This window comes from Pan paniscus, chromosome 21 (assembly GCF_029289425.2).
Source record: "Pan paniscus chromosome 21, NHGRI_mPanPan1-v2.0_pri, whole genome shotgun sequence".
Lineage (NCBI taxonomy): Eukaryota > Metazoa > Chordata > Mammalia > Primates > Hominidae > Pan > Pan paniscus.
In genome coordinates this window covers 37,032,122-37,100,454 of record NC_073270.2, presented here as the reverse complement: position 1 = coordinate 37,100,454, position 68,333 = coordinate 37,032,122, and the positions used below count along the sequence as shown (strand labels likewise).

General features: G+C 42.2%; 2 protein-coding genes, 1 non-coding gene and 1 pseudogene across 4 annotated transcripts; 2 read left to right on the top strand and 2 right to left on the bottom strand.

The window, feature by feature from the left end:
- The first annotated feature begins 12,355 nt into the window (after window positions 1-12,355).
- On the top strand, window positions 12,356-28,587 carry DEFB119 (defensin beta 119). Of its 2 annotated transcripts, none has more exons than XM_003833410.5 (2): window positions 12,356-12,523; window positions 28,311-28,587. In XM_003833410.5, the coding sequence occupies exons 1-2, from the start codon at window positions 12,463-12,465 to the stop codon at window positions 28,502-28,504; spliced, it is 255 nt and encodes an 84-aa protein (XP_003833458.1). In that variant the 5' UTR covers window positions 12,356-12,462; the 3' UTR covers window positions 28,505-28,587. The 2 variants fall into 2 exon arrangements, with proteins under 2 accessions (XP_003833458.1, XP_008957167.1); XM_008958919.4 differs by lacking the exon at window positions 28,311-28,587 and adding an exon at window positions 13,716-13,921.
- Window positions 28,588-29,302: 715 nt separating this feature from the next.
- On the bottom strand, window positions 29,303-29,430 carry LOC112438020 (small nucleolar RNA SNORA40). The gene has a single exon (XR_003026525.1). It is a non-coding gene; the product is annotated as a small nucleolar RNA SNORA40 (small nucleolar RNA).
- Window positions 29,431-30,108: 678 nt separating this feature from the next.
- On the bottom strand, window positions 30,109-37,223 carry DEFB118 (defensin beta 118). Its single transcript, XM_003833411.5, has 2 exons — window positions 37,050-37,223; window positions 30,109-32,902 (listed from the first exon to the last, which is right to left on the bottom strand). Exons 1-2 carry the CDS (start codon window positions 37,105-37,107, stop codon window positions 32,589-32,591), a joined length of 372 nt encoding a protein of 123 aa, XP_003833459.1. The 5' UTR covers window positions 37,108-37,223; the 3' UTR covers window positions 30,109-32,588.
- A 24,846-nt stretch (window positions 37,224-62,069) lies between these two features.
- LOC100969051 (HAUS augmin-like complex subunit 6) lies at window positions 62,070-65,263 on the top strand (annotated as a pseudogene).
- The last annotated feature ends 3,070 nt before the right edge of the window (window positions 65,264-68,333 follow it).

Below are 68,333 nucleotides of genomic sequence, written 5' to 3'. Positions count from 1 at the left end.
CTTGGTCTCCCTAAGGGTTGGGATTACAGGCGTAAGCCACTGTGCCTGACCTATATAGGTCAGCAGCTGATTGTTCTTAGAAAAAGTAATCCAACTAGTCTCACTGATTTCACTGGAAATTCACGGCCTCCAACCTCAAAGACCACTCAACACTGCCCAGCTAATCTCCTGTTTTTCCCTAAGAAGCTTGATTTCTCATTCTTTGAAATGACTAGTCCATGATTTTTCCTTTCTACTCAATCTTCTACCATTCCCTGTCCCCACCAAAATATCACTTCTTGCCTCATATTTCAAGCAAATAGAAGCCATCAGAAGCAACTCCTTCATCTTCTCTCTGCTAAGTCTACACACTCCGGTATTGGGTCCTACAGCTCCTGTCTTCCTTTTGTTTTCAGTGGAAGAATGATGTCTACACCTGAGAAACTGGCCCCTTTACTTGTTCACATTTGTCTCCTCTCCCCTACTCAATAACTTCATATTCATTTATTCTCCTTATTCTCCCCTTCTCTGCCAGATCATTTCTATCATACAAAGATGCTCGAGTACCTCCCAGATTAAAAAAAAAAAGATCCCTGAGTCCCACATTCCTCTCTGGATGATGCATCGTTTATTTGCAGTGCTTAAACAAATACTTCTCAAAATGTTGCCTGCCTTCACTTTATCCCTTTTTTCTCATTCACCTTTCAACTCAGTTCAATTTGGCTTTGACTGTGCCTCTGAACCTTTTCTAGTAAAGATTACCAACTATCTCCAGTGTTGCCAAACCCAACAGAGGCACCCCTGTTTTCCTCTTATTGACCCCTGAAGAGGTGTTTGACATAGAGGCCACGACATCCTCATTGAAATGCTTTCTTCTCTTGCCTTCTAAGATGGCAGACTCCCCTGGTTTTCCTCTGATCACCTGGGCCATTCATTTTCAGTCTTCTCTCCTGGCTCCTCCTTCCCTTTCCAAAGGCCAGGGACTTGTTTCTAGGCTCCTTTTGTCTTTTCTCTCTGCTCTTTTTCACTAGGTACTTTGACTACCCTCTATATGCTGATCACTCTCAAATTCATAGCTCCTACCCTAAACTTTCTCTAGTGTCTAAACTGGTATATCTTCCCCCTTAAATGACATCTCCATCTGGTCACCTAACATATCAGAATGGAACTCCTAATGGGGACCTCACCTCACTAGGCACTCTTAGTACCCTGTTATTTCCCTTCTTAGGAAATGGTAACAACATGTGCCCAGATGCACCAAACCTACAACTCATGTGTGATTCCTCACTTCACCTCCCTGCATTCAATTTCTCAGCAAGTCCTGTGGCTCTACCTTCAAAACACATATCAAAATTATCCATTTCTCTCCATCTAGTTCAGGCCACTGCCATCTTCACCTGATCTTTTACAATAGTCTCCTGTTTTCTGTAATTAATTTTCCACATAGCAGCCAAATGGTAAATTATTTTCATTTTTTTCAGATCTAGTCCTAAATCCAGAAAGGTAAAGGATATCCTGTCACTACTCTGTTTTGCACCAAACAATAGCTTTCCATTTCATTAAGAATAACATCCAGACTCCTTGTCATGGACTGGGAGGCCCTGCCCTACCAGGCCTTGTTCACCTCTCTGGCCTCCTCCTTATACTCAGGTCACCCAGGTTTCCTTTCTGTTCCTTGATGTCAACAAGCTCTTTTCTTGTCTCAGGGCCTTGCTACATGCTGTTCCCTCTTCCCAAGAAGGCTCTGCCTCTGATGTTTATATGACTGTTTTTGTCCCATCCTCCAGGCCTTAATTTAAATGTCATTCTTGACTATTATATCTAATGAAGTCCATTATATCTAATGAAGTCCTTTATATCACTAGGCAAATGTATGTCCTAGCACTTCTCAAAAATCAGTAATTATTTTGTTCATTTACTTGTTTGTTGTCTCTCTTCCAGGAGAATTTGGGTTTTATGATCGCAGGGACCCTGTTGGTTTTGCTCACCATTCCATGGTGCCTGGCACACTATCAGAACACAATAAGTATTTGCTACCTGTATGAATAGTTAAACTCCAAGGATGGTCACTTTCCCACTCAAACAGGTTTTCTTTTTCAAGTTCTTGTGTTTTACCATTGCCTGAAACTCAAGCCTTCTTTTTCCACCCATGTTTTACTCTCCATGATTTAGGAAAACTCCTCTTTCCTTGATGTGGATGTTCTGAGGAGTGGCACAGCATGAGTTTAAGGGACCTTACAGAAGGGGGAAGTCTAAGATATTCAAGTGCTTCTTTTTGAGGTTCTGATGAACATTAGATTCAAGAAGAAAGGACTCAATCTGAGCATTCAGGGGTTTGAGTACATTATAGAACACATCTAGCAATGGGAAGTGGGTGGGAAGGGAGGGGTAGAAAATACTGTTTGTGCCCAAACTGGAGTTATCTAAATTCTGGTTACATTTACATGAAGGCTTTGTTCTATATTTTGAGTCCACAAAGATCTGTCTGTGTACAGGCAGTCATTCAAGAATCTGAAGGCAGGCCGGATGCTGTGGCTCACACCTGTAATCCCTGCACTTTGGGAGGCTGAGGCAGGTGGATCACTTAAGGTCAGGAGTTTGAGACCAGCTTGGCCAACATGGTGAAATCCCGTCTCTAGTAAAAATACAAAAAAATAGCCGGGTGTGGTGGCCACTTGTAGTCCTGGCTACTCAGGAGGCTGAGGCAGGAGAATCATGTGAACCCAGGAGGCGGAGGTTGCAGTGAGCTGAGGTCACGCCACTGCACTCTAGCCCGGAAAACAGAGCGAGACTCCATCTCAAAAAAAAAAAAAAAAAAAAAAAGAAAGAAAGAAAGAAAAAATAATCTGATGGCAGCTCTATGCTGTCTTGAGACTGACTTTGTATGTTCATTTCTTGACTTCTCACATCAAGTCAGCCATCGAGGCCCCTTGATTCTTCCTCTGTGATGTTTTGGTGCAAACCTTACTCTCCTTACTCTTTTTGGGACTGCTATCTCAGCTCAGTCCCTCATTAGCAGTCTCCCTCCTCTTTCCCATATTGAGGCCTTCCACCCTGAGTTTTGCTGCTGTCCCTCTAATCTCTCTGCCAGGTCAGATTGTCCCACGTTCTGACACCCAATCTCACAAGAGTTCCTTACTGAATATAGCAACATTCCCTCAACATATTTGAAGATGAAACACCTTACGTTTATTATTGGATGTAATGTAAGAGTTCATTAGAGAGCAATTTAAGCAAACAGGATAATTTCTTGGAAGGATAACATGTAGCTCATAAAATTGACCAGAAGTCTGGACAATCAGGCTTGGAAAGACTGAGACAGAGTGGGCAGCAGAAATAGCCTGCCAAGATCTTACCATGAGCATTGCTGCCAGAGCACTGTGCATCGGTATCACACCTGGACTCTTGCCATTGCTGCTGCCACTGTGTATTTCCTCCACCTTCCTTGTGGTTTGGCTTTAGCCCTTTAAGATTCAAGTCCCTTGTTGGAGCACCCAGTTGGCTGAGCCTGGGTCATGCACCTGTCTGCTAACTCCCAAGGTGGCAAAAGAGAATCTTTGCCTTTAAGATATTCTGTAGTTGAAGGTCAGCCTTCCTTTCCACCAAGACCACAAAAATAGAGACTAGCTTCCCTAATGGAAAGGAGCTCAGATACTGAGTGTCCAAAGATGCAGTAAATGACAACTGTCAGAGAATGTTACCCCAAATATTACACCAGAATATTTTCCACCCCACCTTCGCTTTTCTGATAGCCAGGGCCAGGACTAGGGTGAGGAGAAGGAGGTGTCTAGGGTGTGACACATAAAGAGGCACTCACTCTCAGGCTCATGCAAATGCCTCCTTAAATGTCACCCTTTAAGTACCTGTTGCACTTCTCACTTCACCCTGGATCCAGCCCTGCCAATTGCATCCTGCACGTCACCTTTGCAGCACCCACTGCACCTGTACTTAACCTTTGCTTAGTGTTCATCTTCATGATAGACTGTAATCTCCATGAAGACACAGACCATGACTGATTTGTTTTCTGTACCTGGAACACAATCTGGCATAAATTGCATATTCAACCAATATTAGTTGAGCAATTGATGGTCTAAATGAGATATATAACTAGCTTAAAATAGACAGCAGAAATGGCCTCACAAGAAAATTCCTTCTTTCAGGTTTATTCACATTAGAAGAGTGTTTGATATTCAAGGAGCACAGAATGATACTAAAATATGTATTAAAAATATAAGATGAGACACTTAACAGAAATATGTGGTGGTCACGTCCATCACTGTGATAGTCACCAGTCAATGTTTTCATTATCAGTGAGTAGATTGAGAGTTGTGTGAGGCTTGGTAGCTCATGTCTGTAATCCCAGCATTTTGGGAGGCCGAGGTGGACAGATAACTTGAGGTCAGGAGTCTGAGACCAGACTGGCCAACATGGTGAAATACTGTCTCTATTTAAAAAATACAAAAATTAGGCCAGGCACGGTGGCTCACACCTGTAATCCCAGCACTTTGGGAGGCTGAGGCGGGTGGATCACGAGGTCAGGAGTTCAAGACCAGCCTGACCAACATGGTGAAACCCTGTTTCTACTAAAAATACAAAAATTAGCCGAGTATGGTGGCGCGCACCCGTAATCCCAGCTACTCAGGAGGCTGAGGCAGGAGAATCGCTTGAACCTGGGAGGCGGAGGTTGCAGTGAGCCAAGATCGTGCCACTGCACTCCAGCCTGGGCGACAGAGCGAGACTTCATCTTAAAACAAAAACAAAAACAAAAAACAAAAATTAATCAGGAGTGGTGATGTGTGCTTGTAGTCCCAGCTACTTGAGAGGCTAAGGCAGGAGAATTGCTTGAACCCAGGAGGCGGAGGTTGCAGTGAGCCAAGATCATGCCACTGCATTCCAGCCTGGGTGACAGAACGAGACTTCATCTCAATGAATAAATAAATAAATAAATAAATAAATAAATAAATAAAGTTGTGCTTTCATAAATTAGGCAACATTTTCCTTCACTGTCTGGTATTCTCATTTAAAAGCAAGAACTTGGCTGGGCGTGGTGGCTCATGCCTGTAATCCTAGCACTTTGGGAGGCTGAGGCGGGCAGATCACTTGAGGTCAAGAGTTCGAGACCAGCCTGGCAAACATGGTGAAACCCCGTCTCTACTAAAAATACAAAAAAATTAGCCAGGCGTGGTGGCAGGAGCCTGTAATCCCTGCTACTTGGGACGCTGAAGCAGGAGAATCGCTTGAACACAGGAGGCGGAGGTTTCAGTGAGCAGAGATCACACCACTGCACTCCAGCCTGGGCAACAGAGTGAGACTGCATCTCAAAAAACAACAAAAAAAAGCAAGGATACATGGTAAGTTGCTCAGTCTTGTGTATTAATCAGATCAACTATATACACATATTTAATGTTTTTTTTAAATAAACTTTTTGGCAGGGTGATGTATCAAGAATTTAGTGTAGCAATTACCTCAAAATTTTTCCTCATTTTGTTTGAACAGATATCAGCAAAAAGAATGAAAAGATATTTTTCTGTCCTGTTTTTGGAAAGGAAGTCAGGATTTTGTGTTCTAAATCCTGGCCTTCCTTTTCTACTGGGGAATTGAAACCGTGTGTGTGTGTGTGTGTGCACGCGCATGCACGCGCATAGGTCAGGGGTTGCCCTGAAGACAAACCTTACAATTTTTTATTTGGGAGGAGTAGGCACAAAGAGGGCAATTAAATTGTATGGTTTCCAAACACCGCATGTTCTCACTCGTAAGTGGGAGTTGAACAATGGGAACACATGGATACAGGGAGGGGAACATCACACACCTGGGCTTGTTGGGGAGTGGGGGGCAAGGGGAGGGAGAGTATTAGGACAAATACCTAATGCATGGGGGCTTAAAACCTAGATGACAGGTTAATGGGTGCAGGAAACCACCATGGCACATGTATAACTATGTAACAAACCTGCACGTTCTGCACATGTATCCCAGAACTTAAAGTAAAATAAAATTTAAAAAAGTATAAAACTTTTGGAAGAAAAAAATTGTATCGTTTCAGAAGTGAGATGAGGAATTTTAGCTTCGAGGGCAAGAGAGAGGAGTGTCATGGCATTTAAGGGTGTTGAATTTCCTCAGAACTGGGAGAGGAGATGGGGGTTTGGCTCCAAGGGAGTTTGATGAAGCACCCCAAGGTAGCAGGTGCTGGACGGGGTTGCCTGCATGGAAGGCAGTCACTGTGGAGACAGCCACTGTGACCATAGCCCTGGGAGGGGCAGCAAAGATCTTGATGGCTGAGCTCGTGGTTGGTGGAGGTAGACATGATGAAGAGCAATTTTCCAGCTGCCCAGAACTACCCAATGGGCCAGGCATGGTGGCTCATGCCTGTAATTCCAGCACTTTGGGAGGCTGAGGAGGGCGGATCACATGAGGTCAGGAGTTCGAGACCAGCCTGGCCAACATGGTGAAACCCCATTTCTACTAAAAATACAAAATATTAGCTGGGTGTGGTGGTGTGTGCCTGTAATCTCAGCTACTCGGGAGGCTGAGGCAGGAGAATTGCTTGAACCTGGGAGGCGAAGGTTGCAGTGAGCCGAGATCATGCCATTGCACTCCAGCTTGGGCAACGAGAGTGAAACTCTGTCTCAAAAAAAAAAAAAAAAAAAGAAAAAACAAAACAACACCACCACCACCACCACACACACACACACACACACACACACACCCCTCAATGAACAGCCAATGGAGTCCATCAGCAATATCCCAACCATGAAGAGCAAGGAAATAAAGGTCATCATCATGGAATAAGGACCAGATCCTTCCCCATTTCCCAGAACCATGGGGTCCTAGTGGGATCAAGTGGAGGATGGCATGAAATCCCAATAATAACTGACATTGGACATCTCACTAATTTGGCAAGTAGTGTCTTGGAGCTGCACTTAAAACAAATAAGTAATTACAGCATTTCCTGAGGCTTGAGTGTGGGGGGCATTCATAGCTGGTATGTGACTGTTAATATTTTAATAAATTGTAGGATAAATATTCTCACTAGCATTTATTTTTTTCCATGGAACAGTGCTTGAAATGGGACACAGTTGGGGATATGCTGGTGTAGGGGATTTCTCTGGAATCCAGCCACTCTAAAATAGCTGCATCACACTTTTATGCAAACTTGGTCCTCATATTATCTTTCTCTGAACCACCTACCCTTGCCTGGACACTTTTCCTACCTCACTGGGAAAGGAAGGAGATGGTGTAAATGCATGGAGGTGAAAGATGTCCATAAAAGGCTGTGACTTTATGACTCTTATTTCTTTCATCTTTTTGTCATATTATTAAACTAATAGGTTAGTGAGAGGAGTAAATGAGATAAGGTAAAAATACCTGGCCTGTGTGAACTCCTTCCTGGGAACTTGATAACTAGTATGAATGGTTCCCTACTCTCCCTGCTGTGGAATTTAGGCTGCAGGGAATGGGTGGCTTTTCAAGGACTTACAAATGCGACTGCACAGATTCGAGGGAGTGGGTGGTGTCCAGTCTTCAGAACTGGCCAGGCCAGGCTGTACCCATGTGGGAGGCATTACAAAGGCTGAAGCTACAGTCTGTTCTAGTCTTGGTGGGCCCCAGGAGATATCAGGCAGCAATTATGGGCCAAGTTGGCTCTCTGACTAAGACTCCCCTCATCCCTTATCTCCTGGCCTCTTTTCCCTTAGTGGCCTCTGCTTCTTGGCCACGATGCTCCCCATACTTCCCTTAGCCTTGGCCCAGATCTCCTAGCTGAATAGAAGAATCATCAAGCAACTGTCATTTTCCAGAGTCACAGGATGTAGAGACCTGAGAGGAACAAAGGGACTGAGCTCACTGGAGCTCAGGCTACGGCATTTGGAGATCTGAGAACAGATGCCCATGTACACAGGTACTAAACAACACTGAAACACATGTTCTACATGTCTACATGCAAACTAATGTAAGAATCAATGCAGGTACACATACACATTCAAATACTCATGCAAAATACATATAAACCATATAAACATACATAAAATATACATAAAATATATAAAATTTGAGCATATAAACACTTGCACAAATCTACACATGTATACATAAGTACACACAAACAAAATACAACACAAATATAAATCCAGATGTTGAAATATAAACGTTCTATAGCAATTAAATCATCTTTTTCAATTTCTCCTTATGTTGGTCAAAGCCATTTTTCTGAGTCATCACAGTACTCCCTGGGCAGTCCTTTGCAAACAGGGATTCCTAAGAGGGCTTATGAAATATTGAAAAGAGCTATAGTGAGGAAATGCCTGGAACCTCCAGGTTGGGAACTTCTGGTCTAGTACAATAATAACACCACATATTTATATTGAAGTCAAGTATCAGGTATTGTTCGAAGTGCCTTATGTGTAATCACTCATTTAATCCTAACATCAACCCTATGAAATATTATTACCCCCATTTTATAGAAGGGGAAACTGAGATTCAAAGAGGTTAACTAACTTTTTTTTTGTTTTGAGACAGAGTCTCACACTTTTGCTTAGGCTGGAGTGCAGTGGTGTGATCTTGGCTCACTACAACTCTGCCTCCAGAATTCAAGCGATTCTCCTGCCTCAGCTTCCTGAATAGCCAGGATTACAGGCATGTCCCACCACACCTGGATAATTTTTGTATTTTTTAGTAGAGATTGGGTTTCACCATGTTGGCCAGGTTGGTCTCAAACTCCTGGCCTCAAATGATCTGCCTACCTCAGCCTTTCAAATTGCTGGGATTACAGGCGTGAGCCACCGCACCTAGCCTTAAGTAACTTTTATAAGGTAACACAGCCAGGAGACTAACTCTAGAATACAGGCTTGTAACTCCTCTGCTATAATCTCATTTCAATACTGAGTCCTGTAGATGTTGCATGACATGCTAAGGACACATGGTAAGTTGCTCAGTTTTGGACCAAATTGCATGCCTGGTGTGTTCATCACACTGCTGAATAGCACCCCCAAATTCCCTTATCCTGGTCAGCTCCATTACACACCAAGCAAGTCCTCATGAACACCTTTAGTAACGTTAAACACCAAGAAGTTTACAGCACTCCCAGTGGAATTCAAAATAAAACAACACTCAACTCTGAAATAAAATTTTACTTCTGTGAAATGATACAAAGCATTCCTGTCTACTGAAATTAAAGGGGGTTCTTTAGATTTTCTGGCTTTGTTTTGGCCCATGTCTTGCCAGTGCCCTGAGCCTGGGCAGGTGCTCAGTCCTCCTATTGAGCCATCCAGCCCTGATCGCAGGTCCCCCCTCACAGCTTTCTGCCCAGTGTATTTCCTCCATGCCTGACAGGGGCTTCTTGAGATCTTGCCTATTTTCTCCAAGCCCTAATCCCTGACACAACAGAGAAACTTGGCTTCGTTTTCACTGAGGCTGTAGAGGTCAAATGCGCTCAAGGCTCTAAATTCCCTCCTCCCTTACCTGGAAACAAAGAAATTGTAACTAAAATGTATCGAGCACTTACTACCTGCCAGGCACTGTTTTGAACTCTGGATAGGCACTTATCACTTAAAGGTCACAACAAACCATGAGCCCGTATTATTATCTCCAAAATTGGTTAAACAACTTGCCCATGGTCACTGCATCCATAAGAGTGTTTAGCAAAGGGAATCTTTTGGCTGTTTAGAAGTTCAGAGAATTCCTAGAGCGAGGCTTAGAAAATGGGTAGGAACCAGGGAGGAAGGGTAGGAGGAGCCAGAGTGAAAAATCACCAGATGGACCTGGTCTAGTGAGGACACAGCTGCCACCAAACGCCATTGCTCAGGACCCTAAACTCTACCCCATTTGCCCTGCTTCCCTATTGCCCCTGGAAACTGGACATCACAATGGGCTCCTTTGTTGAGATAAATTATCTACTGTTCCTTCTTCCTGGAATCTTGAGCACCTGATTCAAAAAATAGGATGGAGTCATCTGATTGGCTGAACCTACCCACGTGTCCATATTCTAGCTGCAGGGAAGGCAGAAAAACAACAATTGAATGTTTTGCAGCCTTGAACTCCAAGACTCAATCAATCCTCCCATCTTGGCCCCCTGAGTAGCAGGGACTACAGGTGTGTACCACCACACTTGGCTAATTAAAAAATTTTTTTGTAGTGATGAGGTCACATATGTTGCCCAGGCTGGTCTGGAACTCCTGGGCTCAATCTGGTTCCCCCCTTGGCCTCCCAAAGCCCTGGAGTTACAGGGACTTGGGTTTCCTCCCCACTAGATCACTTCTGATAGCCTTACTCAATGTATAAGTTATTTATCTATAATTATTTATTAAAGTAAGTTATATTTATTTGTCTACAGATATTTATTAAATATTATTTAATATTTAATGTCAGGTATGTTAGAGATTGCTAGAACTCCACCCCCCATGTATCTCTTTCCCTTCTTAATAAGACAACCCCTATATTTTAGCTAGAAATGGTTGCCTAGAATAAGGAAAATATTTCCAGCCTCCCTTGCAGCTGCGCATGATGGTCTAAATGAGCTCTGGGAGGTGGACAGGATTGGAAGCAAAGGGTGCAACTTATTATTCTTATTTTTTGGAGGGACGGTGTCTCACCCTGTTGCCTAGGCTGGAGTGCAGTGGTACGATCTCAGCTCAATGCAACTTCCACCTCCTGGGTTCAAGCCATTCTCCTGCCTCAGGCTCCTGAGTAGCTGGGATTACGGTGCTCACCACAACGTCTGGCTAATTTTTTTTTTTTTTTTTGTATTTTTAGTAGAGACGAGGTTTCATCAGTTTGGCCAGGCTGGTCTTGAACTCCTACCTCAAATGATCCACCGACCTTGGCCTCCCAATGTGCTGGGATCACAGGTGTGAGCCACTGTGCCAAGCCGAGGGGTGAAACTTCTGAGTGGTGTCCTTAAAGGGAAGGGTGTTGCATTTCACTTCCATCACTCCTCCTTTCCTGATGGCTGGATGGGAACTTGACGGTGGGAACTGGAGCAGCTCATGGTCATCACATGATGCAGCCTCTTGAGGATGGCAGAGCATCAAGCCAAAAGGAACCTAGATGCCTGCTGAATGGTGAAGCTGTCACACTTAACTGCATACCCAGACTTTTACATAAAAAAGAAATCCATGTCTGTCTTTTGGAATCGTTCTTATTTGGGGGGAATATCAGTTAAAACAGTTGAATAAGTATCTTAATACACCAAGTGATGTTATGGGTACTGGGGTTATAAGCCAGGTTTCTGACATTCTAAGTGGAGAGACAAAAATCAAACATGTAAAATAAAATTTAAAAGAATAGATACATATATGAAGATCATAAACCAAGTTATTACAGTCCAGAGTGACTGTGGGTTGGAGTTACCGTTATCTAAGGTGGCCAGGGAAAGTCTCTCCAAGGAGGTGACATTTGGGATGATATGGAATGATGAGCAGGAGATTTTCATGGGAAGATTTGGAGAAAGAGCTTTACAGGGAGAACAGATGACAACTGCTAAGGCCCTGAACTGAAACAAGATTGGCAAGTTCAAAGTTCTGAAAGACATTACACATGTGTATCCTTCTGTTAGAAAGCTGAGAATAAGTAATTCTCGTTTAATTTATTTTTAAAAATTTTTTTATTTTTATTTTCGAGATGGAGTTTTGCTCTGTCACCTAGGCTGGAGTGCAATAGCGTGATCTCAGCTCACTGCAACCTCTGCCTCCCAGGTTCAAGCAATTCTCCTGCCTCAGCCTCCCTAGTAGCTGGGATTACAGGCACCTGGCTAATTTTTGTATTTTTAGTAGAGACGGGGTTTCACCATGTTGGCCAGGCTGGTCTCGAACTCCTGACCTTGTGATGTCCCTGTCTTCGCCTCCCAAAGTGCTGGGATTACAGGTGTGAGCCACCACACCTGGCCTGTTTAATTTAGTTTTTAAGATTTAAATATCTTTTAAACATTTATAGGAAAAAATATATTTTAAAACAGAACATAATCATGGAGAACAATATTGTCACCAAACATGACAAGACAGTTAATATAATAACAGCACTGAAGAGCTCTTGCAAATCAGCAAGTACCCAACAACACCCCAATAGAATTGTCCAGATATCTGACTAAATAATTCAAAAGGAAGAAACAAAGAGACAAACACATGTGTTGAATAAATGTTCTTACTATTTATCAGAGAAGTGCAAAGTAATTTTTAAGTTAAATATTTCTTGATATGTATTTATTATGCATTAATTAATTCCTTTGTGGGTCTCACAGGCCAAATGGCTTTAATTGACCTGTCCCTTTACTGGCATTGGTACTGGCCAGTTTCCCACACTCTCATCTTGTGCTTTGCTGAGACATCTGCTACACACTGTCCTTTGGCCTGGATGACCTCATATAAATCCCCTCCTGTTCTAATTCACTGCCCACAGCCCTGCTGATAAAAGCAAAGCTCATCTCTGCCCTGCTGCAGGGAACCCTATTTCCTTCCCCTGCAGCTCAGCCACCTCCTCCTCTCAGGTCTGCCAGCCATGAAACTTCTTTACCTGTTTCTTGCCATCCTTCTGGCCATAGAAGAACCAGTGATATCAGGTAACGTGAGCCTCTCTCGGGGGTCTGGGTTCCTGGTCATGGGCTTCCCGTCTTTCCCTTCCCTCTCACTGTGGGCATCATCTGAAGCCTTTCCTTCTCTCCTGCAGCTTCGGGAGGTTTGCCCAGGATCATCTCAAGTTAATATCTCTCTCTGATTCTTTTTTGCCAGAGTGGTGGGATGATAGATGTTTGGAGCATCTGGCGCTTGAGGGCCAGGGTGGTATCCTGGTGGGAGCTTGGGAGAGGGTTGAGGGGCAAAGCGTGGGTGCAGGTTGGGGACTTGTTGAGGACTTCGGAAGACTAGAGTGGAGGTTGGGGTGAGTTGTGATGTGGAGGAAAAACCTTGGGATTGGAGTGATAGAAGGAATATTAGGATGAGCTGGAGGTGAGGAGCTGGGCTTCCCTGATGGTTTAGGGCAGAGTTGGAGACAGGATGGGATTTGGGGTTGAGTGGAGCTGGTGTTGGGGATTAGGCTGGGGCTTGGGCTGAGAATGGGAGTCAGTGCTGGATGCTGCAGTGTGATTGGGTTCAGCTTGGTGATGGCATACTGCTGGGAATTGAGGTTAGTGACTTGATTAGATTAGGGTTAGATTAGATTAGATTAGGGTTTGGCTTGGAGTTGGGGCTTGGGGGCATTGAGTTGCGTAAGGCTGGGAGTTCTAATTAAGGTAGGCCTGAATGAGTTTGAGTTTGAATTGGGTTAATATAGGGTCAAGGAAGATTGCAGATTGGGATGCGGCTGGAGCTGAGGCTTGTTGGGCTTATGTTAAATAGGGTCAGGCTATTGATAAGAAACAGGGTCTGTGTAATGTGAGTGAATCCTCTTCGTTCCCTAATATTACAGGTGATCATGTCCTTTTCCCTTCATCCCTAGCTCTGCTAGGTGGGACATTAATTAGCTTCAGTTGATTCCAAAGTAAGGAGTAGGAAGTTGGGGGATAGGAAGACAGAAGGGTGAGAAGTCCAAAAAAGGCTCTCCCAAAAACTTCGGAGTTCTCAGTTGGAACCATTGTCTCAGTTCTCTTCCCTCTCAAGGTCTCTTCTCTCTTTTCCTGGGACTGGGTCTGGCATTACTCACTCAGCTGGCTTTCTTCTCTTCTTCCCTGTCCTCCTGTTCCTCCTCTGCCTTGTCTTTTCTCTCCGCTTGAGGGATACTAACATCTGCTTAATTGTTGTTCATATGCCCCAAAGTAGAGTGTTGGATGGATGGACACTGCCGGTTGTTGTGCAAAGATGGTGAAGACAGCATCATACGCTGCCGAAATCGTAAACGGTGCTGTGTTCCTAGTCGTTATTTAACAATCCAACCAGTAACAATTCATGGAATCCTTGGCTGGACCACTCCTCAGATGTCCACAACAGCTCCAAAAACGAAGACAAATATAACTAATAGATAGAAATGACTTTGTTTCAGGTTGCTTAGGGTCCACATTTCATTAAAACTCACAAATTTGTTTCTGGTGTCTGTCAATCATAAGGAATGATACTTCAAATGGATTGAGGGTGGGGGGATGGCAGGGGGAGGTGAAGAGCTAGTCGAGAGAAGTCACTAGGGCTGGGTCATAGCGATGGTGTGATCATTACAGTCTTGAAGATGATTCCCCATCTACCAGCTGCAGGAGAGGCTATTGAGTCAGGAGTGGACTGGGGAGAACATGGTGGGAGCTGAGAGATTTAAAGGCATAGCAGATGCCTAAAGAGTGGGAGAATCCTTAGGCTGGGAGAGTTGGTCCATCTTGAGAGTGAATGGGCTGAGAGTGGATGGGGCTGAATATAACCCAAATCCTTGGGGTTCTAGAGAAACCAGCTGATGCTTTCTAGTGCTCAAGAGGCCCAGCCCCAGGGGTTAGAAGGTGTCTAAGTACTAAAAAAAGATAAAGCAAATGATTTGCTTATTTATATATGAATTTGTTCATTATTCATTTTTTCCATTCTTTCACCGATTCATTCATTCATATTCACTTCAGCTCTGCCACTTACTACTGGCAGACTCTGCATATAAACTTCTCAGAATTTCATCTTCCTCCTCTGTAAATTAGAGTAATTGTAGAATCTATTTCAGGATTGCAGTAAGGATGAAATGACATAATAATGCAAAGGTAAGCACTCAACAAATGTCGTCACCTATTGTTCATTGATTTATTCAAGGATTTATGAAATATGAACTGTGTGCCTTCCAACTGTGTTAGACTCTGAGGGAGACAGAAGCCTGTCTCATTTGAATTGGTACTTTAGCTGGGGAGAAGACTCACTCGTGGGGAACATTTAAGAATCCTGTTTGGGAATCTAGAGAATCTGGGTGTCTTCCCAGACTTTATTCTCAAGTCCTATTCTCTGGGCCCCATTTAACCAACACAGTTAGTTGTTCACCCTGAACTGCGTCCTCTGCAGTGAGGCCAGGGACCAAGAGTGCTCGGTAAAGCATGGTTCATGGCATAGAGACAGACAGAAGGAGTTCATTATCATCCAGGAAGACTATTTGCTCTCAGCTCAATATTTCTGCCCTTAGACTCTGGAAAGAGGGGCCCCTCCTCTGGCTAAGTCCCTCCTCATGGGGTGAGGAGTTGCTGGGAGCAAGGGGAATATGCCCACGAGGAGCCTCTGCCTGCCCTCCTCCCTTTCTGGGTCATGCTTTGAGTAGCTGGGTCCTGGGATTTCCTGCCCAGAGAAACCTTGTGCCTGCTTCAAGGAGCTGCAGGGGCCTTTCCTCAAGGTCCCTCCCTGGAGGGTGAGGCCCACTGGGTGCCGACCCCTAGGCAGGAGAAGCATCAAGGGATGCTCTTGTTTGCAGGGTCTGTGGGCAGAGCTAGGGATGGGTGAGAAGAGAGGTGAGCTGTGGGCTGGGCAGGCTTCCCTCGGAATGCCATGTTCCTGCATGGAGTTCTGAGGAATCAGAGAATTATAAATTCAAACCTGACCTTTCAGGTCATTATGAAGGGCTATTTTGTAAATGAGGATATATATATTTTATGTATTCTTTTTATTAGCTTGATTAAAACATTTAAGTATGCAGACAAAGGACATGACACAGTAGCCTTCATTTGCCTTCTTGCCTCAGGACCTGCAAATGTTAGGGTTGTGCCTGGTATTGGATCCTGCTCTGACTGATAATCCATTTCTTTTAAAAAATTATTTTAAATTCACAAATAATAATTGCACATATTTATGGTGTACAGTGTGATAGTTCAATAAACGTATAGAAAGTGTAACCATCAAATCAGGGTAATTAGCATATCCATCACCTCAAACATTTATCATTTCTTTGTATTGGGAACATGCAAAGTCCTCTTTCTAGCTAACTGAAAATACACAATAGGCTGGGTGCGGTGGCTCACCCCCGTAATCCCAGCACTTTGGGAGGCCGAGGCAGGTGGATCACCACGAGGTCAGGAGTTTGAGACCAGCCTGATCAACATGGTGAAACCCTGTCTCTACTAAATATAAAAATTGAACCAGGCATAGTGGCTGTAATCCCAGCTACTTGGGAGGCTGAGGCAGGCGAATCACTTGAACCTGGGAGGTGGAGGTTGCAGTGAGCTGAGTTTGCACCATTGCACTCCAGCCTGAGCAATAGAGCAAGACGCTGTCTCAAAAAAAAAAAAAAAAGAAAAAGAAAAAGAAAAAGAAAATATGCAATAAATGATTAACTATAGTCACCCTACAGAGCTATGGAACACTAGAACTTATTCCTCCTATCTAGCTGTGATTTTGTATCCGTTTAACCAGCCTCTTCCTATTCTCCCTTCCCGCTTACCCTTCCCAGTCTCTGATAAACTCTATTTTACTCTCTGCTTCAATGAAATCCACATTTTTAAGCTTCCACATATGAGTGAGAACAAGTAATATTTATCTTTCTGTATCTGGTTTATTTCACTTAACATCATGCTCATCTATGTTGCCACAAATGACAGAACTTCATGCTTTTTTTGTGGCCGAATAGTATTCCATTGTGTTTATGCAAACTTTCTTTATCTGTTCATCTGTTGATGCATACTTAGGTTCACAACCTATTTTTCAGCCCACTTCAGAGGCAGGAGCTGCATAATCTTTTCACAGTTTTGCTGCGTCTCTGGGAGCTGGGACACTTAGGCTGCCCATGAGAGCTACCTGTGCCCCGAGGCCCGGGGTGAGAACATCAAAAATGGTTCCTCACTGGTCTCCCGGCCCCCAGGTTTTCTCTGCATTAATCTCTATTATTAGAGGGATTCTTGGTAGGAAACTTCTCTATGTCATTCTCCTGCTTAGATTTCTTCCTTTGCTCATCACCACCCGGGGTCCAGACATTCAAAGCCCTCACGTGGTGACCCGGTTTCACCTCCCATGACTGTCCCTCACAGACCTTCTCTTCAGCCACTGCAACCCTCTCGCCATCCTCTCCTGCCCCCCACATTGCGTTTGTTCGTGGCTCCCTCCAGCTGGTCCCCAACACTCAGCTCACCTCTGTGATGAACGCCTTCTCATCCTTCATAGCTCAGTTGATGCTCCCACCCATGAAAGTCTTCACATAAACTCTGTCTCACTATCTGTCTCTCTTTTTTTTTTTTTTTGAGACACGGTCTTGCTTGGTTGCCTAGGATGGAGTGCAGTAGTGCGATCATGGCTCACTGTAGACTAACCTTCCCAGGCTCAAGCAATCCTCCCACCTCAGCCTCCTGAGTAGCTGGGACTACACGTGTGTGCTACCATGCCTGGCTAATTTTTCTATTTGTTTTTTTAGAGGCAGGGTCTTACTATGTTGCCCAGTCTGCTCTCAAACTCCTGGGCTCAAGTGATCCACCTGCCTCAGCATCCCAAAGTGCTGGGATTACAGTCATGAGCCACCACACCCAGCCCTGTGTCATTATTTCTTAACAATTATAATAGCTATAATAATAGTTCTCATTGACCCTTGCTATGTGTCATTCCCTTCTTACAACAATCCTCTTATTATCCCTATCTTACTTATTAGGAAACTGAGGTCCAGAGAGGTGACATAATTAGCCCAAGTCACGCAGTATTAAGATAGAGCAGGGAATCAAACTGTGTTTTTTTGTTTTTTTTTGTCTTTTGTTATTTGTCTTGTTTCTTTGATACAAAGTAGGTACTAAACTGTCACTGAGTAATGGCAGACATTGGATTATCACTTGATTTGGGCATTCTACGAGAAAGGAACAATTCTCAGGGAATCCTAAAATGAGGCCTGAGTAGAGATCTGGAGTAGAAAAAGGATTTTTCAGTTGAGAAAACAGTGAGGCTTGAGGTGATATCATTCCTTGCCTCTTTTAGACTTTCTTCACTCTCCATCTAGCAGAATAATAGTCTTGTCTAGCAGTTTGTTAATTTGTATTCCTGGGGTCTAAGGCAGAAATGTTTGTTAATTGTATTGTGGATTCACATTCATTCTGATTAAGGTGAGAGCAGTAGCTTATTTTTTTCAGTTTTCTTTTCTTTTCTTTTTGAAATTTACAATAACATTGTCTAAATTCAGTTGGGATGGTGTCTTCTGGTGTCTATATTTTACAAAAATAGAAGGCAGAGAGAATTGACTCAGGTTAGGTTGAAAACAAAAAGAAAAGAATGATAATGATCATTACTGTTCTTACCACTCACATGAAGTGACATGGAAACAGTGGAAAAACTGTTTCTGAACATTAGAAAAAATTTTTAAAAATTTATGTTAAAAGTCTACATTTCACGTATTTAGGGAGGATAATGTCAGAATGGAGGGATCTCAGCTGATCCTAATTAGCACACTTGCAGACTAGAGGACACTTTTTCCAAATTCCAATTTTCAAATTGCAGATATCTGCTTAAACTTAATGTTTTATACTGTGGTTGTGACTCACCTCTCATCCACTATGATTTGATTTCCCATACCATATCTATTATTCCTTCACTTTGATTCTCAGATCTTCATATAAGAACTCTTTTCTTTCTTCTTATAGTTTACTTTTTTGTTTTCGGTGAATTTTTTTTATCTTAAAAGTTGTTTTATTTTTATTTTTTGTGATACATAGTAGGTGTGTATATTTACGGGGCACATGAAATAGTTTGATACAGGAATTTAGTATATACTGATCACATCAGGGTAAATGGGGTATCCATTACCTCAAGCACTTATCTCTTCTTTGTATTACATAAAATCCAATTATACTCTTTTAGTTATTTTAAAATGTACGATAAATTATTGTGAACTGCAGTCATCCTGTTATGCTATCAAATACCAGATCTTATTCATTCTATGGAATTATATTTTTAAACCCTTGTAATTTACTCTTAAGAAGCTCCTGTTGGTGATCAAGTCTCTCAGTGGGTTTACTTTTGAAAATATCTAAATGTATCCTTATCTATTGTATTAGTCCATTTTCATACTGCTATGAAGAAATACCCAAGACTGGGTAATTTATGAAGAAAAAGAGGTTTAATGATTCACAGTTTCCCATGGCTGGGAGGTCTCACAGTCATGGCAGAAGGCAGAGAAGCAAAGGCACATTTTACATGATGGCAGGCAAAAGAGTGTGTGCGGGAGAACTGCCCTTTATAAAACCATCAGATCTTGTTGGACTTTATTTATTTATTTATTTATTTATTTATTTATTTATTTATTTTCGAGACAGAGTCTTGCTCTGTCGCCCAGGCTGCAGTGCAGTGGTGGGATCTCGGCTCACTGCAAGCTCCGCCTCCCGGGTTCACGCCACTCGCCTGTCTCAGCCTCCCTAGTAGCTGGGACTACAGGCGCCTGCCACCATGCCAGGCTAATCTTTGTATTTTTAGTCGAGACGGGGTTTCAGGGGTTTCACCGTGTTAGCCAGGATGGTCTCGATCTCCTGACCTCTTGATCTGCCCGCCTCGGCCTCCCAAAGTGCTAGGATTACAGGTGTGAACCACCACACCCGGCCTTTTTTTTTTTTTTTTTAGACAGAGTCTTGTTCTGTTGCCCAGGCTGGAGTGCAGTGGCACGGTCTTGGCTCACTGTAGCCAGGCTCAAGCAATTCTCCTGCCTCAGCCTCCCAAGTAGCTGGGATTATAGATGTACACCACTATGCCTGGCTAATTTTTGTATTTTTTAGTAGAGACAAGGTTTCACCATGTTGGCCAGGCTTGTTCGAACTCCTGGCCTCAAGAGTCCCGTCCACCTCGGCCTCCCAAAGTGCTAGGATTACAGGCATGAGCCACCGCGCCTGGCCAGATCTCATGAGACTTATTCGCTATCACAAGAACAGCACAGGAAAAACCTACTCCCATGATTCAATTACCTCCCACTGGGTCCCTCCCATGATATGTGGGGATTATGGGAGCTACAATTTAAGACGAGATTTGAGTGGGGCCACAGCCAAACCATATCATCGGTTAAGAAAATTTTAGCTACGTACACAGTTCTAGCTTGAACTTTTCCCTCAGCACTCAACATTTCTTTCTCTGTTTACTGGCTCTTTAAAGGCTATGGAGAATTTGATGTCCCTTTTCTAGGTTATCACTTTTTCTCCAAACTGAGTTCTGATTGGCGTCACAAACTGTCACTCTTAAGGAGTTATGACATGTATGTTATTGTGTAATTATTTGAATTATTGTCCCCTTTCCATCAATCCCCCAAACACACACATATTAGGTGGAAATCCTTAGGGGCTGAGATGATGTTTTATTTACATCTGCATGCCTGATGTTAAGCCCAGTGCTGGGCACGAATGCGATTTAGTGAGTGTTTCTTGAATATGAATAATGAATTCACAAGCGAAAGCATGAGTGGATCTGGTGGGGGCACAAACGGCTGACTCCAGGTTCCAGGAATCTGGGTGGAGAACCTTCTGGGCTGGAGGGAGCAGAGGACCACTGTGTTAGGTCTACGTGGTTCTGGCTGGCAGGGTTAGCAAGGATGCAGAGGAGTTTCTGGGTCTTGCTCAAATGATAATTTAAAACAACAATAATAATTAACATTCATTTAGCTCTTACTATGTGTCAGTCCCTTATTGCCTTCTATGTATTCAGCCACTAATCCTCAAAATTCTAGGGGTTAGATATTTTTCCAGTCTATACTATACATATGAGAAAAAGGGTAGAACAGAGAGGTGCAGAAACTTGCCCCAGGATACACAGCAAGTAAAATGGGAACTGGGATTGGTCACCTAGGGATTCTTGTTTTTTAGATTTTGTTTTTTTAATCTCTCTATAGCCCCTTAGGTTATTTATTGATATTTTTACTTTTTATTTTGAAATAATTGTAGATTCACAGGAAGTTACAAGAGAGAGGTCCTGTGTACTCTTCACCCAGATTTCTCCAATGCTTAGATTTTATATAACTGTAATACAATATGAAAACCAGGAAACTGATATTGGTCCAATATATGTGTATACTTCTATGCCATTTCATCATGTGTAGATGTAACCACCATCATGACCAAGCTGCAGAACTGTTCCATCACCACGAAGATCTGCCACCTGTTGCTCCTTTAAAGTCATACCAGCCCTCTTCCCTGTCCCCACCCACTGTCACTATGCTTAACCCTTGGCAACCACTAATCTGTTTTCCCATCTCTATAGCTTTGTCACTTGACATTGCTGTGTAAATAGAATCATATGTGAGAGTTTGTGATTGGCTATTTCTTTTTTGGCTCAGCATTATGCTCTTTTTTTTTTTTGAGACAGGGTCTGGCTCTGTCGCCCAGGCTGGAGTGCAGTGGTGTGATTTTAGCTCACTGTAACCTCTGCCTCCTGGGCTCAAGTGATCCTCCCACCTCAGCCTCCCCAGTAGCTGGGACTACAAATGCGTGCCACCACATGCGGCTAATTTTTTATTTTTTGTAGAGATGGGTTTTGCCATGTCACCCAGGCTGGTCTCGAACTCCTGAGCTCAAGTGATCTTCCCGCCTTGGCCTCACAAAGTGCCGGGATTACAGGCGTGAGCACTGTGCCCAGCTAAGCAGCATTATGCTCTTGAGATCCATCCACACTATGTGTATCAATAATTCGTTCCTTTTAGTTCTGAGTATTTCTAGCCATTGCATTAATGCAAGAAAAGGAAATGAAAGGCATGCAGATTAGACAGGAAGGAATAAAATGGTGTCTATTTGAAGATGTCATAATGGTTTATGTAGAAAATCCTAAGAAATCTACAAACAAAACAAAAAGCAAAGGCAAAATACCTAAAACTAATAAGTAGGTTCAGTAAGGTCCCAGGATACAAGGTAAACATACACAAATCAATTGTATTTCTATATAATAGCAATGAACATGTGCACTCTGAAATTAAAAATATAATACCATTCAAAGTCACTCCAAGAAAATAAAACACTTAAGTGTACATCTAACGAACTATGTACAGAAATTGTATGCTGAAAGCTACAGAATATTGATAAAAGAAATAAGAGCTAAATAAATGAAGAGACACACCATCTTCCTATCTTGTAAGACTCAAATAACAGATGTTAATTCTCCTCAAATTGACATAGGCATTTATGTCAAAATCCCAGCAAGATTTTTTGTAGATATAGACCAGATTATTCTGTCTATACCCTGCCTGAAGAGAAATCTGCAAAAGAATAAGAATAGCTAAAACAAATTTGAAAAAGGATAAAGTTGGAAGAATTATTTTACCAGATTTTGAGACTTATTATATAGTAATAGTAATTGAGATTGTGTGGTCTTGGTGGAGAAACAGGTACATCAATCAATGGAACAGAATAGGGAACTCAGAAATAGCCTCATAGAAGTACAGCCAACTTATTTTTGACAGAGGTGCAAAAGCAATTCATTGGAAGAAAGGTCCTTTTCGACACATGATGCTGGAGCAATTGAACATCTACAGGCGAAAAAAAAAATCTAAACCTAAACGTAAATGTCACACCTTTCACAAACATTTACTTAAAATGGATCATAACAGCCAGGCATGGTGGCTCACACCTGTAATCCCAGTGAATCAGGATGCTGAGGCGGGAGGATCACTTGAGCCCAGGAATTCCAGACCAGCCTGGGAAACATAGCAAGATCCCATCTCTACAAAAATAAAATAAATTAGCTGAGTGTGGTGACTGTGCCTCTAGTTCCCAGCTATTCGAGAGGCTAAGGTGGGAAGATCACTTGAGTCCAGTAGTTTGAGGTTATAGTGAGCTATGATTGTGTCACTGCACTCCAGCCCAGGCAAGATAGCAAGACCCCGTCTCTAAAGAAAATTATTTTTAAAGGATTATATATTTAAATATAAAATGTAAAACTATAAAATTTCTAGAAGAAAGCATGGGAAAAAACATTCAGACCGTGTGTTTGGTGAAGAGGTCTTAGATACAAAAGAATAACCTAGAAAAGAAGAGAATCAGGCTTGGAAGACTGTGTGGTAGATAGAGCTCCCTCTCCCCTCTCCCCTCTCCCCTCTCCCCTCTCCCCTCTCCCCTCTCCCCTCTCCCCTCTCCCCTCTCCCCTCTCCCCTCCCCCCTCCCCCCTCCCCCCTCTCCCCTCTCCCCTCTCCCCTCTCCCCTCTCCCCTCTTTCCACGGTCTCCCTCTGATGCCCAGCCGAAGCTGGACGGTACTGCTGCCATCTCAGCTCACTGCAACCTCCCTGCCCGATTCTCCTGCCTCAGCCTGCCGAGTGCCTGCGATTGCAGGTGCGCGCCGCCACGCCTGACTGGTTTTCGTATTTTTTTGGTGGAGACGGGGTTTCGCTGTGTTGGCCGGGCTGGTCTCCAGCTCCTAACCGTGAGTGATCCGCCAGCCTCGGCCTCCCGAGGCGCCGGGATTGCAGACGGAGTCTCGTTCACTCAGTGCTCAATGGCGCCCAGGCTGGAGTGCAGTGGCGTGATCTCGGCTCGCTACAACCACCTCCCAGCCGCCTGCCTTGGCCTCCCTAAGTGCCGAGATTGCAGCCTCTGCCTGGCAGCCACCCCGTCTGGGAAGTGAGGAGCGTCTCCGCCTGACCGCCCATCGTCTGGGATGTGAGGAGCCCCTCTGCCTGGCTGCCCAGTCTGGAAAGTGAGGAGCGTCTCTGCCCGGCCGCCATCCCATCTAGGAAGTGAGGAGTGCCTCTTCCCGGCCGCCATCACATCTGGGAAGTGAGGAGTGTCTCTGCCCGGCCGCCCATCGTCTGAGATGTGGGGAGCACCTCTGCCCTGCCGCCCCGTCCGGGATGTGAGGAGCGTCTCTGCCCGGCCGCCCTGTCTGAGAAGTGAGGAGACCCTCTGCCTGGCAACCGCCCCATCTGAGAAGTGAGGAGCCCCTCCACCCGACAGCCACCCCGTCTGAGAAGTGAGGAGCATCCTCCCTCCTCGTCCGGGAGGGAGGTGGGGGGGTCAGCCCCTGCCCGGCCAGCCGCCCCGTCCGGGAGGTGAGGGGCGCCTCTGCCCGGCCGCCCCTACCGGGAAGTGAGGAGCCCCTCTGCCCGGCCAGCTGCCCCGTCCGGGAGGGAGGTGGGGGGGTCAGCCCCCCGCCCGGCCAGCCGCCCTGTCCAGGAGGTGGGGGGCGCCTCTGCCCGGCCGCCCCTACTGGGAAGTGAGGAGCCCCTCTGCCCGGCCAGCCGCTCCATCTGGGAGGGAGGTGGGGGGGTCAGCCCCCCACCCGGCCAGCCGCCCCGTCCGGGAGGGAGGTGGGGGGGTCAGCCCCCCGCCCGGCCAGCCGCCCCATCCGGGAGGGAGGTGGGGGGGTCAGCCCCCCGCCCGGCCAGCCGCCCCATCCGGGAGGGAGGTGGGGGGGTCAGCCCCCCGCCCGGCCAGCCGCCCCGTCCAGGAGGGAGGTGGGGGGGTCAGCCCCCCGCCCGGCCAGCCGCCCTGTCCGGGAGGTGAGGGGTGCCTCTGCCCGGCCGCCCCTACCGGGAAGTGAGGAGCCCCTCTGTCCGGCCAGCCGCCCCGTCCGGGAGGGAGGTGGGGGAGTCAGCCCCCCGCCGGGCCAGCCACCCCGTCGGGGAAGTGAGGGGCACCTCTGCCCGGCCGCCCCTACTGGGAAGTGAGGAGCCCCTCTGCCTGGCCAGCCGCCCTGTCCGGGAGGGAGGTGGGGGGTCAGCCCCCCGCCCAGCCAGCCGCCCCGTCTGGGAGGGAGGTGGGGGGGTCAGCCCCCCGCCCGGCCAGCCGCCCCGTCCGGGAGGGAGGTGGGGGGTCAGCCCCCCACCCGGCCAGCCGCCCCGTCCAGGAGGGAGGTGGGGGGGTCAGCCCCCCGCCCGGCCAGCCGCCCTGTCCGGGAGGTGAGGGGTGCCTCTGCCCGGCCGCCCCTACCGGGAAGTGAGGAGCCCCTCTGCCCGGCCAGCCGCCCCGTCCGGGAGGGAGGTGGGGGGGTCAGCCCCCCGCCGGGCCAGCCGCCCCGTCGGGGAAGTGAGGGGCGCCTCTGCCCGGCCGCCCCTACTGGGAAGTGAGGAGCCCCTCTGCCCGGCCAGCCGCCCTGTCCAGGAGGGAGGTGGGGGGTCAGCCCCCCGCCCGGCCAGCCGCCCCGTCCGGGAGGGAGGTGGGGGGGGTCAGCCCCCCGCCCGGCCAGCCGCCCCGTCCGGGAGGTGAGGGGCGCTTCTGCCCGGCCGCCCCTACTGGGAAGTGAGGAGCTCCTCTGCCCGGCCACCACCCCATCTGGGAGGTGTACTCAACAGCTCATTGAGAACGGGCCATGAAGACAATGGCGGTTTTGTGGAATAGAAAGGGGGGAAAGGTGGGGAAAAGATTGAGAAATCGGATGGTTGCCGTGTCTGTGTAGAAAGAGGTAGACATGGGAGACTTTTCATTTTGTTCTGTACTAAGAGGAGTTCTTCTGCCTTGGGATCCTGTTGATCTGTGACCTTACCCCCAACCCTGTGCTCTTTGAAACATGTGCTGTATCCACTCAGGGTTGAATGGATTAAGGGCGGTACAAGATGTGCTTTGTTAAACAGATGCTTGAAGGCAGCATGTTCGTTGGGAGTCATCGCCACTCCCTAATCTCAAGTACCCAGGGACACAAACACTGCGGAAGGCCGCAGGGTCCTCTGCCTAGGAAAACCAGAGAACTTTGTTCACTTGTTTATCTGCTGACCTTCCCTCCACTATTGTCCTGTGACCCTGCCAAATCCCCCTCTGCGAGAAACACCCAAGAATGATCAATAAAAAAGAAAGAAAGAAAAAAAATAAAAAAGAAAAAAAAAAAAGAAAGAAAAAAAAAGAAAAGAAAAGAAGAGAATCAATAAATTGGACTTACTCAAAATTTTAAACTTTCACTCTGTGAAACACCCTGTGAAGAGGATGGTTGAAAAGACAAATTACAACAGGGCAAGATTATTTTCAAACCATATATCTGACAAAGAACTTGTATCTGGAACATAGAAACAACTCTTAAGACTCAACAGTATTTGCCGGGCATGGTGGCTCACGCCTGTAATCCCAGCACTTTGGGAGGCTGAGGCGGGCAGATCACGAGGTCAGGAGATCGAGGCCATCCTGGCTAACATGGTGAAACCCTGTCTCTACTAAAAATACAAGAAATTAGGTGGGCGTGGTGGCAGGTTCCTGTAGTCCCAGCTGCTGGGGAGGCTGAGGCAGGAGAATGGTGTGAACCCGGGATGCAGAGCTTGCAGTGAGCTGAGATAGTGCCACTGCACTCCAGCCTGGGTGACAGAGACAGAGACTCCATCTCACCAAAAAAAAAAAAAATTAGTTGGGTGTGGTGGCATGCACCTGTAATCCCAGCTACTCAGGAGACTGAGACAGGAGAATTGCTTGAACCTGGGAGGCAGAGGTTGCAATGAGCAGAGATCACACCACTGCACTCCAGCCTGGCGACAAAGCGAGACTTCTTCCAAAAAAAAAAAAAAGACTCAACAGTAATAAACAACTCAATTAGAAATGGACAAAAGATATGAAAAGACATTTCACTGAAGAGGATATAGAGATAGCAAATAAGCATTTGAAAAGATGTTCAACATCATTAGCCATTAGGGAAATGCATATAAAGACTAGAATGAGATACTGCTACATACTTATTAGAGCAGCTAAAATTAAAAATAGTGATTTTCCAAACTTTTTCTTAGTTTAGGCCCACTCAACCTCCATTATTTTGTCTTTTAATGCCTTCCGACAAATTAAAAAAATGTGTCCAGGCTGGGTGCAGTGGACTTTGGGAGGCTGAGGTGGGTGGATCACTTGAGGTCAGGAGTTCGAGACCAGCCTGGCCAACATGGTGAAACCCCATCTCTACTGAAAATGCAAAAATTATCTGGGTGTGATGGCGTGCACCTGTAATCCTAGCTACATGGGAGGCTGAGGCATGAGAATCACTTGAACCTGGGAGGCGGAGGTTGCAGTGAGCCAAGATTGCGCCACTGCACTCCAGCCTAAGCAACAGAGCAAGACTCGTCTAAAAAAAAAAAAAAAGTGTCCACTTTTCATCTTCCAGGTATTTGTTCCAAATTACCTATTTTATTATTGCTAGAAGCAACAGTATACAAAAATCTTTATTTAGTCCATTGTGTTTTTAAATGTTCCTGTCATTTTATTGAAAATTTCACCTATTATCAGGTTGATCCTCTTCAATTTATAAACGATAGGGATTTTCAAAAACATTTCCTTTTGGGGAGAAGTTGTTAAATAAAGAAACACATGGTCTTAAAGAAAAAAATCCCCAACTCCTAATAGACCTGGAAACAACCAAAATGGCCCTCAGCAGACACATGGTTAAATAGACTGTACTACATTTATACTGTGGAATATTACTCAGAAGTAAAAGGAATGAGCTATAGATACACACAACTTGGGTGGCTCTCAGTTCTGTTGATTGTCTTTTTTTTCATTAAAGTTAAGATTTTCCTGGTTCTCAGTATGATGAGTAATTTTTGCTGGAACGCGGATGTTTTTGATATTATCATGTTACGAGATGCTGGATCATATTTCAATGATCTTTGTTGGCTTGTCTCCTTTGATACAGCTCTGGTGAGGACAGTGGGGTGCTGCCTGGATACTGCCAGGTGGGTGGAAGTCCAGGTGTATTTCCTCTGGTACTGCCTTGGTTGGGATGGGGAGGGATGTTCTGTTCCCCGTGTGGCCTCCAAGTCACATCTCAGGGAGTGGTGGCCCTGTTACTACTGTGTGGTGGTGAAAGTCTTGACTCTGCACTAGGCCCTGTCTGTCACCACCCCATCAGGGAAGTGGAGGGAGGGATGCCTTCTTCCCACCAGATAGGGGAAGTCGAGGCTTCCCACATGATTCCTATCGACACTGCATGGTGGTGATGGGCCTTGTGACCATCCAGCAGTGACAATAGTCCCCGCTCCCCACTTGGGTTCCACTCTGGGAGGTTACACCTCCTTACAGCATGGAGAGGGCAGAAGTAGAGGCTCTCCACGTAGCCTTCTTTGGTGGATGTATGAGTGGGAGTGTAGTTTTGTCTTTGGTTTTTCCTGGAGCGGAGTGGTTATTGTCTAAATTGTTCTTTCTTGCTAGATTGACCTTTCCTGGTTCTTTGGCTAGAGAGAGGAGACTTTTCTTGGGACTCTATGTCTGCACTCGTTTGTGTTTCCAGGTTGTCAGTCTCTCCAGCACAAGTCTGGAATCGATGAGGCAAAAAGAAAACCCAGGGAATTCATGGCTGTGTCCTTCCTTAGGTCCTGAGGTCCCTGCCTTGTTCTTCTTTACTTTACCTTTCAGAGTGTACACACACACACACATATACACACACAGACCCAGGGTTTTAAACCGAACTTGGCAGGACAAATAGAGAAAAAGACATTGACTCTTTTTTTTCTGGAAGTAGAAGTCACTATTGTCCTTTAGGTTTTCTCCCTGCTCCCCCTTTAGGTTTTTATGATGCTTCCCGACTTATCAGATTTATGTCACTCCTAGGTGAATTAACTATTTGTATTTTTTTTCCTTTGCCAGGCAAACGCCACATCCTTCGACGCATGGGTAACAGTGGAATTTGTAGGGCCTCTTGCAAAAAGAACGAACAGCCCTACCTCTATTGCAGAAATTATCAGTCCTGCTGCCTCCAGTCCTACATGAGGATAAGCATTTCTGGCAAAGAGGAAAATACCGACTGGTCTTATGAGAAGCAGTGGCCAAGACTACCTTGAGTGCTGGTGATTACCATTCTCAAGCTCTCTGGGCACAGAGACCTGCTGTCAACCCCCCTCATTAAAATTCATGTGCCTGCTACCCTTGTCTGTCTTTGGTCCACTGGAAATCATAGTGAGAGACTGGGCTTTGCATGGTGACAATGTCTGTCTCATTCTGGATGAGCCCTATGAGAAAGAAGGCTGGAAAACTGGGGAAACAATTACAGAGAAGCTAGACAAGCCGGTGAGGAAGGGGGAAGAATGAATCGAATGAGGGAGGGTCGAAGGCTTTAGGCAGATTTATGACTTAATCTGTGCCATGTAGAACTCAGGGAGGGTCTTTAACCAGTGGGATGGATACATAGGGCAGTAGGTAGAGATCTTGTAGACAACTTTGGCCTAGTTCATGAAAAAACGTTATAACCAACAGAGCTGCTGTAATGTGGAATAAGCTGTGTTGGTTTCAAGCTGTGAGGCTGAAGGGCCTGTTTGGTGGTTATTGCAGAAGGTCTTTGAATATTGGATGCTGTTGTTGTTGATAGTTAAGGTCCTCCAATTCTTCAAAACCTAAGAGGCTTATGCCCCCAATGACAACTAACACCAGCTTTTTAATATAAAATTCTAATTTTACTTTTTGTGTCTTACCTCCCACTAGCAGTTCTAAATTCTGTCAAAAGTAGAGTAGTATTTAACCCATTGTCTTTCTCTTCTTCTCTGATTCTCCTCAACTCATTACAGTTTGCCTTTGTGCTTATTTGCTATTGAACTGGCTCTGGCCAAGGTCACCAGTGGACCTCCTTTCTTTTTTTTCATCATAATATCCCTTCTTATATGTATTAAAACTCATACCGAACAATGAGTTCTGGGTTGCAAAAGAGGATTTATTTTTTGCACCTGTCTATAAATCTTTGTCCACAAGTTAAACAAAAATATAAACAAGTGTAGCTGGACCTCCATTTTGAAAGTTTCAGAATGTTCCTCAACTTGTATCTCAATCTGCCTCTAGGCAGCATTTCCACTATAGGTTATTCCCCCCTTGAAAACCTTAACTGCCTAGGGTTCTGTGATTTCACTCTTTGTTTTCTTCCTAACTTTCAGGCTCCCCCTTCTACATCATCTTTTGGGGTTCCTCTTCTGTTATTTGTCTCATTGGATTCTTCTGGGGTTACTCTTCTCTTCTGAGAATAAAAACTCTCCACATTCCTAGGAAAAGGCTGACAGTCCTATGGTCGTGATAATAAGTACATACCTTGAACTGTTTTAAACTTTTTTCATTGATCAACGACAACTTGCTTCAGTGAACACACTTCTGAAAGCTCATTATCAGTGACAGCCTTATGCTTTGATTATGCCAATCAGCTTTGAATTCATTTCAGTGTACACACCTCTAAATTGTCATTAACCAATTCCCACCTCTGTAACCAACACAACTCCCTCAAAATGTGTACCCCAAATGCTGTGTAAGTTCAACACTTCACTCTGGTGAAGGAGCTTATGATGGACCAGCATGGCTTTCCTGTTCTTAAGAAAGCAATCATTTCAGCATTTTGGTTTTAGACACTGAGTGATAGTTTCATCCTTTGACAATGATCTTTTTTTCTCCTTCCTCTGGTGCTGCCACCCATCCCAACAACAAGGTTTATGATCTGGACAAAAGTGTTGGTTCTGGACCTCTGTTTCAGGAAGAATACTGGTTGAGGAACCCAGGCTGATCCTCCCACTGAAAACAGTGAAAAAAACTTACTTAAAATATACAACAAAACTTTTAAAGCATCTTTAACCTTGCAAGAAAGTAAGGCCAAGAATATCAAAACCGCCTGGGCGCGGTGGCTCACACCTGTAATCCCAGCACTTTGGGAGGCCAAGGCGGGTGGATCACGAGGTCAGGAGTTTGAGACCAGCCTGACCAACATGGTGAAACCCTGTTTCTACTAAAAATACCAAAATTAGCCAGGCATGGTGGCGTGCGCTGGTAATCCCAGCTACTCAGGAGGCTGAGGCAGTAGAATCGCTTGAACCTGGGAGGCGGAGGTTGCTGTGAGCCGAGATCGCGCCATTGCCCTCTAGCCTGGGCGACAGAGGGAGACTCTGTCTCAAAAAATAAAAATAAATAAAAAAAGAAAAAAAGAAAGAAAAAAAGAATATTAAAACCAAGTGCAAGTGGGCACTCTTTCAAAGGCAGTAACTGACGCTAGCTTTTGTCACAAAGGTACTTGCTGAATCAGGTGAACTTGAGTTTTGGTTTCCATGGCTTTGGCCAAGGTGGGGGTAAGCAGGGGAGAGAAGGCAGTGACTAGGGTCTGAAAAAATATGCGAGTCTAATAGGAGATCCCTATATAAATCTCAGTCCTTAAAGTGTTACGTATGCTGTGTAAAAATAAAGCAGATACATAAAACATTCCTTTTCCTTCACAAGAGGTTTTCAAGGAAAATTGCCTGATTATGAACCTAAGTATTCAGTAAATAGAAAAAAAACTTCACTGAGAATTTATAACCTCAAGGTAGATCTCATAAAGTCTCTCAGCCTGAATTCACAGTACATGGGTCGTATGAAAAAAAAAATCAAGTTTAAAGTTGTCCCAGACTAGTAGTGCCAAAAAGACAGAAGAAAACAAAGGAGTAGACCTTTAACTCAGGACTCAACTAGTTTACTCAACTAAACTTCTGAGGAAAATAAACAGACCAGAGCCCCCAATCACAAAACACACAAGGAAATAAGGCACCATGAATTAAGGTCAGCAGAAATCACAGTCTAGAGATTCAGACTTTCAAAGACTTCAAATTTCAGAATTATCAGGAATAACAAGTTTAAAAAAACAATGAGACAGAAATTTCCTGTCATGAATTAAGTATTATCTAACCCCTTGAATAATACAATTAGACCTGTGAAGAAGAATTCCAATGTTAGTTGAAAGTAATATGTTCAAAATTGGAACTTAGCAGGTCTGGCAAGCATAAACTGCAGAAGCAGGTGGTTCAGATGCCTATGGCACCCATTCCTTCTTTATTGCCTCTTCTTCATCACACACTAATGGTATCATGAGGGGTTCCTATGGTTACTTAATAAAGGAGGAAAAAGCAAGGCCAGGTTTGTGGAATGGTCTGCATGACATGCTAGCACCAGACAGAAGTGCTGCATTACAGCCTGATATGGCAGTGGCCCAAAAGACAGTGGTTAAGGGAAATCCTTCCAGTAGAAGGAAGGCTTGGTATGGATCTATAGTAATTCATGAACGCTGGTAATAGATTGGCTGGTTGTTTAGGTACTTGGAAAGAGCAAGATTGGAAAATTTGTAAAATGAAGTCTGTTGTAGAGTTATGTGGATGGGATAGGATGTGAAGATTTTTTTTTTTTTTTTTTTTTTTTTGCTATCAGAGGGAGACAAGTAAAGCTCTCAGTAATCAGGTAGATAAATGATCCATCCTTTCACCCACAATTGGGGGTCCATGATTACCCTTGAATGTCCATGTGTGATCAAGGCTTGGTCAAAAAGATGGGTCTACAGAGCCATAAAAGCTTTTCGACAGCTTCTATTTCAACCCCAAAGCCACTGGGGCAAAAAGGAGTCTTCATAGCTCACACCTGGGGCGGCCAATTTCCTACAGTGAGAGATAAAACCTGGCTCCAAGGCCATAGTTAGTAGGAAAATGAATGCTTTCACCTGAAGTGTCTCCTGTTCTAGAAAAAAAGCTTTTAGTGTCGTAGTAGCTACTCTCACAGATGCAAAGATTTAGAATTTTGATCATGACCACTTATGCTGCCATGAAGACAGCTGTTGAGAAGACAGAAAGATACATGAAAAAATTGTTGTTGGAATAGCTAACTAAGCTATTGAAGTTGTGCATAGGTCACTAGCAAACAAGAAATACTAAAAATAGGTTATAACTTGTTGCGGAAATAATTTGACATTTCAAGAAGAGCGCTGAAGAGTTTATCATTGGAAATAGTGAAAATTTTAGACTTCTTTACACAGCTGTTTCTATTAATAGAATTACATATTGGTGGGGGGTGGGAGGGTCACTGTGGTGTTTTCAGTGCTTTATCTGTATGTGACTTAGTTTATCACTCTGAGGACAGGGGTGAGTGATAGCCGAGAGGAAGTCATGAGCTATGGTGAACATTTGGAAGAGAGGTCTCAGTTCCCCTTCCCGCCTCAGACTCTTCAACCATATCTTTCTTGCTGCTTACTTCAAAGTAGTCTGTCGTGAACCTTACTGTTAAAATATCATCAATAATTCCTGGTGTTGAGTCACTCAAGGGTGTGGGAGATGTCATAGGAACTCGCCTGTGGTCTTCATTGGATGGAACGCAGCAAGCTCGAAGATTTTTGCATGTATCTTTCACTGCTTCTCCATCTTTGCATTGTTTCCTGCAGTGCCCAGATCTGTTCCAGCATTTTTTTTCACCACTATAGGCTGAATAATAAAAGGAAAGACCATTGATTTTGGGTTACTGATGCTCTCAATTTCACTAGCATGACTGTATATCTCGCATCCTATATCCACACTGTGGATCATAATTAGATGACAGCTGCAAGACTCCCACCTCAGGTCTGGTAAATACTCAACCTCCCATTTGTCAATTTTTAACTATTCTGAAAGTGGGATGAATCTTACTATCAATGAAAAGAAACTTTAGTCATGAGGAATTGGGGCCACTTATAATGAAGCTACCTGTGCCCTGTGAGTAAAGGTACCTGAGTAAAGAAAGTACATCTTTTTTTTTAGATGGAGTCTCACTCTGTCACCAGGCTGGAGTGCAGTGGCATGATCTCAGCTCACTGCAACCTCTGCCTCCCTGGTTCAAGTGATTCTCTTGCCTCAGCCTCCTGAGTAGCTGGGACTACAGGCACGCGCCACCACACCCAGCTAATTTTTGTATTTTTAGTCAGATGGGGTTTCATCATGTTGGTCAGGATGGTCTCGATCTCTTGACCTCATGATCCACCCACTTCGGCCTCCCAAAATGCTGGGATTACAGGTGTGAGCCACAGCACCTGGCCAGAAAGTACATCTTGTTGCTACTTCAACAAGTGTGATTAAGTTATTTGCATTGCTCATATCCCATTCTACTGCAAAGTATACATTCACATGAGTATATAAAATATATCTGTGTAGTGTATGTTTATTGCAGCACAATTCGCAACTGCAAAGGTATGCAATCAACCTAAGTGCCTATCAACTGATGAGTGAATAAAGAAAATGTGGTATATGTACACCGTGGATTACTACTCATCCATAAAAAGGAACAAAATAATGTCTTTTGCAGCAACTTGGATGGAACTGGAGGCCATTATTTTAAGTGAAGTAACTCAGGAATTGAAAAACAAATACCACATGTTCTGACTTATAAGTGGGAGCTAAGCTATGGGTACACAAGGGCGTACAGAGTGGTATAATGGACATTGGAGACTCAGAAGGGGGAAGAGTAAGAGGAGGGGGAGGGATGAAAAACTACCTGTTGGGTATAATGTACACTACTCCAGTGATGGGTGCACTAAAAACTTAGACTTCACCACTATACAATTCATCCATGTAACCAAAATCCACTTGTACCCCTAAAGCTATTGAAATTAAAAAAATAAAAAATTATAAACCAACGTATAAAATAAGCGTATGTCCAAAAATACAAAAATTAGCCAGGCATGGTGGCGCATGCCTATTGTCCCAGCTACTCAGGAGGCTGAGACAGGAGAAACACTTGAACCTGGGAGACGGAGGCTGCAGTGAGTTGAGATCGTGCCACTGCACTTCAGCCTTGGCAACAGAGCGAGACTGTCTCAAAAAAGAAAAAAAAGAAAAAGAAAAAAAGTAGATAATAAGAGAAGAAAGTAAAACATACTTTATGTGGGATACATACTATAAGCATTATGAAAATACAAAAAAAAGATAAGCATTATGGAGAGAAACGAAGCAGGGAAGGGGTTTAGGAAGTGTGTGATTAGAAGGGAAATAGTGAAAGACTTCCCTTGAGGTTTGAGAAGGAAGAGAGAGGGCGAGCTATGAGACTAACTGGGGGCAGAGTATATATCAGGCAGAGGAAGCAGCAAGTGCAAAGGCTTAGAGGCAGGACCTGTCTCAAAGGTTCTGAAAACCAATAAGGTAGTTATGGTGAGTATAGAGTAAGTTAAGTGGAGTGTAACTGGAGAAAATATAATGGGAGTTGAGATCACATAGAATCTTGCAGGTCTTTGAAAGAAAGCCATTCAGAACTTTTGATCACAGGATGATGAGAGAAATGCAGATTAAAACAACAGCACGAGGGAGGCTGAGGCGAGTGGATCACTTGAGGTCCAGAGTTTGAAACTAGCCTGGCCAATGTGCTGAAACCCCATCTCTACTAAAAATACAAAAAGTAGCCAGGCTTGGTTGTGCGTGCCTGTAATTCCAGCTACTCGGGAGGCTGAGGCAGGGGAATCGCTTGAACCCCCTGAGGCAGAGGTTGCAGCAAGCTGAGATCACGCCATTGCACACCAGCCTGGGCAAAAGAGCGAGACTCTGTTTCAAAACACAAACAAATACAAAAAAACAACCACAACAGTAAGAGGTTATTTTATACTCATCAGCTGGGTGTTTGAAGGATTATGGTGATAGAAAAACCCTTGTGTATTTTCGGTGAGAGGGTAGGGAGATATCTCTGTTCCTATAAATGTCACTGATTTCTATTCTTCTTCCCCAAATGTAGGGGCTTTTTAAGACAAAGCATCAAGACTTTATGCTTCTTTCATTATCCCAACTCTTTGCTCCAAGAGGATGGCTCCAATTTATCGCTCTTACCACTCAGACTTGAAACCCCAGATCATGTAATATTTCCTTCACTTCCCATATGCTGAGTTTTTATAACTTGTGGATTGCATGTACAAAATCTTTCACATCTGTCTCTTTCCTAGTCTCAGTATCTCCACTAGAACTCAAAGCAGACACAATTGCTTTCAAAGTGATCACACAGAATTATTCCTGTTTGTGTCTGGAATTGTAACTGAAGAATTACTAAAAACCCCCAGAGTTGGCAATTTCTGCTGTCAGTGTCCTTTAAGATACACAACTTCTGATTACTGACTTCTGGTTACCCAGAATCCCTTGGGGTAGGAACACAAGCATAGGAAGAGCCAGCAGCAGGAGTTTCATGGTCCCTGGGAAACAGGAGAGGTTTCCCTGTTTCCCTACCCTGAATGCCAGGGTAGACCCAGGCGTTCAGAATGCTGTGTGCAGTGGGAGTCTGAACAAGAGTTATTGGCCTCTCTGCAATGAGGGCAGAGGAATAGAGGAATTAATGGAACAAATATATATTTTTAATTTTCTTGCCCACCCCACCAGACTTACATTTAACTTGGTTATTTGCCCTCTAGGAATCTATCCTATTTAAGCCCGTGTCCATATATGTAAATGTATTAATGTTTGTACAAGCATATTCATTGATGTCTTGTTCGAAAATTAAGAAATGTCTCAAATGGCTATATATGACTTTATATGGCTTATCCTACAGCAGAACTATACAACTTTACAAACAATAAGGCAGATCTTTAGATGGTGACATGGAAAGATGGCCACAAAATAATAAGTGAAAGAAGAGAGCTGCATAGGGCCGGGTGCGGTGGCTCATGCCTGTAATCCCAGCACTTTGGGAGACCGAGGCGGATGGATCACCCGAGGTCAAGAGTTTGAGACCAGCCTGGCCAACATGGTGAAACCCCATCTCTACTAAAAATACAAAAATTAGTCGGACATGATGGTGCATGCCTGTAATCCCAGCTGCTTGGGAGGCTGAGGCAGGAGAATTGCTTGAACCCAGGAGGCAGAGGTTGCAGTGAGCTGAGATTGCACCACTGCACTCCAGCCTGGGCGACAGATCGAGATTCCATCTTCAAAAAAAAAAAAAAACAAAAAAAACAAGAGTGCTGCATAGCCATGCAGGGAGTGTGCTTACTTCGTTATAAAACAAATATTTAGATTCATTTTTATGTAAGTTTGATCATACATTGAAATGCACCTTGAAAAACATAAAGGAGAAACAGGCTCTCTTCACCAGTGATTTCAAAGTTCTGGTCATGCCTTTAGATATACTTAAGAAAGCAGTGATTATGAAAAGCTTAGATTTTCACTGTAGAAGGAAGAAGAAAAGCCAGTTCTGTCTTCCGTGTAACAGCTCTACCAGTATTTTCTGACTTGTTCACCAAATTCTAGAATATTAGAAAACAAAAAGAACCTCATTATAGCTATAGCAGGACTTTTAGGGCCAAGAAAACATAGCAAAGTGGGCTGCAGGAATCATTTTCAAAAGCTGGCACAATCTGGAAAGAGAACAGATGTGAGCCTAGCTTTCCTCTAGTTTCTTAGGCAGCAACTTGGAATATAGAACCAAGGACAACTCTGGATGGTGGGACTGCCCCTGTCTATTGAGGATAACTTGCTCTACTCCCAGGTTTTACCCCAGCCAGGAGCATAGTCCCAGTGTGGGAGCTGTGGAGCTGCCCATGTTGGGGAGTACCGTGACACATTGGAATTTTCATGAGCCAGAACCCACTATACCTCTATTTTTGTATCTTCCCTGACCTCTGATTACCTGGGATCACTTGGGGTAGGAGCACAAGCACAGGAAGAGCCAGCAGCAGGAGTTTCATGGTCCTTGGGAAGCAGGAGGTGGTAGATCCAGGAGTTCAGAATACTGTGTGCAGTGTGAGTCTGAACAAGAGTTTTATTGGCCTCTCTGCAGTGGGGGCAGAGGGATGGGCACAGAACCAGCCGGATATCTAAGAGCTTATCCATGCATAACATCAGTCTAGTGTGTGGCACATAAGCTGAGCATTTGATCCAGGCACTGGGAGGGCATGCAGAGGGTTACAAGTCACAGGTTTTGAGGAGGTGTTTGGAGCAATGGAGAGGGAAGATTCACACTGGGACATCTTCCCTAGCTTTCCCCGATCTCTCATTAGGGCTCAGCCCTTCTTCACAGCCCCTCTCACTCTAGCATAAACCTACTTTTGAATGGTCTACTTATCTGTGTGTCTCCCCGCACCAGCCTGTGAAATTCCTGAGAGTAGGGAACGTGTCTTTCATTTTTGAGCCCCCAAGGCACGAAGCATGCTCTCAGTGAAGGTTTGTGGAAATAAACGATAATGAACACATGTCAATCTATAAGCCAAATCCCTCTCTTACATATGTGCCCAACAGGGAAAACGACTTGCCCAAGAAGTCACTTGCTGCAGAAGTTTGAGGGAGATCATTTATAAGACTCAAAGGGGGATGCTACCCAATGTCATTAAAAAAAAAATTCCCTAGCTGGGTGTGGTGGTGGGTGCCTGTAATCCAAGCTACTCAGGAGGCTGAGTCAGGAGAATCGCTTAAACCCAGGAGGTGGAAGTTGCAGTGAGCTGAGATCGCACCACTGCACTCTAGCCTGGGCAACAGAGTGAGACTCTGTCTCAAAAAAAAAAAAAAAAAAAATCCCTGCTGAAGACAGATCTACAATAATTTGGGATGTTACCTTTGACAACGGCACCATGAGGGTCATCAGAGGTCTGGGAGCTGTCCATGAAGACCCCAACATTTAGACTTGCCTTTGGGATGTGGAACCTTGATGTCACCCCCAGAGTCAGCCTAGGTCCTGCATTGCTTTAGTTGCATTTTCATCGTGTTTCAACTTTTGCTCCCTCTTGTTTACTTGGCTCTAAAAGTCTCTGTAAAGCTTTAGAGGAGGTTGCTGATTTTTCTCTTCTGGAATTGATAACTTTCACTGTGAGAATAATTGATGGGAATTAGCAGGGTTGCCATGTGATTGAGGAGACTTCTCTTCTGGATGGAACCATGTGGAAAGCGTAGCATGGTGGTGGGCTATTTTCAAATTAATTTTGTTTTATGTTTTTATTTTTTTGAGACAGGATCTCGTTCTGTAGCCCAGGCTAGGGTGCAGTGGTGCGATCACAGCTCATTGCAGCTTCAAGCTCCTGAGCTCAAGCAATCCTCCCACCTCAGCCTCCTGAGTAGCTGGGACTGCCCAGGTATTCACCACCATGCCCGAATATTTAAAAAAATTTTTTTGGGAGAGACAGGTCTTACTATGTTGCCCAGGCTAGTCTCAAACTCCTGGGTTCAAGTGGTCCTCCCTCCTTGGCCTCCCAAAGTGCTGGAATTACAAGCATGGGCCACTGCACCTGTCCTCCAAATTAATTTTAGATTAGTATGTTCTAACAGGCAGAACTCTCTTACTTTGGAATGGTTTCCCAGAGAGGGAGGGGGTACTCTATAACTCATTTTACAAGCAGGGTCTAAGTGATTAAATAGGATGGATTTCTATATAGAATAAAGAATGTCTTTTCTAGTTCCTTCTAAGCATACAAATCTATGTTCTTAATTTTATGAATGGTTTCTCTACATGTCCTGATAAGTGCAGAGATCCCTGACCCTTTCTAAACTGAAGAACTTGAGAAACACCTTTTTTCGCTCATGCTACAGAAAAGCAGGAAAATCTGGATTACGCCTACCCCAATTCACAGAGCCTGATCTCATATCTGAGACGGTGGTGGTGGTGGTGGTGGGAATGGAGAAGGGCTGTAAAAAAAAAAAAAAAAAAAAAAAAGGCCTGAAGCGGAAGGACTCATCACAGGGGAGAAGCTAGGTGGATGTAGTCCATGGTGTCCCGCGAGTCCCTGGTCCACTGCCCACAGCCAGCCACTCTTGTCAAGGGATAAATGCAGTCCATATCCATTAAGAAATATACCTGAACTTTCCATTGCTGTTTACTTATTAGATTTTTATTATGCTGAAAGCTGTTTTCCTTCTTCTTATTCTTTTTTAAGAGACAGTGTCTCACTCTGCCACCCAGGCTGGAGTGCAGTGGTGAGATCTCAGCTCACTGCAACCTCCGCCTCCCGGGTTTGAGCGATTCTCCTGCCTCAGCCCCCCAAGTAGCTGAGACTACAGGTGCACGCTACCATGCCTGGCTAATTTTTTTATTTTTAGTAAAGACGGGGTTTTGCCATGTTGACCAGGTTGGTCTCCAATTCTTGACCTCAAGTGATCCGCCCGCTTCAGCCTCCCTCATACTGTTGTTTTAATCTGCATTTCTCTTATCATCCTGTGATCAAAGGTTCTGAATGGCTTTCTTTCAAAGGCCTGCAAGACCCTATGTGATTTAAACTCCCATTATATTTTCTCCAAAGTGCTGGGATTACAGGCGTGAGCCACCATGTCTGGCCAAGTTCTTATTTTTTTTTAACTGCTTTATTGAGATATAATTAACAAACAACAAACTTCCAGTGTTTAAAGTACGTAATTTGATAATTTTGGCACGTATATACTCATGAAACCTTCATCACAATCAAGAAACTGAACATTTCTACTACCCCCAAACATTCTTCATGTCCCTTAGGAATCCCTCCCTCCTGCCTCTCCTTGTCTTCTCCCTCCATCCCCAGAAGACCTCTGATCTATTTTGTAGATATAACTATACATTAGTTTGCATTCACCAGAATTTTATATAAGTGTAACCATAGAGTAGGTACTCTTTTTTTTTTTTATCTGGTTTCTATAAGTCACTGGCATTATTTGAGATTCAGCCATGTAACATGTTTCACCAGTTTACTCCTTTTATTGCTGGGTAGTATTCCATTGTATGAGTAAATCACAGTTTATCCATTCGGACATTTGACTTGTTTCCAGTTTTGACTATCACAAATGAGGATGCTATGAACATTCATGTACAAGTCTTTGTATGCACATATGATTTTTGGTCTTGTGAGAAAAATACCTAGGAGTAGATTGGCTGGATTGCATGGCAGGCATGGTTTCCCAGAGAGATAGGGGGTATTCCATAACTTTAACATATTAGGAAACTCTTTAACATATTAGGAAGCGGTTTTCCAAAGTGGTTGTATCATTTTGCATTCTCAATGTATAAGGGTTTCAGTTCCTTCATATCCTCACCAGTACTTGGTATAGTCAGTCTTTTTAATTTTAGTCATTCTAATAGTTGTACAGTGGTATCTGTCCAAGGCTGTGGGGGGCCCACCTCTGTTTTTTTTTTTTTTTGATACGGAATCTTGCTGTGTCGCCCCAGGCTGGAGTGCAGTGGCACAATCTTGGCTCACTGCAAGCTCCGCCTCCTGGGTTCACGCCATTCTCCTGCCTCAGCCTCCCGAGTAGCTGGGACTACAAGGGCCCGCCATCATGCCTGGCTAATTTTTTGTAGTTTTAGTAGAGACGGGGTTTCACCATGTTAGCCAGGATGGTCTCGATCTCCTGACCTCGTGATTCGCCCGCCTCGGCCTCCCAAAGTCCTGGGATTACAGGCGTGAGCCACCGCACCCGGCTGATCTTAATTTTTAATTCCTTAATTAATAATGATTTTGAAAATCTTTCCACATGTAAAGTTGTTTTGGCTATACTATATCATTTGCATTTTCATATAAATTTAAAAATGTTTGTCAATTTCTGCATAAAATCTTAGTGGCATATTAATGGCAATTGCATTGAATCTATAGACCAATTTGGAGAAAACTGACGTCTTCACAATATTGAGTTTTCCAGTCCATAAAAATGATATTTCTTTCCACTTACTTAGGTCTTCTTAAATTGCACTCCACAATGTTTTATAGTTTTTAATAAACAGGCCTTGCTTACTTACTTTTTGTCAGATTTTCCCTTAGGTATTCCATATTTTCGGTGCTATTATAAATTATAATTTTGAAAGCTTAATTTCAGATTGTTTATTGCTGACATATAGAAATACAACTGATTTTGTATATCGAACTTGTAGGCTACAACTTTGCCAAACTCATCTATTTGTTCTAGTAGCTTTCTCCTACACTCAGTGGGATTTTCTAATTTTTATTTTATTTATTTATTTATTTTTGAGACAGAGTTTTGCTCTGTCGCCCAGGCTGGGGTGCAGTGGCACGATCTTGGCTCACTGTAACCTCCACCTCCTGGGTTCAAGCGATTCTCCTGCCTCAGCCTCCCGAGTAGTTGGGACTACAGGAGCGTGCCACCACGCCCAGCTAATTTTTTTGTATTTTTAGTAGAGATGGGGTTTCACCGTGTTAGCCAGGATGGTCTGCATCTCCTGACCTCGTGATCTGCCTGCCTTCACTTCCCAGATTGCTGGGATTACGGGCGTGAGTCACCACACCTGGCCTGGGATTTTCTATGTAGAGAATTATGTCATCTGTTAATAAAGAGAGTTTTACTACTTCCCTCAGCCCCTGAGTCTTGATGCCTTTGATTTCTTTTTCTTGCCTTATTGCAGTCAGTGTTGAATAGCTGTAGTGAGACCAGACATTCTTCAGGAAAAAGTATTATGTCTTTTCCTATTTAGTGTGATGTTAGCTGTAGGCTTTTCTTATATGTTCCTTTTCAGGTGGAAAAGGTTCCCTTCTATTTTAGTTTTATTTTTACCAGAAATAGATTATTGGAATTGTCAACTTCCAATTTTCTGTGTCTACTGAGGTGACTACATGATTTTTCTTTTTTGCTTCATTAATACAGTGAATTACATTGCTTGATTTTTTTCTTTAAAAAAATTTTGTAGAGATGGAGGTTGCCCAGGGTGCTCTTGAACTCTTGGCCTGGAGTGATTCTCCTGCCTTGGTCCCTTTTTTCTTTCACTTCAAACACGAATAACTTTACTTTTTAAATTTATTTTAACGGATAAACATTGTATATATTATAGCATACAACATGATGTTTTGAAATATTAATATGTATACATTGTGAAATGGCTAAATCCAGCTTATTAACATATGCATTATCACATATGTATCTTTTTTTGTGGTAAGAACACTTAAAATCTACTCTCTTATCAATTTCCAAGTATATAATTTGTTGTTATTAATGATAGTCACAATGTTGTACAATAGATCTCTTGAACTTATTCGTCCTGTCTATGTAATTTTGTATCCTTTGACCAACATCTCCCCAATTCTCCCCACCCCCTAGTCCTGGTAACCATCATTCTACTCTCTGCTTCTATGAGTTTGACTTTTTTAGATTTCACATGTAAGTGAGATCATTTATTTTTCTGTGCCTGGCTTATTTCACTTAACATAATGTCCCCCAGGTTCAAGTTTATCCATGTTGTTGCAAATGAGAGGATTTCCTTTTTTCTAAAGGCTGAACAGTATTCCCTTGTGTACATGTACCACATTTTCTTTACCCATTCATCTGCTGTTGGACACTTGGGTTGATTCCATGTCTTGGCTATTGTGAATAATGCTACAACATTGCTTGATTTTTGAATGTTAAACCGACCTTCCACTTCTGAGGCATGAAGGATTATGTATTATGCAGGATGTATTTTTTGGTCATGATGTATTATTATTTTTATATTTTATTGGATTTGATTTGCTAAAATTTTGTTTAGAACTTTTCCTTCTAGGTTCAGGATGAACATCACCAGTAAATTTTTCCTGATGAATCTAGCTAGAGGTTTCTCAATTTTCTTTCTTCTTCCCCCAAATTCATCTTACTAAAATTTGGCTTCTGTACTTATCCTGTCACTGCATGGCTAAGGTCACCTTCTTAAAACCCTCATAGTTATGTTTTCTTTCTTTCTTTCTTTCTTTTTTTGAGACAGCTCTGTCCCCCAGGCTGGAGTGCAGTGGCGCTATCTTGGCTCACTGCAAGCTCCGCCTCCCAGGTTCACGCCATTCTCCTGCCTCAGCCTCCCGAGTAGCTGGGACTACAGGCGCCCGCCACCATGCCCGGCTAATTTTTTTGTATTTTTAGTAGATACGGGGTTTCACTGTGTTAGCCAGGATGGTCTCAATCTCCTGACCTCGTGATCTGCCCGCCTCAGCCTCCCAAAGTGCTGGGATTACAGGCGTGAGCCACCGCCCCAGCAGTTATGTTTTATTGATAGCTTCCTTTGCCTTTTGGCTCGATTTCACATCATTTTTTCCCCCCCAAATCCAATTTATTTATCTGAAAGGAACAAGAGAGTATTTTTTCATGGAAAATACTGAAAGTCTTCGGGATTTCCTTCTATTTAGTTTATCATTGTTTTTGTTTATAATTAAATATTGGTGGGGATGGGACACCATGATATTTTCAGTGCCACGAGCAGCTCAAGGTCTTAATCCAGCCCTGTGAGAACAGAGATGAGTAACAGCAGACAGGAGGTCATGTGCTTTAATGGACCCATGAAAGAGAGACTCGAATAGTTGACAATCCCTTATCAGAGAAATCCCCCGGTTTTTTCTGCTTTACTCTAAATTCTTGTGGTCCATAATGATTATTACTGATACATTTGGTTATTTCCAAAATTATTACCAAAAGTTTGGGTTTTTGCGGTAGGTGATTGGGAATGGTCTCTGTGGTTAAGAATCTGTGTTGCTTGGAATGCAGCAATAGTCACCGTTTTTACATGGCTTTTTAACCTGTTCACCAGGTTTGCAGTTTTTCCTGCAGTGTCCTTTTATGATCCAGCAAGATTTTTGGCTCCTGCAGACTGAAAAGAGTAAAGAAAGGTAATTAATTCAAGATATTGATGCTCATAGTCATAACAATGAGAGCCACTGTATCTGTAATCTTCACAACGATCCTGCAGACTGAAGAGAATTCATTAAGGAAAATTATGTAAACAAAGCCAGGTTTGGTATATATCATATTTCTAAGCATTTTACCATCAATGTCCAAGGAACTTGCTAGATAGCAGAAACTGGGGTTATTTGGCAAGATTATGTGAAATTAGTTGTATAAAGCAGGCTGATTTTTATTTTTTATTATTTTTTATTTTTTTGAGATGGAGTCTCAGTCTGTCACCCAGGCTGGAGTGCGGTGGCATGATCTCGGCTCACTGCAACCTCCGCCTCCCCAGTTGAAGCGATTCTTCTGCCTCAGCCTCCTGAGTAGCTGGGATTATAGGTGCATGCCACCATGCCCAGCTAATTTTTTGTAGAGATGGGGTTTCACCATGTTGGCCAGGCTGGTCTTGAACTCCTGACCTCAGGTGATCCGCTCGCCTCGGCCTCCCAAAGTGCTGGGATTGTAGGTGTGAGCCGCTGCGCCCGGCCAAGGAAGCTAATTTAATTCCACCTCAGCTGAATTGTTTACATTTCCCATACCACAAGTATAGGAATTTCAACTGGAATTGGGCCCACAATTGTCACTTAAAATGTCTTAAAAATGATTGTGCTAGGCAGGAGGAAACTTTTAGGGGTGAAGGACGGGTTTATACCATAGATTGTGGTGACGATGGTTTCACAGGTGTAGACTTATCTCCAAATTCATCAACTTGTATGCATTAAATATGTACAGCTTTTGAATATCAGTCATATTTCAACAAAGTGTTTTAAAAAACAATTGCTCCATGAGGCAGCAAATGGAAGAAAATCGGTGTTTTAACTAGAGATCTCAGAACCATAGTTGTAGTAGATTATTTGTTGGTTCTCACAATTAAGCATACACCACAGTCTCCCCCAGGGGCTTGCTAAAACAGGTTTCTGGGCCCGCCCTCAGAGTTTCTGATTCAGTAGATCTGTAATGGGCTTAAAAATTTGCACTTTTAACAGGTTTCCAGGTGATGCTGATGCTGGTGGTCGGGAGAACCACTGTACTATAGAAAAGTTTATATCTTAGCCAGAATATCCACACACTAATAAATTCTTAAGAGGCGACAACCATTTTTAAAGTTTATAATTAACACTTAATAATTGTACATATTTATGGAATACAATGTGATGTTTCAATATATGTATAAATTGTATAATGATAAAATTAGGGAAATTAGCATATCCATTATCTTAAACATTTATCATTGCTTTGTGATGAGAATATCCAAACACCTCTCTTCTATCTATTTTGAAATATACAATATATTATTGTCAACTCTGGTCATATTACTATGCAATAGACCACCAGAACTTATTCTTCCTATCTAACTGTAGTTTTATACTTATTGACCCGTTTCTCACCTTCTTCCCTTTGTTCTGCCTTCCCCATCCTCTGGTAACCACTATTCTACTCTCTACTTCTATAAGAACAACTTTTTAGAGTCCACATATGAGTGCAATCATATGGTATTTCTTTTTCTGTGCTTGGCTTATTTCACTTAACATAATGTCTTCTAGGTTCATCCACGTTGCTGCAAATGACAAGATTTCATTTTTTTTTTATGGCTGGATAATATTCCATTGCGTATATATGTCACATTTTCTTTATTCATTCATTTGCTGGTGGACACTGAGGTTGATTCTATGTCTTGGCTATTGTGAATAGTGCCGTAACAAACATGAGTGCACATATCTCTTTGATACACTGATTTCGTTTCCTTTGGATATATACTCAGTAGTGGGATTGCTGGATCATATAATAATTATATTGTTAATTTTTTGAGGAACCTCCAAACCATTTTCCATAATGTCCGTACTAATTTACATCCTCACTAGCAGTATGTGAGTGTTCCCTTTTCACCACATCCTCACCAACACTTGTTATCTTTTGTTTTTTTGACAGTAGTCATTCTGAATGGAGTGAGGTGATATCTCATTGTAGTTTTGATCTACATTACCCTTACGCTTAGTGATGTTGAGCATTTTTTTTCATATGTCTGTTGGCCATTTGTATGTCTTATTTTGAGAGATATCTATTCAAGTTTTTTGCCCATTTTAAAATTGGGTTTTTTGTTGTTGTTGTTGAGTTCCTTACATGTTTTGAATGTTAGTCCCTTTTCAGATGTGTGGTTTATAAATACGTTCTCCATTCTGTAGGTTGTCTCTTTGCTCTGTTAGTTGTTTTCTTTGCTACGCAGAAGCTTTTTGGTTTAATGTAATCCCATTTGTCTATATGTGATTAGACAAGCTTTTGTTGCCTGTGCTTTTGAGGTTTTATACAAAAAATCCTTGCCTAGACCAATATTGTGGAGCTTTTCCCCCATGTTTCTTCCCGTAGTTTTGGGTCTTACATTTAAGACTTTAATCCATTTTGAGTTAATACTTGTATATGATTAGAAAAAAGAGTCTGGTTTCATCCTTCTGCATGTGGATATCCAGTTTTCCCAGCACCACTTATTGAAGAGGCTATACTTTCCCCATTGTGTGTACCTGGCACCTTAGTTTAAAATCAGTTAGCTGTAGATGTGTGAATTTACTTCTAGGTTTTCTATTTTGTTCTGCTGGTCTATGTGTCTGTTTTGATGCCAATACTATATTGTTTTGGTTGCTATAACTTTGTAGTATGTTTTGAAGTCAGGCAGTGTGATGTGATCAGCTTTGTTCTTTTTGCTCAAGATTGCTTTTGCTATTCAAGGTCTTTCATGGTTCCATATTAATTTTAGGATCATTTAGCTTAAAGATGTAACATCTCTAAGGTGGATGGAAATCTGCTTGCTTTTATTTTTGAGAAATGCTTGTAAAAGGCATTTGGTCATTTTACAGAAAACGTATAGTTAAGTCATAGAATTTACCAAGTCTCATGGGATAGAGTACAGGCAATTGACAATTTTTACTTTTAGAACCACCATCACTTAGATATCCAACAACAAAATCTGGCTATTGATTGCTAAATGAATCTGAATAGTCTTTCTAATGCCACATACTTTAATTAAAAAAGAAAAGTAAGTTGGGAAATGCATCTGATATCATTGTCCATTTCATCATGCCTTGATGTTGTATTATTAATCTTAATAGTTCCCAAAGGATTTTTGGGAACCCTTTAGGAACTGGATTCAGTGCTTAACTAACAATGGCTGAAATTTGCTACCCTATGTAACTTCAGTGATACCACATATCATGCTAAATGACCAAAGGATATAGAAGAATCAGCTTGAATGCTGAAAAAAAGGATAGAAGAAGAACAGCTGAAGGAAATCTGGATAAGGTTATGTAAAGTATACATCTAGACACTATATGTAACAAATCTATGCACGAGTTTTAAAAGTTGAGTTTAAACGGAAGTAGAACATACTTCCAGAAATGTACACTAATTATTGGTATACAGCTGGATGAATCATCTTAGAAAAAACTACTCAGGTAACAAGGATTACAAAACCTCTTCATGACCTCTTCCAGTCATTAATGTTCCTCTTCCCCTCCGAGGTAATGCTGTCCTGACTTCTAATACCATGTAGTAGACTGACTGTAAAAAAGGCTCCAATTTTTTATCCCTTCTGGGATCCATGCCCTTTGCTGTGTAACTTTATGATGCCCTCTTATTACAGTCAGGGGGTCTACCTCACCATTTTGTTCTTGGTTCATCCATGTGACTTGCTTGTTAGTAAATGTGATTTCTTAGGTAGGGAAAAGTTTATTTACTAATGTGTTAGTTTCTCCCATCCAAGTCCCAACAAGGCCTGACCCTGCTTAGCTTCTGAGATCAGACAAGATTGTTGCATTTAGGGTGGTATGTCTGTAGACTAATGTGTTAGTTTCTAAATATGAGTTCTTTGCCATTCTTTTAGTGTTAATTTCTAATTTTATTGATTATGTAGGGGAATACAACCTGTATGCTGTTCTTTTTTTTTTTGGCATGCTATTCTTTAATGAAGTTTTCTTTGTGGTCTAAAATGTGGGACATTTTTGCAAATTTTTATATGTGCTCAAAAGAATGCTTACTCTCTGTTGAGCACAGAAATGTCCAGATATAAATATATATTCAATACATTCAAACTTATTGAATATATTGGCTAGACCTTCAATGTGTTGCTCTCAATCAAGTGTTAACATTTGAGTTGAAGATCTCTAAATACTATTGTTGACTTATCCATGGAGTGCTGTCATTTGTTGTTTTGTAAATTTGAAAGCTGAAATTATAGTTGCTAATATGTTCTTGTAGCTCAATAATAACAAATAATAATAATAATAATCATTTAGAGACAGGGTCTCATTCTGTTGCTCAGGCTGGAGTGTAGTGGTAGCATGATCATGGCTCACTCGCTGTAGCCCTGACCTCCTGAGCTCTTGCCTCAGCTTCCCAAGTAGCTAGGACTATAGGTATGCACCACCATGGCCAGCTAATTAAAACTTTTTTTGTAGAGATGGGGGTCTCACTATGTTGCCCAGGCTGGCCTCCAACTCCAGGCTTCATGTCATCCTCCCGTCTGGGCTTCCCGAAGTGCTGGGATTACAGGTGAGAGTCACTGTGCTCAACCTCAAATATTTCTTTATCAGTATGTAAACCATCTCTTTGTCATTTATTATACATTTTGCTGTGAATTCTTCTCTGTCACATATTAAGATTGCCACTCCAGTTTTCTTTCTTTTTTTTTTTTGAGACAGGGTCTCACTCTGTTGCCCAGGCTGGAGGGCAGTGGTACAATTTGTTTCTCTTTTTATTTGAGTTTTTCCTCCAGTCTTTATGTGGCAAGCATTCTGAGTCCTCCTACACTTGAGAATATTTTTTATTATGCTCCTATATTTAAATAGCAGTGTAGATGGATATAAAGTTCTAGGTTAAAAGTTCATTTTCTTCACTATTTAAAGTATTTAGTTTTTCTTTCACACCAGTGTTACAGTTGAGAAGTTGCCACAACCCAGATTTTTCTAGGTTTGCATGAAAAAGTTAATTTGAGTTTTCTAAAGCTTTTACTTTTTTGTCCTAGAAGGCAAGTGATTTCATCCAGCCATGTATGACCCAAGGAGACTTAGAAAAGTTGCTCATTAAAAACAAAATGATACACTTACCCAACCTAGCAAATTGACTTCTAGGAACTTGTTTAGACATTTTTACCCAAGTATATAAAAATATATGTGCAAGGCCAGGCACGGTGGCTCATGCCTGTAATCCCAGCACTTTGGAAGCCCGAGGCGGGCGGATCACAAGGGCAGGAGATCAAGACCATCCTGGCTAACATGGTGAAACCCCGTCTCTACTAAAAATACAAAAAATTAGCTGGGCGTGGTGGTAGGCACCTGTAGTCCCAGCTATTCGGGAGGCTGAGGCAGGAGAATGGTGTGAACCCAGGAGGCAGGGATTGCAGTGAGCCAAGATCATGCCACTGCACTCCAGCCTGGGCGACAGAGCGAGACTCCATCTCAAAAAAAAAAAAAAGTGTGTGTGTGTATATATATATATATGTGTATATATATATGTGTGTGTGTATATATATATGTGTATATATATACACACACATATATATGTATATATATATGTGCAAAAGGTCAGTAGCAGTTTTGTTTGTTTTATCAAAGATCTGGAAAGATTTCATTTTACACTCAATAGAGATTAGATGTATATAAATTAGGATCTATCCATATGATGGAATAACATGTAATTTCCAGAAGCAATGAGGCAAAATTTTATGTGCTGACAAGGAAGATGTCTAGAATATATTGCTGAATTTTAAAAATTTTAGAGCAAAGTATAGTTACCTTTTTTGGTTAAAAAAGAAGTACAGGTACATATATATTTATGTGGATTTATATATGCATAGAAAAAAGGTTTTAAATGTCAGACAGAAGAGGAGAATGGTACCTTGTCTAAAAATTATTCAGGCCTTCATAAGCAGTAGTTTCAAAACTCTGGCCATTTGTTTGTGAAATCTTACTGGAAATCATTAACAAAAACCACAGACTTTTATGGTTGGAAAGGAGCAGAAGGGCCTGTACTTTCGTCCACATAGCTGTTCTGCAGATACTTTTATCCCAGAATAGGAGTACAGGAACTTTATATGAAGTGATAATAGAACTTAATGTCCAAGAAAGGCCTCAGGACTCATGATTTGGTAGAGATTAGAAAGACAGCTGAAGTCAGGCAGCCCCTCAGTTGGGTCACTGGGACATTGGAGCAAAGCACCATGTGCAATTTGGGATGCTGAGGTTATAGCTGAGTATGAAAAGGACTTCTCATAAGACACCGTGCCCTACTTTATGGTTCCAGGGATCCTGGCCAGATACACATTCCCAATATGGGGCCTTAGGTTTGTCCTAGGAGGAAAGCATTCTAATAAATTCAAGCCTAATCAACCATCCCCAAAAACCCTATCTCAATGAAGGAAAAGATATTAAGCCTTCCATGGACACTTCCCCATGCTAGCTCTTTTTCCCTTCTTCCTTGGTTCTGTTTACCTGGGAACATCTGAACAGGACCAAACATACAGTAAGAGCCAGTAGCAAGAATTTTATGGTCTTTGAGAAGGATGTGGCAGATCCAGGAGTTGAGAACATCCTGCAATGGGGCTCTGGACTCAGGTTTTTATTTGCTTCCATGGGGTGGGGTCCAGGGCATGAGTCATAGGCAAAGAGAAGTATAAAGGGACATTGATCTTTTGCCCAGTAGCATTAACTGATTATTCCCCACTCAGAGCTCTGTTCTAGATACACTGAGGGGAGGCAGAAGAATGGAAGAAAAGGTAAAACTGTCATGGAAGTATATACAGAGAGGATCCACAAACCAGGAAGTCTACCTTCCTATGGGAGTGTTGGGATCTCTGCTCAATAGCTCCTCCCATTCTATCCTAACACTCATCACACTGCATCAGAACCAACTGAAAACTCCTTGTTTCCAGAGCCAGGGGCTTAAACTTAGGGGGCTCAGAAAAGAATATTTTAGTATTCTTTTAATAATATTAATATTTTAATATTCTTTTTTATTTTATTATTTATTTATTTTTTTTATTATACTTTAAGTTTTAGGGTACATGTGCACATTGTGCAGGTTAGTTACATATGTATACATGTGCCATGCTGGTGCGCTGCACCCACTAACTCGTCATCTAGCCTTAGGTATATCTCCCAGTGCTATCCCTCCTCCCTCCCCCCACCCCACCACAGTCCCCAGAGTGTGATATTCCCCTTCATGTGTCCATGTGATCTCATTGTTCAATTCCCACCTATGAGTGACAATATGCGGTGTTTGGTTTTTTGTTCTTGCGATAGTTTACTGAGAATGATGATTTCCAATTTCATCCATGTCCCTACAAAGGACATGAACTCATCATTTTTTATGGCTGCATAGTATTCCATGGTGTATATGTGCCACATTTTCTTAATCCAGTCTATCATTGTTGGACATTTGGGTTGGTTCCAAGTCTTTGCTATTGTGAATAATGCCGCAATAAACATATGTGTGCATGTGTCTTTATAGCAGCATGATTTATAGTCATTTGGGTATATACCCAGTAATGGGATGGCTGGGTCAAATGGTATTTCTAGTTCTAGATCCCTGAGGAATCGCCACACTGACTTCCACAATGGTTGAACTAGTTTACAGTCCCACCAACAGTGTAAAAGTGTTCCTATTTCTCCACATCCTCTCCAGCACCTGTTGTTTCCTGACTTTTTAATGATTGCCATTCTAACTGGTGTGAGATGATATCTCATAGTGGTTTTGATTTGCATTTCTCTGATGGCCAGTGATGATGAGCATTTTTTCATGTGTTTTTTGGCTGCATAAATGTCTTCTTTTGAGAAGTGTCTGTTCATGTCCTTCGCCCACTTTTTGATGGGGTTGTTTGTTTTTTTCTTGTAAATTTGTTTGAGTTCATTGTAGATTCTGGATATTAGCCCTTTGTCAGATGAGTAGGTTGCGAAAATTTTCTCCCATGTTGTAGGTTGCCTGTTCACTCTGATGGTAGTTTCTTTTGCTGTGCAGAAGCTCTTTAGTTTAATTAGATCCCATTTGTCAATTTTGGCTTTTGTTGCCATGGCTTTTGGTGTTTTGGACATGAAGTCCTTGCCCATGCCTATGTCCTGAATGGTAATGCCTAGGTTTTCTTCTAGGGTTTTTATGGTTTTAGGTCTAACGTTTAAATCTTTAATCCATCTTGAATTGATTTTTGTATAAGGTGTAAGGAAGGGATCCAGTTTCAGCTTTCTACATATGGCTAGCCAGTTTTCCCAGCACCATTTATTAAATAGGGAATCCTTTCCCCATTGCTTGTTTTTCTCAGGTTTGTCAAAGATCAGATAGTTGTAGGTATGCAGCGTTATTTCTGAGGGCTCTGTTCTGTTCCATTGATCTATATCTCTGTTTTGGTACCAGTACCATGCTGTTTTGGTTACTGTAGCCTTGTAGTATAGTTTGAAGTCAGGTAGTGTGATGCCTCCATCTTTGTTCTTTTGGCTTAGGATTGACTTGGCGATGCAGGCTCTTTTTTGGTTCCATATGAACTTTAAAGTAGTTTTTTCCAATTCTGTGAAGAAAGTCATTGGTAGCTTGATGGGGATGGCATTGAATCTGTAAATTACCTTGGGCAGTATGGCCATTTTCACGATATTGATTCTTCCTACCCATGAGCATGGAATGTTCTTCCATTTGTTTGTATCCTCTTTTATTTCCTTGAGCAGTGGTTTGTAGTTCTCCTTGAAGAGGTCCTTCACATCCCTTGTAAGTTGGATTCCTAGGTATTTTATTCTCTTTGAAGCAATTGTGAATGGGAGTTCACTCATGATTTGGCTCTCTGTTTGTCTGTTGTTGGTGTATAAGAATGCTTGTGATTTTTGTACATTGATTTTGTATCCTGAGACTTTGCTGAAGATGCTTATCAGCTTAAGGAGATTTTGGGCTGAGACGATGGGGTTTTCTTCACAGCCGAATTCTACCAGAGGTACAAGGAGGAACTGGTACCATTCCTTCTGAAACTATTCCAATCAATAGAAAAAGAGGGAATCCTCCCTAACTCATTTTATGAGGCCAGCATCATTCTGATACCAAAGCTGGGCAGAGACACAACCGAAAAAGAGAATTTTAGACCAATATCCTTGATGAACATTGATGCAAAAATCCTCAATAAAATACTGGCAAACAGAATCCAGCAGCACATCAAAAAGCTTATCCACCATGATCAAGTGGGCTTCATCCCTGGGATGCAAGGCTGGTTCAATATACGCAAATCAATAAATGTAATCCAGCATATAAACAGAACCAACGACAAAAACCACATGATTATCTCAATAGATGCAGAAAAAGCCTTTGACAAAATTCAACAACCCTTCATGCTAAAAACTCTCAATAAATTAGGTATTAGTGGGACGTATCTCAAAATAATAAGAGCTATCTGTGACAAACCCACAGCCAGTATCATACTGAATGGGCAAAAACTGGAAGCATTCCCTTTGAAAACTGGCACAAGACAGGGATGCCCTCTCTCACCGCTCCTATTCGACATAGTGTTGGAAGTTCTGGCCAGGGCAATTAGGCAGGAGAAGGAAATAAAGGGTATTCAATTAGGAAAAGAGGAAGTCAAGTTGTCCCTGTTTGCAGACGACATGATTGTTTATCTATTCTTTTCTTATACACATATTTTTAACACATTAAAAAATCTTAAATCTGTTAAACACATCGTAGTAAACCCATTTTTAGACAATGCATAACATCAGGCTCTTTGAAATAAAATAGGTCAGACTTCCTTATTTTACAGATGGGAGCACTGAGGTCAAGAGAGGAAGAGTGACTAGCAGGCAGGAGAGTTGGGGAAAGGATGCTTATAACAGGGCCTGAAATGCCCGCTTCCCAGGGTAGGTGAAGGGTCATGGGAATGCTACTTCTGACACGGGCATCCTGGAAAGAGTACAGTCACTTCTGTGAATGCCCAACACACAGAGCAAACTTCGCATCCAGCTGTCACCCAGGATCCACCTCAGTCTTGTTTCTCTTAGGGTTCATTTTCACTCTCTATCAGCCCCTGTGGAAAGGAGTCATATAACCATATACTTACATGCCTGTTTGGCCACAGAAGAACTAATAAAGCTCGAGAAGAGGGGCTTAATGTTATTTTTCTGAATAAATTTCCAGGTGGTTTATTTCCTTTGGTCACTTTTGTTTGTGATTGACTTCTGGCCTTAATGGACTATGGTCAGAAACAAGAGACTGATAATCTTTGGTTTTGGGAATTTAGTAATGATTTCTTTTTGCCAAAGAACTTGGTTCTTTCATATGATATGGGACAACGTCCTCTATTAAATTAAGCTTTTCACTCCCTTAATCAATGTAAATATTCTTATTTATTTTCTATTTACTTGAATGGTAAAATACTCAGAGAACTATATTAAAATCCCCATGTGATTAAGCATTTAAACAAGTTCTTATATTTTTAGTAGTTTTTACATTACATACTTATTTTGTTGCTTTATTTTATGGTGCATACAATTCTATGTTGCCAAGGCTGCTCTTGAACTCCTGGCCTCAAGCAATCCTCCTGCCTTGACCTCCTAAAGTGTTGGAATTACAGGCATGAGCCATTGTGGTTGGCCACTGTACTGTGTTTCTTCCAGAATTGCAGATAAGAAGTCTGATGTTAGTTTGATTCTCTTTCCTTTGTTGGTATCTTGTATCTTTTGCCTAGAAGCTTCTGACACTGCCTTTTTATCCTGGAAATATAATTTAAAAAAAATTTGTTTCTAGATATGTGCTTTTTCTCATGGATATCCCTGGGACCTGGTGAATCCTCTCAAACTAAAAACTCATGTTTTCCTTCAGTTCTGAGAAATTTTCTTCTATTATGTTTCTAATTGTAACTTCTACTTTTTTCTTTCTAATTCTTGAGCTTATTATTTATAGAGGTGGCATGAAAGTGTTCTTTAAAATACTTTTCCCTCTTTGAGAGTGTAGCAGGTTTTTTCATGAAAGCATGAGGAATGTGCAGGAAGCATTACCCCAGCTAACAATTTTCATTTCATTGTATTTTGTTTTCCATTGTGAAATATCTCTTCCATTTCATCTTTTAGACCACCAATTTGTTACTTCTGGACCATCCTTTATTTCTTTTAATACAATTTTAAACTGACCAAAATGCTTTAAGTTATGTGCTTTTTTATGCTTTATTTCTATTTCCTGGAAAGTCTGTGTTATATTAAAAATTTAAATTTTCATCTGATTCTTCTATTAGTTTCTCTTGAAGGAGGATGTAGTAGAAGTAAACTGCTTTTGTCTGTACTTCATGACCCTGTGGGGAACTGCCTCTTGGTGGGGCTGCCAACCACAGGATCATAACTCCATAACCATTGGTGAGGACACATGGGCCATGGTGGGTGACTTAATCCTGGAGTTAGGATCTTGAGCAGAATAAACTGGGGGTCACATGCCTTTACCCTAGAAGCAAAATTGTGGCCTTCCTGTCTTCAGAGAAGATGTGCTCTTTCACTTTGTCTTATATGACAAGGAATTACTTGACGATAAGTCAGTGCAGATTTTGGGCATCTAAACAGGTGAATGACCACAACTGCCCCTTCATTAATAAGTGACAGAGCCAGCATTCAGATCCAAGTCTGTCTGACATCAGAGTTTTTGGTCTTAACCATTATGATATACTTTCTGCAAAACACTCATCTTCTTTAAAAGAGACTATTCCTCTCTTTGTCCAAGGCAATATTTCCCCTGAGCCTCTTGACACCATTATCTGTTGCTTCCTCTGGGTCTTTGTTCCATTAATCACTTCTCATCCCCTTGTATTTTCAACTTCTTGCTCTCTATTGGATTCCTTTCCCCTCTAGACATAATTCCCTTCTCTGCTCATTGTCCTGGTCTGGCCTCTGAAGAGTCAAGAGTAGCTGTCATTTAACCATTGTATAACATTGTGTCAATTTTTTTTTCTTGGATGAGCCACCATTCTGGAAAAGAAAGAAAAAAATATCTACCTTATTGTGAGGATTCATCACATTAAAGGCTCAATATATGACCAAAGATACTATTGTTTTGTTTGTTAGATTATGAAGGCAAAGATGAGTTCCCAAGCATAAGTTCCTAAGCAAAAGGGTATTGATGTTGAGTTCACCTCTGTGTGCAGATGCTAAAGATTACTCCCCTATAGCCCTATTCCTCTATCAAAGTTATGGGAGTGAACAGGCAGGGAGCACCTCCTCCTTTAGTCTTACCATGCTGAGGCTGCTGATACCTGGGGCATGACAAACATTTAATTATCTATTGCTGTATTATAATCAACCCCAATATCTTAGTGGCTTAAAATGATAATATAAATCCATTATCTCTAACAGTTTCTGTGAGTCTGGAATTCAGGAGTGGCTTGGCAGGGTGCTTTCAGCTATGGGTCTCTTATGAGGTTGCAGTTAGATGTTAGTCCTCTGAAGGCTCAACTAGAGCTGCAGGTTCTCTTCCTTATGGTTGACGAGTTGGTGTTGGTTCTTGGTAGAAGATCTCACAGCTCCTGTCCACAGGAAAATCCAGAAAAAGTGACTTTCAGGGAGTGAAAATCTCAAGAACCAAGACCATGAGGTGGAAATGACCTCAGTGAGTTTGCGGAACAGAAACATGGCTACTCTCTTTAAACAGGTCTATCTCCCTTCTTCATGAATGAATTCCCATTGCCTTCAGGGAAAGGGTTTCATTCATACCTCAGCTCCTTCCTCAGTGCCTAACACACAGCTTTGTCATGGTGCCACATGTTCCCTTAGATTAAAATTCTTCTTCAGGCTCATCTTGTATATTTCTTGCCCAAGTGCTAGAGTCAGTCATTTCTCCAAGGAAGCCTGTTTCTTTTACTAGAGAATGCTATTAGAAACCAAGTTCTGGACACTAGATATTCCTATTGCTACAGGGGTGTCATTGCTTCTAGACTCTCTAAGCTGACAGAACAAAGAAATATATATGTGTATGTTAACTCACATCCCCAGGGAAAGTAACTTTACTAACTAGTATATGATGCTTATGTGCAGTCCTTTTTGCCTTTAGTCTTAGAGACCCTGTTCATTTCCCAAGTTAGTCAGGTCAGCTCTTACCCTCCCAACTCCTTTCAGTGTGATTACTTCTCACATTTGTAACCCAGTAAGAGTCTTTTGTCATGGTCTGCCTTCTATCCTGGGACTCCCTGACCTCCTAAACAGTTTTTAAAATGTGCATAACTACTTTGCATACTTTGGGCTATAAAGTTCTATGGGTTTTCATAATGCATAATGTCATGTATTCACCATGACAGTGTCATAAAATATGGTTTTACCATCCCCTAAATTTCCTTCATCTCACCCTCCTTCCTCCCCCCAAGTTCCTGAAAACCCCTGGTCTTTTTACTGCTCTATAGCCTTTGCCTTTTCCAAATCACATATAATTATGTAGCCTTTTCATACTAACTTTCACTTGGATAAGAGCTAGAAGAATTCCTTGGAATACCAGGCAGAGCCTCTTGTTCTCTTCCCTTACTATCCCCCAACGAAACACTATCTCTCTCTGTGGTGAACTGCCTGGAGCTGGGGAAGGGGTGACACAGACACTCCTGTGATTACCACTACTGGGACTATGCTGGGTCAGACGTGAAGCCGGCACAGCACTGGGTCTCACTCAAGGCCTGTGGTGCCCATGGCCTTGCTACTGCTGACGTTTACTTAAGGCCCAAGGGCTTTTCAGTCAGCAAATGGCAAATCCAGCCAGGCTTGTGTCCTTTCCTTCAGGGCAGTGAGCTCCCCTCTGCCCCAGGGCAGGTTCAGAAATGCCACTTGGGAACCAGGGCATGGAGTTGGGAATCTTCTTGGTGCTGTGCTCTACTGCAGCTGAGCTGGCACCCAAGCCACAAGACAAACTCCTTCCCACTCTTCCCTCTCCTTTCCTCACGCAGAAGGAGGGTCTCCCCATGGCCAACACTGTCCCAGGGCCATGGCAAGTAGTGCCTGGCTACTGCTGATGTTCACGCAAAGCTCAAGTGCTCTTCAGTCAGCTTGTGGTGAATGCTGCCAGGCCTGGATCTCTCCCTTCAGGGCAGTGAGCTTCCCTCTGGCCCAAGGTGGGACTAGAAATGCTGCCCAGAATCCAAGGCCTGGAATCAGGGGCCCCAGGAGCCCGCTTGGTACTCCACCCCACTGTGGCTGAGCTGGTGCCCAAGCTGCAAGACAAAGTCCCCTTTACTCTTCCCTCTCTTTTCCCTCAAGCAGAAGGAGTCCCTCCCCATGGCCACCATGGCTGGAATATGCTGGGTCATACCTGAAGCCAGTACAGCCCTGGGTCTCATGCAAGGCCTGCGGCGAGTACTGCCTGGGTACCCGTGATGTTTATTCAAGGCCCAAGGGCTCTTTATTTGGCAGGTAATTAATCTTGTCAGGACTGACAAAGACTTGTCAGGACTGACAAAGACTTGTCAGGACTTTCCCTTTAAGGCAGTGGATTCTCTTCTGGCCCAAAGTGTGTTTAGAAATGTCGTCCAGGAGCTAGGTCCTAGAATGGGGGCCTGGGAACTTTGCTTGGTGCTCTGTTCTAATGTGGTTGAGCTTGTATCCAAGTTACAAGACAAAGTCCCCTTTACTCTCCCCTCTTCTTGCCTCATGCAGAAAGAAGTCTCTCTCAGAGCTGCACTGCCTGGGGTTGGAGGAGTGATGTGAGCACTCCCTTGGCTACCTCAGCTGGTGTCTCCCTAGGTCGCATGCCTCCCAAGTCCACTGGCTCTGAGCCCAGCACAGCACCAGGACCTAGCCAGGAATTGCAGTCCTTGTGGTCTAGACTGCCTTTCAAGCTTATTTAGGACACCAGAGTGCTTTAGCCTGTGGTGGTGGGGCTAGGTGGAACTCAGGTTCTGACTGTTGGGATGGGTGATTTGCCTCTGGCTAGGGGTGGTCCAAATGCTCCCTCCATGGGTGCCATCTGAATCCCACTTCATGTCGCTTTCTGCTGTGATAGGGCAGCACTGAGTTCCAATGCAAAGTCCCACAATCACTGCGCCCCCTTTCCCCCAAGCACACTCTCTGCACCATGCAGCTGCTACCAAGGGATGGGAGAGGAGTGGTGTCAGTAATTCAAGGCTGTTTTTCCTACCCTCTTCAGTGCCTCTTTCCTTGATATGATGTTAAAACCAGGTACTGTGATCACTCACTTGATTTTTGGTTCTTATGAAAGTAGTTTCTTGCATGGTTAGTTGTTCAATTTGGTGTTCCTATGAGTGGGCTGGGTTGTGGGGGGAACAATTGTTGGAGGGTTCTATTCACCCATATTGCTCCACCTCCTCTCATTGTTAATTAGTGTAGATTTAATCTGCTTCCGGGCAAATGAGTGAGGCTGTGCCTTGACTGTTTGGGAACAGGATTGGTGTACAAAAGATCCCAGAGACAAAAACCTTTAACTTGGAGTATTGCTTGTCTTCAGTGTTGGAGAACTGCTGCTCCCTGGAGGTCAAGTTTTCTTTCTTTCTTTTTTTTTTTTTTTGAGATGGAGTTTTGCTCTTGTCGCCTGGGCTATGGAGTGCAATGCCACGATCTTGGCTCACTGCAAGCTCCACCTCCCCGGTTCAAGTGATTCTCCTGCCTCAGCCCCCCAAATAGCTGGAATTACAGGTGCCCGCCACCACGTCCGGCTAATTTTTGTATTTTTAGTAGAGACAAGGTTCGTCATGTTGGTCAGGCTGGTTTCGAACTCCTGACCTCAGGTGATCTACCCGCCTTGGCCTCTCAAAGTGCTGGGATTACAGGCATGAGCCACTGTGCCCGGCGAGTTCAAGTTTTAATTCACAGGATGCTCAAAGCAGCTGGGTAAGTGTTTTCTTTTCTTAATAGAATTTCATTTTCATCCTTTTCTTTGGAAGTTAAGGGGTTGCTATGCAATTTACAGATGGACCAAAAATCTATAGTTTCTTCTGTTTTTTGATTGTGAGACTTTTTTTTTTTTTTTGTGGGAGACCAGATTTTTTTTATTACTCAAATCAGTCTCCCCAGCATTTGGGGATCAGAATTTTTAAGGACAACTTGGTGGGTGGGGGGAAACCAGTGAGTCAGGAGTGCTGATTGGTCGTCAGGTCAGAGATGAAATCACAGGGAGTGGAAGATGTCTTCTTGTGCTGATTCAGTTCCTGGGCCCGGGAGGTGTAGGGGGGTAGGGGGTGGGGCAGGGTGGGCACAACTGTGAGACCTTTTCCTATGTGTGAGCCCATGCAAATTGAGAAACAGGGAGTGAGAATCCAAGAGGTTTCTCTAATCCTACCAACATGTCCATTTTTCTGATGCTTTCTGATGCTGCCTAAATAGCTGACAGTTGCAGAAGCCGTGTGACCCTTGAATGTTGGTGTGGATGTGATATGACTGAGGAGAGAAAGAGGTTTCCTTTAAAAGGTATCTCTACATTAGATAGGTGAGCCTGTCTATGGAGGTTATTGGAAAGGGTGTAAAGGTTTTATTAACTTTCAGGGAAAACAATTTTAAGTCAAACCCAAATTCCAAGTGCCTTAAATCTGTTAGCACTTCAATAAAAAAACTCCAGCCTGGGAGAAAGTGGCAAGTGCTTGAGGAGTTGAGCCATCAATTAAACCTTGTAAGGTGTGCAAATACATTAAGAAAATTAAAGAAATACATCTTTGGAGGACTGAATCTTATAATAGGTTTGTACTTGAAAAGATTATTTGCAAAGGAAGAAATTGAAGTACTGAATTGTTTAAAACCTTTTGGTCAAAAGGAATATTATACTCAGGAATAACATAAAATATATAAATAAAAAATGTATAAAGAACTCTGTCAAAATCACAAAGATCTTAAAAATAATTTTAATGGTGTTCTTGTTTTCTGATATAAATACTTTCACTTAAAAATGTTTTTGGATGAGAAAAGGCAAAATCTAATTTTAGTTAAATGACCTTAATGTCCTTCCACGTACAATATGGGGAATAAAAGATATGCAAATTAACTTTAGGCTTAATGAGTAATCATAAAAAGGATTATAAAATCCTTCCACAAAGCTTTTAATATTATTTAGTTGAGGGAGAGATTTTATAGTTATATCCAGTTCCCATTAATACTCCCAAGCAGGGGAAACATTTTTATTTTTTGATAAAGTTTGGGTTAAAAGAAGTCTATATTTGTTCTCTCTGAATTTGCCTCAGTGGGAAATAAAAATACAAACATGAGATTTTTAGTCTATTTAAGACTTTTAATCTATTTATTATTTTACAAAACAGTTAAATACCTACATTCCTTACACTTAATTTGTAAATCAGATGTTTTTATTAATTATAATATTTAAATATATAAATAAAAACATAGGTCTTCAATTAAATTGAGCCATAATTTAAACATGTAGTGCATATAAATTTGGTTCTTATAAACTTCAGACAGTATTCTATTTATGTAGAGTTTATTCATCACTTAAACCAGCTGGGCCTAGTTTTATAATGTTCTTGTTTCCCTGTAAAATTGTTGTTATAAACTGTGATTTCATTATCCTTTAAAATTAACTTATGTTTTCTAAAATCCATCATTTAGGAGCTTTAGAACAATTTAATAGTATGGCACTTGTAAATCTTTATTTATCTTGACACTTTTAAATAAAATTTGGAGAGATGCAGAAAGTGAAGTCTATCGTTACCATATTATCTTCATTTTTAAAAAAATCTATTTATTCTCATGGATATAAATTAATTTGTTCTTCAAATTACCCAAATGAAGGTAGTTATACCAACGGATTATATACATTGTCCAAAAATGTGCTTGACAAGATGCTTATGTTTTAAACATTAGAACTTTTAAGCTTAAATTACATTGTCCTTTAATTACTGTTTAGTTAAGAACATATTGTAGGCTTCGAGTAGGCAGCTGCGGCCACATTCCCATGACAGGCTCCATTTTCTGGAGACTGTACAGCCCTTTGAGGTGAAATGGCTCCAGCGAGAGAGATGCAGGCAGTGGCAAAGAAGGGACCTCCGAGACCTCAGGCTGCCCATAGGGAGGGATCCTGAGGACCCTAAGAGTCTCTAGGGCTTGTGCTTTTTTTCTTTGCAGTCACCGTGCCTATCATGAGGATGACCTTGGCCTGGATAACCTCTTTCCAGAACAAGCATCTCTGAATGTATCGGCAGGTGCTCAGCTTTGAGCCAGGCCCGGGTTTGACCATGGCCTGCAAAGGGTGTCAAATAAGCACCTTGGAGTGAACATGTTTGATAAGCTGAACCGTGATGGCTTTCATATAGTTTCTTATTTTTTGTTTCAAATGCTGGACCAGTCTCTCACCAAAGAAGTTTTTAAATTTTGTTGGCCTCCATTTGACCAAGAAAGTGATACGATATTCAGGAAACATTGCTGTGAATGGTTAACAAGGATTTCTGCTGAATGTGGAAGCTTTCCTCAAATTGTTGTTCACTATTTATTTCTCCTAGCGGTTCTGTTTACTCATCTGATGTAACATCTTGCGAGATTTGTTGTAATAAAATATATGAAAACCAATTCTAAAAATTCTTTATGTTTTGCAGACATTTAATGTGAAATCACAAAGTTTGCACAAGCGCAATGCCAGATGCCATTTAGCACGTAACAAATGTTTACAAATTTTGCAAAGAGCAGATTGTATTACCCCAAAATCTCAGGAAAATGTACAATTATCAGTTAAGTATGTCTGAAATTTGAGATCTAGATGTATAGAACTGCAAAACCAAATTTAAAAAAATGGAACCCTATGGGTGACCAAAGTAGTATAGAAGAAAAAACTCAAAAGGTTGGGCCTTTGTGAACATCAGTGAATGAAACACTCATGTTTCTGGAAAAAGAGAAGTTGTTAGTTCAGTCCTTAGTCTAACTGATATGCTTTAGATGGAACTAATGCTATTAGTTGACTCTTGACAAAATTGAGAGACAAATGTGTCAGTTGCACATATGAAATGTTTATGAGTCTGGAAAATGGAAACTCTTAAGTTATTCTGTTATATAATGAAGCCTTGAAAGTAATGAAATAGGAAAGTCAGGCTGACCAAGCACGATTGACAATAGACCTTCACTACCTGGAAAAAGATACCAAATTTTAGAGGGAAAGATAATCAGATCTGAAGCATATAAGCTATAGAATAAAAATATTTCACAACTATAAGACATTCTATTGTTGAAAAGCAAGGGGAATGGCATAGGAAGTGGAAAGAATTTCTTTGTCTGTCTTCCTTCACTCTAATTAAAAGTTGAACTCCAGTTGTGGATCTTTTACCACCTATGTTTCCCCTTTCATTTGGTCTTCCCTCAGAAGTGCATGCAAAGAGTATTCTTTTTCAGTATCCTGCTTCACTGATATTGCCAGAATCATTACCTGTGTTGCTTAATCAAAGAGAATTTATCGTTGTCTGGTTTCTGTTAGAAACCACTGTATCAGATTTTGGCCTTAGGTACACCTGAGCAACATCACCAAGAAAATGGTTGCAGAGGAGACAATGATACCTTGGGAGCTGTACATGATCTAGCCAACAGCCCTGCCTCTTTCTTGTTGCAGTCAGCTTCATCATCAGATAGAAACAATGCTACACCACTTGAAAAGGACAGGAAGATGAGAACTCCCAAAGAGAAAAATAAAACAATTTCTAAGAAAATACCAGATTTTGAAGTGGAAGATTCTCCATTATCAGATGTTGCAAAGAACAGAGAGTAGTGCATTTGGAGGGTCTCTGCCAGCTAAAAAAAAGTGGTCAGTTCCAAAAAAAAGCAAGATCATCTGCTAGAAGGGGTTGCTGGAGCAGTTTTATTTGGTTCACCACAGCTCTGTGAAAGAAAATAAGTAAATTTAGGGGAACTAATTGACTCTCTAGGTTCTAACCTCTTCTTAACAAGGAACCAGATTTCCCATACCCAGAAAACTTGACAATGGAAATTAGGAGCTCATGGAGAAAAACTATTGAAATGGAAGAAAACAGAACTACAGAACCAATTCAAACGGATACTGAGCACAGAGAAGTATTGCTGGGATCATTACCTCATTTGTGTAATCAAAGAGGATTTAGCATAGTCGGTTTTCTCTTAAACCACTCTATGAGATTTGGGCCAGTCTCATTTGACTGAAATGAGACTGCAAGTGTGTGCCTCAGAAATACATGGTGATCAATCATATGGGTGAACCACCAACACAAAATCAGTCTGATTTGTTGAGTAAGAAAATAATTTGCGCCCAGCGCGGTGGCTCACGCCTGTAATCCCAGCACTCTGGGAGGCCGAGGCGGGCGGATCACGAGGTCAGGAGATAGAGACCATCCTGGCTAACACGGTCAAACCCTGTCTCTACTAAAAATACAAAAAATTAGCAGGGCATGGTGGTGGGCGCCTGTTGAGGCAGGAGAATGGCATGAACCCAGGAGGCGGAGCTTGCAGTAAGCCAAGATCATGCCACTGCACTCCAGCCTGGGCGACAGAGCAAGACTGTGTCTCAAAAAAAAAAAAAAAAATAATTTGCAAGCAAGATTTGGAATGTACAGCTTTACCAACCAAGCTTTCAGAAACTAGCCAAGAAGACATTCTCCCCTGCTGTCAGCAATGGGATAGATGAGTTGGGTAGCAGTAAAGAGGAGTATATGAAAATATTGGACCATTCACAGGCTTCCTGTAACAAACCTTCCATGAATAACACTACATTATGAAACTCTTTTCAGATATCAAGCGGAATTAGTTCTAAGAGTTGTAAGGATATTGATTTTAGCATATTTACATTTGGCATGAAACTTTTCCAGAGGAAGGTGGTCCCCTAAGTGTTAAAAGTTCCAGTAGCTTAGAGTCCAGTTTAAACTAGAGCCAAATAGTCCTGTGGACAGTGGCATTTTTCTAGGAGATATTATGGTAGATGGACAAACTACTCCAGAATCAGACTTCAATCTATAGGCTGTTTGCAGTAGATATGAAGCTCTGAAGAAATCTTTTTCCAAGAAAAGGGAAGAATTTTACCTGTCTAATCTTGAAACACTTGAAAGACACAAACCAGAATTGAGCCCTACTCCCCAAAATGTGCAAACAGATGATATGCTTAACTATTTGGACACTCATGATGTGCACACTGAATATGCAAAACCACATTTACACATGTCCCTTGGTGAAAGAAAAGTCTCTTTCACCACTAATTAAGTTTCCTCCAGTGGAACAAAGATTGACCACAATACCATGTAGTTTTGGAGAACTTCTACCTAATTCAAACGAAGAAGACATCTTGAATAAGAGCCTTGATGCAACAGAATCTCTGTCTGACTTGACAAGATGAAGCAATACGGAGTTAATATAACTATGATGTACTTAGACTGAAGCTATGCCACAGAATAGAAACTGATTTATAAGTTAAATACATGTTGGAAGTGTAACATTATTCTTCAAGGTCTAAAAAATTCTAAATGCCTTTTAGCCTCCTGTAGTAATTTTAGGTAAGGAAAGTATGTTGAATTATTTCTCTTTGTAGGGATATAGGGTTGAAATGTGAAGTATTTGGAAAGCAAATGTCAAGCAATGGGAAGCCATTTTGATTTCTTGAGTACCCTTGCAAACATTAAGTGACAAAAGTAGTTTAACTAATTTATTATAATTTCAGTTAGTTAACATAAGGATGTGTAGTTTTTGTTGTACCTTTACTAAGTGGTTAATATAATAGCCATTGAAGTTACTGATCTTTCATTTTAAAGAAATATACAACTTTTATTGTTTTTTGTTTCTGTTTTTTTTTGAGACAGAGTCTCGCCCTGTTGCCCAGGCTGGAGTGTGGTGGTGCGATCTCAGCTCACTGCAGCCTCTGCCTCCGGGATTCAAGTGATGCTTATGCCTCAGCCACCTGAGTAGCTGGGACTACAGGCGCACATCACCATGCTCATCCAATTTTTGTATTTTCAGTAGAGATGGGGTTTTACCATGTTGGCCAGGCTGGTCTCGAACTCCTGGTCTCAAGTGATCCACCCGCCTCGGACTCCCAAAGTACTGGAGTTACAGGCATGACCCACTGCACCTGACCTTTTATTCTTTCTTTATGGGACATTCTGTATTAACCAGAAAAAGTGAGAAAGGCCTTGGGATGTGTAGTTACACATGACATCACACACGTTGTGTGTGATGACAAATTTTAAGACTGGGAAAGCTCTAAACGGGCTTAATGATTATTCAAATAGATTGATTTTGAGAAATGATGTTTGGTGGAGTAAAGTGCATGTGATGATAAGTGAAGACTGGGGCAGAATGATTTTAAAAAAGAAAAAAGATGGAACTCTCATCTTTTCCTTTTAAGAAGGCGCTTAAAAGAACCGTCAAACTACAAATCCATTCAGTGGGTGGTGTAACGTTTATATTGAGTCTAATTTAGTCTAATATTTAGTCTCATATTTAAACTAAATATAAATCTTAGTTTTACATTTTAACAAAAATGTAAATCAAAAATTTCATTAGTCTGTTTAAAAATATATTGTATATATACACATATGTACATATCAAGATCTATTGAAGCTAATGAAAACAATAAATTTGAACTAAATAGAGGAGAAAAGATTGATAGATCAGAGAAAAGAAAGTTAAACTTAAGATATATACTATGTTCTCAATATGACATAGCAAATACTTCTTTGCTTTCTGTATACTTTGTACAGGTAGTCAACATTTTCCCCTTGAGAAATTGTGTTTTTTCATATCTCAAAAGAACTTTGACTCTCATTATGCACTTAACCTTAAGTGCATTTTATAATGTAGACAATTATAAAAAGAACAACAATTCCCTTGCCTCTGGAGTAGCTAAAATTTCTAATGATCCTTCTTTTAACATCTACAGTGTTGATATAAGGTACCAAAACTTCAGTTATTCACCCAGGCTAGATGGTGACCTTCTCTTGATCTCATGTACCTATGCTCCTGTGTTCAACTGGTAGTGCTCACAGATATTCCCCTTGTCCAATATCAGGACTCAAATTTAGACCTTCAGAGAGTGACAGACATCTCTTGCATGCAGACTAGCTTTGGCCTTCACAAGTAGCTGCTCTTTTGCACCAAATATTTGCTGTCTTACTTTGCTTATGTAATCTCTGGCACGACACACATACAGAAAGAAAGACAGCATTTTAGTAATAATTAGCCTCGATTAGTATGCTTTAGAGTCTTTCAGAATTACTCTACAATATTGTAAAAGAGATTTCATTTTATGGTGTTCAGGTAAAGAAAGTAGCTTATACTTCCATTTGGAGGCCTATTGTAACTATTTAGATAGATTTTTATATGTGTGAAATGTGGTCTAGATAAATATATTTCAATGATTCTGTGCATGTTGTTAGGAAGGGCAGAACCATGCCCACGTGTAAATATGTGTGCAATGACTGTCTGCAGAAGGACTTGTATATACCTTGCCTCTTGATGGTATTTGGGCCACACTGTACAAAACAATGCCTTCACAGCCTTCACTGTGAAATATTAGTGGTTAAAGCTCTGCTACCTCTTCAGGGACCAATCATGGGAGAAGAAGAATTGTGTTAGGTAATCTTGAGCTAGATTATTGCAAGGCACTCAGGAAGTGTGCCAATGCTTCTTCACAAGAAGCCCTCTAATTGATCCAGAAGGGCATGTCGTTGAATAAGCTTGGCAATGGATTTCATATCAAGTTTAGTCAGTGGATATTTGCTTAAACCTCTCTGGAAAGGGCCCCACCAAGAGCCAACTTCAAACATGGTGTCCAGCCCTGAGGTATCTGCCTCCCACTATAAGGAAATGTGTTCCTCACATATTTAACAACATCTTGTTTTTTTATTTTATTATTATTATACTTTAAGTTTTAGGGTACATATGCGCAATGTGCAGGTTAGTTACATATGTATACATGTGCCATGCTGGTGTGCTGAACCCATTAACTCGTCATTTAGCATTAGGTATATCTCCTAAAGCTATCCCTCCCCCCTCCCCCCACCCCACAACAGTCCCCAGAGTGTGATGTTCCCCTTCCTGTGTCCATGTGTTCTCATTGTTCAATTCCCACCTATGAGTGAGACTATGCGGTGTTTGGTTTTTTGTTCTTGCGATAGTTTACTGAGAATGATGATTTCCAATTTCATCCATGTCCCTACAAAGGACATGAACTCATCATTTTTTATGGCTGCATAGTATTCCATGATGTATATGTGCCACATTTTCTTAAACCAGTCTATCATTGTTGGACATTTGGGTTGGTTCCAAGTCTTTGCTATTGTGAATAATGCCGCAATAAACATACATGTGCATGTGTCTTTATAGCAGCATGATTTAAGTCCTTTGGGTATATACCCAGTAATGGGATGGCCGGGTCAAATGGTATTTCTAGTTCTAGATCCCTGAGGAAT

Excerpts from the sequence above, each read along its gene's own strand:
- DEFB119 (XM_008958919.4), top strand. The coding sequence starts at position 12,463 with ATGAAACTTCTTTACCTGTTTCTTGCCATCCTTCTGGCCATAGAAGAA. Across the intron at positions 12,524-13,715 it reads AGAAGAACCAGTGATATCAG|TAGAGTGTTGGATGGATGGA; the intron begins GTAACGTGAGCC and ends TATGCCCCAAAG.
- DEFB118 (XM_003833411.5), bottom strand. The coding sequence starts at position 37,107 with ATGAAACTCCTGCTGCTGGCTCTTCCTGTGCTTGTGCTCCTACCCCAA. Across the intron at positions 32,903-37,049 it reads CCTACCCCAAGTGATCCCAG|CCTATAGTGGTGAAAAAAAA; the intron begins GTAATCAGAGGT and ends TTTATTATTCAG.